At 47.0% G+C, this 70,515-nt stretch overlaps 3 protein-coding genes across 6 annotated transcripts in view; 1 reads left to right on the top strand and 2 right to left on the bottom strand.

The window, feature by feature from the left end:
* Window positions 1-5,275: 5,275 nt before the first annotated feature.
* TFAP2E (transcription factor AP-2 epsilon) lies at window positions 5,276-46,124 on the bottom strand. The gene is made up of 7 exons (XM_027864654.1): window positions 46,093-46,124; window positions 44,749-45,228; window positions 43,095-43,146; window positions 19,487-19,718; window positions 16,025-16,143; window positions 14,354-14,495; window positions 5,276-5,708 (listed from the first exon to the last, which is right to left on the bottom strand). Exons 1-7 carry the CDS (start codon window positions 46,117-46,119, stop codon window positions 5,420-5,422), a joined length of 1,341 nt encoding a protein of 446 aa, XP_027720455.1. The 5' UTR covers window positions 46,120-46,124; the 3' UTR covers window positions 5,276-5,419.
* A 6,541-nt stretch (window positions 46,125-52,665) lies between these two features.
* Window positions 52,666-63,337, bottom strand: NCDN (neurochondrin). 4 transcript variants are annotated; one of them, XM_027864647.1, is made up of 8 exons: window positions 63,252-63,337; window positions 62,633-62,695; window positions 61,691-61,831; window positions 59,577-60,545; window positions 57,087-57,328; window positions 56,560-56,784; window positions 55,919-56,061; window positions 52,666-54,116 (listed from the first exon to the last, which is right to left on the bottom strand). In XM_027864647.1, the coding sequence occupies exons 3-8, from the start codon at window positions 61,811-61,813 to the stop codon at window positions 53,680-53,682; spliced, it is 2,139 nt and encodes a 712-aa protein (XP_027720448.1). In that variant the 5' UTR covers window positions 61,814-61,831; window positions 62,633-62,695; window positions 63,252-63,337; the 3' UTR covers window positions 52,666-53,679. The 4 variants fall into 4 exon arrangements, with proteins under 4 accessions (XP_027720448.1, XP_027720449.1, XP_027720447.1 ...); XM_027864648.1 differs by lacking the exon at window positions 62,633-62,695 and having other exon boundaries at window positions 63,252-63,326; XM_027864646.1 differs by lacking the exons at window positions 62,633-62,695; window positions 63,252-63,337 and adding an exon at window positions 62,876-62,945.
* Window positions 63,338-63,745: 408 nt separating this feature from the next.
* Window positions 63,746-70,515, top strand: part of KIAA0319L (KIAA0319 like) — an 85,988-nt gene continuing 79,218 nt past the window's right edge. The window contains exons 1-2 of the mRNA XM_027864496.1: window positions 63,746-64,050; window positions 66,993-67,162. Coding sequence (XP_027720297.1) covers window positions 67,021-67,162 — 142 coding nt within the window. The 5' untranslated portion in view covers window positions 63,746-64,050; window positions 66,993-67,020. The remainder of the gene's footprint in view (window positions 64,051-66,992; window positions 67,163-70,515) is intronic.

The raw sequence follows: 70,515 nt of genomic DNA on the forward strand, positions 1-70,515 counted from the left end.
CATATGTGGTTTCTATTAGTGACCGAGTCATAGGTACAACTAATAATTTCTAATTAACGGTAATGCTAAATTTCAATTAGAAGTTAGTGAAAAGAATCATGTAATTTCTATCTGATGCAAGTTCATGGATACACTGAAATCTAGGTCAGTGATCCTCAGGTCAAGAACCCCTGCTCTAGAGGTATCACCATTACCCCTGAGCCCTCCTGTAACAAATGGGGGCTCCCCCCAGCAAGAACAAAGAGCTTCAGCTTCCAGGGCTCCATGTGTGGTCTTTTTCCCTCTTAGGAACCCTGCATCATTATGGGGTTATATCAAATGACCTCCGAGGACCTTCCCAGTTCCTACAATGTTGGTGTAGGAGGTAGGGACTCATCATACATAGTCTCATGCTCAGACTCATACATAGACTCATCATACATACAAGGATAGTCCTAGTCAAAGTGGGCAAGTTGCTCTAAGTCTTTTCACCATGACTCTACTAGAACTCTAGCTACAAAGCTGGTCTGGGCCTTATCACTGGGTACCATCTTTGCTAGACTAAACCTTCAAAGCTCATTAGCCAAGATCTGAGCCCAGTTGTGCCAATATCTACCAATATCTTCTCTTCAGTATCTTGACTCCTCCCCCCACCATCCTGTTAAGGTTTCCCTCATTTTCTAAATGAAACAGACAAAAACCCGCTTTCATTCGAATTTGGACCCCTTTCTTGGCCTTCCTGGGGAGGAGCAAGATTTTCTTCTCCCCAGCAATACTCACAGTTCAAACCGGGAGCAGTCTTGTAAATGCAAAGTGACATTTTAAGCGGTTTGGTTCCGTGATAATGTGCCATTAGGTCGTTATCCAATAAGGTTATTCATGTTTTCTAACTCAACCCAGCTGTGGAAGGAAGAGTGCAAAACCTCTTGCTGCTGTTGGAGGCCAGGATTGGGGGGGGGCGGTGAAGAGGGGGAGGGAGAGAGAGAGAGAGAGAGGAGGAAGAGAGGAGAGACAGATAGAGATGAGAGAGACGTAAAGACAGAGACAGAGAGATGAGGGAAAAAGACAAAGAGGGAGAGAGAGAAGGGGGAGGGAGAGAGGAAGAGAGAAGGAAGGAGTGCTGGTAGTACTTGGTCCTGTCCTTCTTGGGGCCCCTTTGCTTTTTCTGGATGTTTCCTTGGCATGAAAACTGCTTGGCACTTTACTTTAAATGTACTTAACATCTTCAGGAGGTTGGCCCTGGGCACTGGGCTCAATGCTGCAGGCTAAGGGCACAAAGCTAATTCAGTTCCAAATTACTTTCCAGAATAATTTGGATTTAGGACCATTTTTTTATGTACATGTTGATAGGGAATAAAACACACAGAACAAAGTAAAAGACAAGATTGCTGCCCACTAGCAATTTGCAACATGGAATAAAAACAGTCTCCAGGGCATGGTAGATTGGGAGAATGGATAAAGATGGAGCAAAAGAGAAAGAAATGAGAGCCCCAAGACACTTATATTGTGAGTCCATCTCTAACAAGAAAGAGTTGTGGCACATGTTAAATTCACTGCAAGTCAGGTCATAGAAAATACACAGAAACCACCAGCCATGCTCTGCCCACTCACTCTAGGAAAACATATCCAATATTCCCCTAAGTGAGCACCAAAACTGAGTGGATGGAGGAATGTCACTGTACTTTTATGCAAATACGTGTCATCCATAGCTTGGCTTCTTAACCTTGCCTAATTTTCCCATTGGTGGAATATCTTGAGCCAGGGCCTTCCCGAAGTCCCCTGCCAATTGGAGCCATTTCTCTGGGCATCTCAACCTAGGGGTGGACCTCATTCAATAGCACAAAATTCACTACTGGGGTTGTCAAGAAGGGAAGAGGCTGTCAAAGTCAAGGTCAGTCTCTGCTTCTTCCAACTGGTGAAAAGTTTAAGGCTAATCTCAACCAAAAGATTAGAAGACTTAAGGAATGAGTGAACCTTGGCAATTTCCTTGGTCAACCTGAAGTTCAGTGAAGAGTTAGAGTCCAGGGGTGAGGAACCTGCAGCCTCTAGGTCACATGTGACCTTCTAGGTCCTTAGATGCAACCTTTTGACTGACTCCAAGTTTTACAGAATAAATCCTTTTATTAAGGGGATTTGTTCCTGTGAAGTTTGGATTCAGTCAAAGGGCCCCACTTGAGGACCTAGAGGGCTACATATGACCTTGAGGCCACAGGTTCCCCACTCCTGTTAGACAGACTGAAGTCCAACAGGCAGGGGATATCAGAGGGCTGACAGATCTCTGCTCTCCAAGCTGGGTGGCCCAGTCTGTAGGCCAGCCACATGTGACTAAGAGAAATCAACCAGAGTCAAATGAGTCAACTTTCCCCTCACTGGGCTTCTGTCATAGGCTTGCCCTCCAGAGGCTCCTCAGTTTGACTCATCTGTGCTAGGTCGCCCCTCCCTAGATTCTTAGCCTTGCAAGATGAGGCCTTGGTTTCCTAAGCCTTTCCCCTCTTGGATGGAGGAAACAGGTGCTTCTGTGCAGGAAAAAAATACTCTTTCCAGCCATCTCTCTCAATAAGGCATTGACGTTCTCATGCTTTTTAATATTTTTTGGGGGGGAGCTATGAAGTGGAAACATAATAATTTGTTGTATTTGTAGATGGGAAAGGCAGCATGGCATAGTGGATACAGAGCCAACCTTAAAGGTCAGGAAGGTCAGGAAGACCTGAATTCAAGTCCCAGTATGTGTGACATACTGACCATGTGACCCTAGGCATGTCCCTTAACCTCTCAGTGCTCTAGGCCAGAGGTGTCAAACACAGATGCATTCAACCCCAAAACCCTCCCAAGTGCAAACTGAACCAGATTAAAATGTAATCAGGAAATAGTTAACAAAATAAATATACAATAAGACATAAATAATATTACATTTGAAACTTAGTCATGTATGTGTACGTAAGTGTATGTATGTATGTCTATATGTGTATTTATGTGTATATATGTGAATGGGTGTATATATACATATATATCTCCGTGCTTAATTGTAGCCTTCTTGGGGTGGGGGGAAGAAACGGGAAAAAAAGAATAAAGTAAAAAGTGTGCAGCAGAGAACAAAATAAAACCTACAAGGAAATAAAGATGGACGGCTCTAAACACAATGCATAGTATTTATTATATAGGCTTTCTTAAAACAGAAATTTATTGCTCTATATTTTGAATCCTCTCATGTTTTGCTGTGTACATGGCAATTTTTTTCTCTTCTTATTTTGTATTTAAGTTTGTTTCTTTTTTCTTCTCTTATTTTGTATTTAAGTTTAAAATTTTAAAATTTACCAAAAAAAAAAACCTTAGTCAACATGCACAGTCCATAGAGATCCCTATGTACGATTTAATAGCCTCTGTACCACTGTTCTGGGCAACTCTCTATGGCTTTAAATTGCAGAGAAGGTGCTAACCTGCATTGGCAGGGAGTCACCTCCCCTAGGAATTCCCTAGACCAATGAATTTGGTCTGTATTTGCATAGTTGTTGTTCAGTCATTTCAGTCTTGTCTCTTTGAGACTCCATTTGGGGTTTTCTTGGCAGAGATACTGAAGTGGTTTGCCGTTTTCTTCTCTGGCTCATTTGACAGATGAGGAAACTGAGGCAAACAGGGTTAAATGACTTGTCCAGGGTCACATGGCTGGTGTCTGAGGTTGGATTTGAACTCAGGTCTTCCTGACTCTAGGACCAATGATCTATCCACTGTGCCACCTAGCTGCCCCATACATGCTTATTCTATTCTAAAATTCATGCAACTTTAATGATAACCTACACTCATAAAGTGCTTTAAAGTTCACAAGGCACCTGACATCCACATTATCTCATCTGAGTCACAAAACAGGTCTCATTAGCATACCCATTTTATAGGTGAGGAAACAGAAAGATTAAGTGACTTGCCAATGGTCAGAAAACTGATGTCAGAGGCAGGATTTGAACCCAGGGCTTCCTGCCTCTATACCCAGCGTGTTGTCCATTGTACCACACTGCATTTCATCTTTCCCCCAGCTGATTTCTCTAGCATTGGCAGAGCCCCTCACTATCACTTTATAATTGCCTTCCCACTGACAACCCATCCCACCCCTACCCCCACCCCCCAGCCCTTAGCCTGAAGGACAGGGAGGGCTGCTTGGCCAATCAAAAGATTTTATTAAGAGGACACCTTGGTGGTTTGAGGAGAATACATCTATTTCAGGATCCAGAGACGAGAGTCAGTGTAGTGCTGGAAGGTCTTGCCCACAATGCGATGGCAGAGGCAGCAGTATCTCAGCTGCCATCCTGCCAAGCCAGAGGTTCCCAGGGATAGAACTACCCCCCTTCCTGCCCATGTCCATTGGCCCAGAGGTCCCTTGGACAGACTCTTTGCCAAATAGGAATGAAACCAAACCAAATCAGAATTCCCAATTCAACCCAATATAAATAACTCGCACTGGACACTTTGAGACATTCTGATTTAATTACAACATAAATAAATATATACAGATGGCGACATGGCCATGAAGTTTGGCCTGGACTCAAGTGCTGCTTCTGCTCTGTTTTTTCAATAGCTCCTCTCTCCCTTGGGTCTTTCCCATCTTGGGGTGGGGAGTGGGGGTGGAAAGAAGGGTTTTTGAGGAACCTAGCAGAGCCTGTTTTTCATATCCACCACTCTCCTGGAGGAATGGGAGAGGGGGAGGGGGTCGAAGGGCCAATCTTTGAACAACACCCAACTCTCTCCCATCCATCACCGATCGCTGGTCATCAGCTACACTGGATATTTCCTATGCCAAGAGGGACCCTCTCTGTGTGGTGCGGGAGGCTGAATGTCTCTCAACAACCCCCTTCATCCCCCCCACCCACAATACCCCAGTTTTAGCCCGATAAAGGATTCCCACTCTCATCTGGAGCTGTGGATCCTCCCTCACCCCAGTCACCACCCTCCCCCCACCCTTGCCCTATAAAGCCCCTTCCCCACCCTTGTCCCCACAAAGTGAGGCTCCCTCAGAAACCTTCTCATCCCTGGCATTCTCTGAGCCCCTTCCACAGAGAGAGGAATAGAGAAGCCAGAACATTGCACGTGTGATGTAGGATGACTGGGTCACCAGCTTCAAAATTAATCAATCTACAGAGGGAGTGAGGTCTCTGAGCTGCCTAGCCCCCCAACACCCTCCCTGTACTCCTTATTCCAGTAGACTGTTTCTTATTTTCCTCGTCTCCTTTGTCCTTTTTCCCCCAATCACTGCCTTTGAAAGCAAACAAAGAATCTTTCCAGCCTATGCTCCAGGATGACCCAACAGTCAGACTGCCTTTTTTTTTTTTCCTTCTTTACTCCCCATTCCCAAAACTCAAGAATTCGGGCCTCCTTTCCCAAGCTTCGGGATAGCTCCAGGAGGAAGAGGAGAGTGGAGGCAGGAGGCAGGAGACCAGGAGGACAGGGAAGATTATTTCCGGTGTTTCACATCCTTTTCTGATGCTTTTGAGTCTCCAGCTGGGTGCCCATTGCCTGAGCTGCTCAGGAACATTTTGTCGAGTCCCTTGAGTGACTCAACCAGGTAGTTCTGGAAGGCTGTGAGTGCAGCACAAATGGCTGGGCCCCCAAATCCATGGGTGATGAGGCTGAAATGAGTGAGGCAGCTCTGTACTCCCGGTTCCAGGATGAGAGAGGGTCGGCTATTGCCCAATGGGGAGCGGTCCTGTGCCATCAGGTCTGAGAACTCCTTACAGATTTGCCTGGCAGGGGAGGAGGAGGATATCCAAGGTTAGTTAGTAAAAAAGGTAGTGCAAGAGAGGTCCTGATGGGATTAGGGGGAGAAAGGAAAGGGTTCAAGAGAACAGGATGGGAACTTTTATATGTGTGTGTACACATGTGTACACACATGTGCATACATACATGTGTACAATACACATATGCACACACACACATATAGTGTTTATACCATATATAAGGTTTACAAAGCCCTCCATACACCTCCATGAGTCAGGTGAGTATGAGTATCCCCATTTTATAGACTAAGAAACATTAAATGACGTGCATAACTCTGATCCAGTCACTACCTGCTCTTTTTTTTTATTAATTTATTTTGATTTATCAATAATCACTTCCATGTGCTTCTGAGTTTAAAATTTTTCTGCCCCTTCCTCTCCACCACCCTCCCCAAGACGGCACACAATCTGATATAGGCTATACATTTACATTCATATTAAACATATTTTCACATTAGTGATGTTGTAAGTAAGAATTAGAACCAATGGGAGGAACCATCAGAAAGAGGAAACAAAACTGAACAGAAGAGGAAAAAAAATAGCAATTCAACTTCTATAGTTCTTTCTTTGGATGTGGATAGCATTTTCCATCACAAGGCCTCTGGAGATGTCTTAGATCCTTATATTGCCAGGAAGGGTTAAGTTTATCAATATTAATCGTTGCACAATGTAGCTGTTATTGTCTACAATGTTCCCCTGGTTCTTCTCACTTCACTCAGCATCAGACCATACAAGTCCTTCCAGGTTTTTCTGAAGTCAGCCTGTTCATCATTTCTTATAGCACAATAGTATTCCATCACATTCATATACCACAACTTGCTCAACCATTCCCCAATTGATGGTCATTCGCTCAATGTCCAATACTTTGCCACCCCAAAAAGAGCTGCTATGAATATTTTTGTACATTTAGGTCCTTTTCCTGTTTGTGTGATCTCTTTGGGATACAGCTCTAGAAGTGCTATTGCTGGGTCAAAGGGTAAGCACATTTTTATAGCCCTTTGGGCATAATTCCAAATTGCTCTCCAAAATGGTTGGATCATTTCACAACTCCACCAACAATGCATTAGTGTTCCAATTTTCCCACATCTTCTCCAACATTTATCATTTTCCTGTTTTGTCATGTTGGCCAATCTGATAGGTGTATGTGGTTACTACCTGCTCTCTTCAGGAGTTTCCTGTTACCTATGGGTTAAAGGCCAGACTCAGTATGGCATTCAAGGCTTTCTACAATCTGGTCCTACCTAGCTAATAAATATCAGAGCTGGGATTCTAACTCCAATCTCCTGATTCCTGGAGGCAGCTAGGTAGAATAGCGGATAGAGTGCTGGGCCTGGAGTCAGGAAGACCTGAATTCAAATCTAGCTTCCTAGATGTGTGACACTGAACAAACAAGTCACTTAACTGCTGTCTCCCTCAGTTTCCTCAACTGGAAAATGGGCATAATAATAGAACCTACCTCCTAGGGTTGTTGTGAAGAAAAAATGAGGTAATATTTGTACAGGGTCAAGCACAGTGCCTGGCACATAGTAGGTGCTTAATAACTGTTCCCTTACTACCCAGCATGCCTCCTCTAATGGATGAGCAGCTATTGCCATATCACTTGAGAACTGTTGGGGCGATGGGGGTGGGGGAGGTAGGAAGAGCAAGGGAAGGAGATAGTATCCCATGGCTGTCTAGGTTACTATAGACCTGAGTTCCTATGGTCATTAACAGGTGTAATGGGCAAGCAGCTACTTTGTGCAAGATTTTAGGGTAAAGATGGACAAATAAGGCATATTCTGGCCATGCCCTCACAGAACGTAATTAATGGTGTAAGGGGGAGCTGAGATATTAAAAATACCACAACTCCAAGGAGCTAAAAGACAGAAGTTCCCATATAGAGAATATTTATAACAGCACTTTTTATGATAACAAAGAACTAGAAACAAAGTAAATAACCATTAATTGGGGAATAGATGAACAAATTGTGACATAGGAATACCATGGTATATTGTTGTATTCTTTTTTTTTACACTGGATCTGTGATTTTATCCATGTAGAGAACTCCCAGTGAGGAAACTCTTTGCTGTTGCAGATCTCAGTGTGAAGTACAAAAACCTTGCCCAAGGCCTCCTGGATAGAAAGGATTTAACCCTAGTATACCTCAAAAGCCAACCAATATGAAGCATTCAGAAAAACCTGGGAAGCACTTGTATGAATTGGTGCAGAATAAAATAACCAGAGCCAGAAGAACCATCTAATACAGTGACCGCAATGATTTAAGAAAAACAGCTTTGAATGACATTAAAACTCTGATCAAAAGAGCAACCAATGGACCCTAAAGGACTGAAGCATTACACTCCCTCCTCCCCTACCCCACTCAGCAGACAAAGACAGCTGGGGGATGACAGATGTGGAATGAAGCAAATGTTTGTCACATGTGGCCAATGTATTCATTTTTTTGACTATTGTCGAGGGCAACACCATCCTCTCTGTCATCCAGGTTCACAACCTCAATATCCTCCTAGACTCTTTATCTCATTGCCCCCTCCCCCCAACTCCTGTTGTCTCTACCTTCACAACATCTCTCAAATATGCCCCTTTCTTTCCTCTGATACTGCCACCGCTTTGATGCCAGCCCCCATCACTTCATGCCTGGACCACTGCAAAGCCTGTTGGTTGGTCTCCCCTAATTAGCCCATCTTCCATTCAGCCACCAAAGTAATCTTCATAAAGTTAAGGTTAGACCATCCCCCTTACCTTTCTGATCAAATATAAAATCCTCTGTTTCACTTAAATTTAAAACTCTTCATAACCCAGTCCCTTCCTACCTTTCCGGTCTTCATACGACTTACTGCCATCTATGTACTCTACAATATGGTGACCCTGGCCTCTTTACTGTTCCTCATACATGCCATTCCCTCAACTCCAAACATTTTCATTGGTTGTCCCCTATGTCTGGAATTCACTTCCTTCCTCACACCTACCTCTTGACTTCTCTGGCTTCCTTCACATCTCAGCTAAAAACCTACCTTCTGTAAGAAGCCTTTCCTGATTCTCCCATAATATCTTCCCTTTGTTGATTATCTCCAATTTATTCTGTAAACCACTTATTGTACCTTAAAATTTGCATGTTGTCTCTTCCCATTAGATTGTGAGCTTGTCCAGGGCAGGGACTGCTTTTTTTTTTTTTTTTTGCCTTTCTATGTATCCCTAGCACTTAGCGGAGTGCCCAATACATAGTAGGCACTTAAATGCCTCTTGATTTGACTTGACTTTGGGTAAAGAAGCAGGGGAAGCTATTTTGGGAAATGAAAGTCATGTTTAAAAAAGGCGTACAAAAAGTTTAAAATAAAACTTCAAAAAAGAATTTAGAGAAACATTGCAAAACTTACTTAAACTAATTCAAGATATATTAATAAAGATCAATAAAAAATTTTTTTTTAAAGAAAAGAGATATATTGGAAATAGAAAGGAAGATATTACAGGCACTGTTTGTATAAGTCATCCTTTGGTTCCACATTTAAGGAAACAGCCTTGCAGGAGCCAGTAAGTGAACTAGAAACATGATTAAGAGGAATAGTCATTTGAGGAGGATGTTCTTAGAAAAACCTAGGAACCTATATGAACTGATGCAAAATTAAATAAGCAGAACCATGAGAACATTGTATACAGTAACAGCAGTATTGTATGATGATCAGCTGTGAATGACTTAGTTATTCTCAGCAATGCAATGATCCAAGACAATCCCAAAGGACTCATGATGAAAAATGCTATCCACCTCCAGAGAAAGAACTGATGAAGTCTGAATGCAGATTGAAGCATACTTTTTCTTTACTTTCTTTATTTTTCTTGTGTTTTTTTTTTATCCCCCCCTTCTCCTCTTTGGACCTCAGTTTCCTCCTCTATAAAATTTGGCTTCCATGATCTCTAAGGTCCCTTACATCTCTGACACTACTTCATCTGGGCAGTAGGGGAAGGTTTCATGGAAAAGACAAGATTCGAGCTGGGCCTTTACCTTCTCTCATTTGGTGGTCTCATCAGCTCCCATGAGATAAATTATCATGTCTATATAGATGCTTCAAAAAGACCTCAGAGTCAGGAAGACCAGAGTTTAAGTCTCACTTCTGACATAAGGTGACCCTAGGCAAATCATTTAATCTGTCAGTGTTATAGGCAGTTCTACAAGGCTATATGTTGCAGAGAAAGGGCCAACTTGTATGGGTATTAGGAGTCCCTTATACTAGTGAAATTGTAGTTCCAGGCCCTATCCCTAGCCATATTACTCCCAGATCTATATATCCAGCCCTAGTCTCTCTCCTGAGCCTCATTCCTTCATCACCAATTGCCAATCAGACATCTCAATTCTGAAAAAAGATAATAGAATCTACAAACCATAGACCAGTGAGTTTGACCTGATTTTCTGAGAAAATTCTAGAACAGAGGGTCAACAAACATCTAGAAAGGAAAGCAATGATTCCAAAGGGCTTCATCAAGAACAGAACTTGACAGTGTGATTTCATTTCCCATATTGATGGAATAACTAAACTAGTAGATGAAGAGAAGAGAATGCTCTGGATATGGTTTGCCTAGATCTTAGCAAAACTATTGATAAAGTGTCTCACTCATGCTATCCTTGCAGAGAAGATGGAGACATAATCAGATGGATTCAGAGCTGGTTGAATTACAGGACTCCAAGTGTTAATGGTTCAATGTCCATGTCCAGGAGGTTTCTAGTGGAGCACCTCAGGGATCTGGGCTTAGCCTTGGCCTAGTTAACATTGTCAATGACTTGGATAAAGACATTGATGGTATATGCTCATCAAATCTGAAGATGATATAAAGCTAGAGGTATAATGAATATACTGGGTACCAGATTGAGGGTTCAAAAGAATCTCAACAGGCTGGAACATTAGATGGAATCTAATAAGATGGAATTTAGTGGTGATAAATGTGAAGTCTTGCACTTACATACAAAAAAAAAATCACCTTCACAAATATACAATGGGTAAGTATGGATAGATAACAGTGGTACTGAAAAAGATTTGGGGGTTTTAGTGGACCACAAGCTCAATATGAGTCTGCAATATGATGACGTGGCCAAAAAAATCTAATGCAACCTTGGGCTGCATTAAGAGGGTCATCATAAGGTGATGATCCAACTGTGCTCTTGTCAGATCTCATCTGGATTACTGTGTTCTAGGTGCTACAATTTAAGAAAGACATTGATAAGATGAAGAATGTCCAGAGGAGGACAACCAGAATGGTAAAGGGACTTGAATCCATGACTTGGGTATGGTTACCCTGGAGCAAAGAAGGCTTGGGGGGATATGATAATTGACTTTGAGTATTTAAAGGCTGTCACATGGAGGAAGGATTAAGCTCATTCTATTTAGTCCCAAAGAACCGAACCAGGAATGACAGGTGGACATTGAAAAGAGGCAAATTAAACTGGAGGGTCAGAAAAAACATTCCAACAATCTGAGCTGTCTAAAAGTAGAACGCACTTCCTCAAGGCGTGGGGCATTAATCTTTCTCCGAAGTCTTCAAACAAAGGTTGTATGACCACCCCTTGGGTGCATTATTATAGGGATTCCTTTTGTTTATGGATGGTCCCTTCAGACTCTGGAATCTTATGATTCTGATTTCAAGCTTGATGTGCCCAAGCCATCTTAACCTAAAAACAGAACTGACTCCCTTTTCCCTAAAACCCGTCTTTCTTCCAAACTTCCCTATTAATGTTGAGGGCATGACCATCCTTCCAGTCACCAAGGTTGTAAAAATCCTCAACTCTTAGATCCCAAATATCTCCATCTCTATGACATCTCTCATAGACATCCCCTTCTCTTCAATCCCATATCCAACACCATGGTTCATGCTGTCATCACTCCCTGCATGAGACTATGATAATAGCCTTCTCATTGGTGTCCTTGCCTCCAGTTTCTTCGCCAGCCTCCACACATTCACTAAAGTGATTTTCCTAAAGTACAAGTGTAACCACGTTACCTCTTCCTCTTACTCAATAAAATTCAGGGACTCCTATTATCTCTGGGATCAGATATAAATTCAATTTACTATTTAAAGTTTTTTATAACCTGGCCTCATCCTACCTTTCCAGCCTTCTTATACCTTACTCCCTTGCATGTATACTCTGCTCCAACCATAATGACCTTCTGTTGATCATCACCCTTGACAATCCTTTTCCCTTACCACACAGCCTTTGCACTGTGTGTCCCCCATACTTGGAATAACTCACCTCTGCCTCTTGGAGTTTCTGGTTTCCTTCAAACTTAGTTCAAGTTCCATCTCCTCTATAAAGCCTTTCTTGGTGACCACTTCATCCTCCCCCAAACTTCTGGCACCTTCCCCTCCAAGGTTACCTTGCATCTGCTTTATATGCCTTTTGTGTATACCTGTATATATATATATATATATATATATATATATATATGTATGTTGTCTCCTCTGTTAGAATGTACACTCCTTGAGGGCAAGGACTGTATCATTTTGGTCTCTGTATTCTCAGTGTCTTGTACATAGCAAGTGCTTAATAAATGTTTGGTGATGATTGATGGGTAGGATTTTAAAAGGCAGAGGCCCAGAGAGAGGTAGGGCGATCCAAACAAAAAAAAAAATTAACAAAGTCGTGGAGGTCAGAAACCACAAGATATGTTCAGGAGACAATGAGGAAATCAGTTTACCTGCATTAGAGGGTTCATTTAGAAGAATAATGAAAGAGCATGGCAAAGAGGTAGGGAAGGGATCATATTGTAGAGATAGGTCCTTGAATTTCAGGTTAAGGAGTTTTGACTTTATATCACAAACAATGAATATGACAAAAACTGGACATTTGGCCCTCGTGTATAAGATGGATTGGAGGGAAAGAGGCTGATGGCAGGAAGACCAGTTAGGAAAGTACTGTGAAAATCATGGTGAAAGGAAATGAGAAGTAGAATAGTACCAGTTAAGGATAAAAAAGATGTTAGGGAAAAATTAACAGGACTAGTTAACATTCAGTCAGATGTTAGAAGTCCAGGGGCAGTTGTGGGGGGGGGGGGAAGAGGAGTCAAAGATGACACCAAGATTTTAACCCCAGGTGACTGTGAGGATGGTGGTACCATGAACAGAAATAGAGATATTCAAGAAGGGGAACTGGTTGGACTTACAGAAGTCAAGTGGGAAGAGAAAGAATCATAGTGTTTAACCAGTTGTAGCACATGAACATAAGACAATATTACTTCACTGTAAGAAACAATGATATGAAGAACAAAGAGAAGCTTGAGAAGATGCATATGAACTGATGCAAACTGAAGTAAGCAAAACTAGGAAAACAATGTGCGGAACAACAACAAAAAGTGAAACTGAATGCTATGGAATTATTGTGACCCAAGCCTGCTGGCCCCAAAGGAGAAACAGGAGGATGTGCTTCCCTTCCTTTTTTGCAGAGGTGAAGTCGATAGGTGAAGAACCCTGAGCAGAATGTGGGACTTAGTTGATATATTGGTCAGTTTTGCTGAATGTTTTTTGTTCCTCTTTTTAAATTTTTTGTAATAAGAGCTAGTTTTCTAAGAGAGGAAGGTGTTACTACACTGGGAAATGAAAGTGACAAAAACAAAATATAGCAATGATATTATGTAGTTTTAAAGAATCAAAGTATTTTTAGAGCTAGATGGGAGTGGATGAGTTTAACGTATGTGGGGCTTCAGACTCTCCTGGGATGGGTAGAGCTTAGTATGCAGCAGGCAAGCAGGGAAGAGTTTAGGACTAGAGATTCATATATTAGAGTCATCACATAGAGGTGATAATTGAAAACTTGGGAAGAAATCGAAGTGTGGTGAGGGCAAGGAGGTCTGTAGTCACCTTCATGTATTTGAAGTGCAGGACTGTCATGGAGAAGAGGAATAAGGCTTATTCTTCTTGGCTCCAGAGGACAGAACTGGGAATAATGCATGCAAATTGTCAGAAGGCAGATTTTAATAGAATAATTGAGGAAAGCTTCCTAACAATTATTGCTGGATGGCCACAGTAGATAGTGGGTTTCCGATTATTGAAGGTTCACAGAACTAGAGGGAGAAGGATCCTCAGAGGCCATCTAGAAGGGCTTGACTTTCTCTTTTTACATATGAGGAAACTGAGGACCAGGGAGATTAGGTGCATTTTCCAAGGTCACAAGGATAGCAAGTGTCAGAAATGGGCTCAAGCTCAGATCCTGTGACTCCAGAGTCAGTGTTCTTTCCACTGACTCATACCTTCTCTCAAGGTTTTCAAGTAGAGGCTGCATTCCTATCCAGGTAGGGGCTGAACTGGGTCGATCATCAATCAGCCAACCAATGAACATCTATTAGGCATTTACTATTGCGCCAGGTACAGTGCTAAAGCACTAGGGATACAAAAAAAGGGCAAGAGATGGTCCCTGCCCTCGAGGAACTTACACTCCAGTGGATACCCTGTGAGGTCCCTTCTAGCTTTGAGATTTTGAGATCTCTGATCTCTGAGGGTTGCTGTGGAATGCTGTCGTGGGGGTGGGGGTGGGAGTGGCTGTGGATGACAGGGATGTGTGTGTCCAGTCGGTTGGGTCCTCTATGTCAGCACCCCTTCCCAACCTAACCCATCCCTCCACAGCACATACTCACTTAGTGGCTAGCAGCATGTTCTTCCGACTGTGCAGTTCTGCAGGGTCCGCATGTTGCCGGCACAGGTAATCAGCTGCTGCCTTGGCTGGGAACTCCGTCTCACACACATAGCCAAAATCCCTGGCAAGGTGCACAGCCTCTCCTGGAGAGGGGTAGAAGGCTGTCACTGGAACCTGGATGCTTTCCTCCCTCCTGTTACCCCTCTCTTGAGCTTGGGGCTTCTTTTATGAGAAGTGGGTCTGAGGTACCCCCTTCTGACTTGACCAGTCAGCCTCAGGTGGGGGGAAGGGAAGCTTTGGGGGCTTCTCACCCTCCCACTCTGTTTTAGTTACTTGGCCTCCAAGTTCCTCAGCCTTCACTTCTTACTTAGTTTCTTTCCAGTCTCATTGCAGGCACCCTCTACCCCATGAAGCCTTTCCCTTAGCTCCTGGAAGCTCCTTAAGAGCAGAGTGTGGGTTGTTTTTTGAGTTTCTTCGTTTTCATGTTCAAAATTCTGCAGTTGGTAAGGGAGCAAACATATACACACACACCCCACAATGCCCCTACTGCCATCCTCTGGTATAGGAACAGCAGCCACACTCCACAAACTGGACCAGCCTGGACTCCCCCCAAGCTTTTGAAGGTCCTTCAGCCTTTGAAGGACCATTCAGGGGGTAGCCAATTATAACCCAACCGATGATGTTGCCCCTTCTAATTCCATGTAGAAGAAACTTAATCATACTTTGTAGAAAGATAACCAAACATTTCTCATTTTCTGCTCCTTATTTTCCATGACTAAATCAACTGGGGTGGGGGAGGAGAATCAATGGTCAGAGGCCAGCTATCCTACCTATATATCACACCTAGAGAGGTTGAAGAAAAGGTGCCATGCTGTGGAGAAACTTCAGAAGTACTGGAGTGAGCCCAGGTCCCTTGCACATAGTAGGTACTAAATGGATGTTTGTTGAACTGAATTGAGTTGAATTCTGTTCTCCCTCATCAAGTGAAGCCAGGACCTTAAAGACAGCTATGGAAGCTTACCAGCCTGTTTCAGCAAAAAAAAGAAAAATCCTTCCTATTTCAAATAGAGCTATTGTTGATCTCGGCAGCTATTGTAGACAGCCAGGTGCTGCAGTGGATAGAATGCTGGGCTTGGAGTCAGGAAGACTCATCCTCCTGAGTCTTCAAATCTGGCCTCAGATACTTCCTAGCTGTGTGACCCTGGGCAAATCACTTTAACCCTGTTTGCCTCAGTTTCCTCATCTGTAAAATGATCTGGAGAAGGAAATGGCAAAGCACTGTAGTATACAACAGATATGACTCAACAACAACAACGTCATTGTTGAGCTGGGGCTAGCCTTCAAATCCCTTCCTTTCATCTTCTATGCAATTCACAAACATGCATTAGCTGCCTACTATGTATAAGGTAATAGGCCAGACCTAGTCTTCCTGAGGTTTCCCATAGCATTTTGCCTGGACCTTTTCTTTTATCCTCTCCTTCCTTTCCCTTTTATCACCATGATATGTATACATGTCTTCTTCTCTTACTGGATTGTAAGCTCCTTGAGAGCATAATCTGTGTCAAACTTAGTTTTATTATCTTCTGTGCTGAGCATCAGATATTGCCCATGGTGGGCTGTGAGTAAGTGTATGTTGGGAGTAGAGGCTAGCCCACACCTCAGCCACACTTACCCTCCACCAGGGAGGTAAGCAGGGTCACATTGGCTGCCTTCCGACGCCCTGCTGGCAAGTTGAGGCCAATCTTCTCCAGGCGTTCCCGAAGGCATCGGCCTCCATTTTTTGATTTGGCCCTGTAAAGGAGGGAGGAACATAAAGGCATGGGTCAACAGATTCCAGAAACTAGCTCAGACCCTCCCTTGCCTCCCCCACACATACTCCTCTGGAGGAGAAGGGTTCTTCTCATCCAAGTCCTGCTAGAGGTAGAACCCAAGAGTTAGGCAATGAGGGAGTAGAAATGGGGGGTGGGGGGAAAGAATGACCAACTGAGGTATTTCCTTACTTCTGAGGTATTTCAAAGACTGTCAGATAGAAGACTTGTTCTTGTTTCCCTTACAGGAAATGGGAAAAGATTACAAGGAGGTAAATTTCTGTTTTGAAAGGAAGAACTTCCTAAACATTAGAGCTATCCAGAAGTGCAAAGAGATGCCTTGTTACGTAATGAGTTCTCCATCATTGGAGGTGTTCACACAGAAGCTGAACAACCACCAGCTAAACGGTGTAGTGTATAAAAAACATTGGCCTTGGAGTCAGGAAGAACTGAGTTCAAATCCTGACTGCAACACGTACTAATTGTATGATCCTGGGCAAGTAATTTAAACTCCCTTGATCTCAGTTTTCTCACCTGTAAAATGGAAATAATAATAACACTTACCTTCCAGGATAACATAGATAAAGCATTTTGTAAGCCTTGAAGTGTTATGTAAATGATGGCGTTATTATTCCTAGAAAGGCCACCTCCTACAGGAGGCCTTTTCTGATTATTCTCCCCCCAACTACATTGTATTTGTTTTGTATACATTTATATGTGTACATATTGTCTTTCCCAATACAATAGAATCCTATTCAGCTTTCTCTGTCTCTTTCTCTCCCTCTGTGTGTGTCTCTCTCCCTCTTCCTCCTCCTCCCCTTTCCTTCTCTGTCTCCCTCTCTCCTCCTCTTCCTCTTCCTCCTCCTTATCTTCCTTCTCTTTCCTTCTCTGTCTCCCTCTCTCCTCTCCCTCTTTCCTTCTCTGTCTCCCTCTCTCCTCTTCCTCCCCCTTCTCCTCTCCCTCTTTCCTTCTCTGTCTCCCTCTCTCCTCTCCCTTTTTGCTTCTCTTCCTCCCTCCTTCTCTCTTACATTCCAGGACTCTGTAAGAGGAAGTATGGTATAATGGATACTTAGAATGCCAGAATTTGAGTCAGAAAGATTTCAGTTCTTGACTCAGATACTACTTAGCTTTGTGACCCTGGGCAAGTCTCCTAGCCTCACTTGGCTTCAGTCTCCTTCTCTGTTAAAAAAGATGGGACTGCACTAGATGACTCTGAGGTCCCTTCCAGCTCTCAATTTATGATCCAGTGATTCTCTGGGGGGGGGGGGGGTGCAGGGCTGGAGAGCAGTGGTATGTCTTTCTGTGTCCAGGCCAGAGGGAACCTCAGAGCCTGTGTCCCTCACAACATTAAAGATGACCTGAGAATGGCTCCCTATCCAATTGGTCACCTGGGGACCTTTGCCAGCAGGGCCAGACCCTACCTTCTTCAGAACCTTTGCCCACCCTCTGCCCACAGAGAAGATGGCCAACATGGGTTGGCTTTCAGGATTGTACCACCTCCATCTGACCAGTGGCCGGAGGCCAAACGAAGTGGCCCTACTGCCCCTTTGGGAGGCCTGGCTTTAACTGACTTCCAAGCCAGGTCAAGTCCCTACTCCAGAGTACCCAGCTGGGCTCAGATCTTCACACCAGCGGACAGGACCAGAGAGCAGTCAGCAGCCCCCTGGTAGCAGCTATGGGTTAGAACACCCTTTTCCTCACTCTCACCTGGGACCAGCACACACATTCCTGCCAAGACACATTCTGACCTATGTTTACCCCAGTCCCGGCACATACTCTATTCCCCTGGTACATGGGCATACCCCATACCCATGCATGGATACATACAGCCCACATATACCACACCCCATTCATGGGCACACATATACATACTGGATACATACATACACAATTCATAGGTACCATTCTCCCCACCCTCCCTATATGGACCTATATAGCCCCCATCATGCACATGCACACACACACACACACACACACACACACACACACACACACCCTTACACACACCCATACATACCCTATTCATGGATGCATAAGCCTCATCAGTACCCTTCAAATATATGCAAACGCCATGACCCACAGGCACACTCCCCATAGATACATGGGCACCCACAGCTCACAGAAACATTCATGCTAGACCTTACAAGTCACCTTGTCCCTACTGCACAGGTCTATGGGAATGCACACAAACTGGGTACACTTCCCACAGGGGTGGGCTTCCAGGAGGGACAATGGAGTATGTGCCCTGGGAGGGAGAGAAGAAGGGGAATGGGGAGTCTTGGCCTGGAGAGTTTTGTGGCCAGCCCTCAGGGGTCTGCCACGCTCTGCTTTCTCTCCATTAAAAGACCTCTTTCTTCCCATTTTCCCCCTGAATTCCAGAGCTTTTTTACCCACAGATCATTTGATTCAGAAGTGTTAAGGACCTCAGATCATCTAGTATGCCCCTCTCATTTTACTGATGAAAAGCAGAGACCCAAAGAGAAAAGCTGACACCCAAAGTCACCCAGTAGTAAATGCCAAAGCTGGGATTCGAATGCAGGTCTTCTGACTTCAAATCTGGGGTTCTTGGTGCTGTACCATGCTATTATCCCCACCCCATCCCCCACTGCTTTTCTCCATTGGCTACTTCAGCCAAGTCCTCCCTTCTTTCCGTGCCCCCCCCACAACATAACCAGGCACCAGCCTAGACTTGTGTGGGAGCTCCCCAGATAGCAGAGACTGGGCCAGCTGGGGCCTGTCTGCAAAGCAGCTCACAGCCCCCACCCACCCATCCTACTATTGAGGAAAGATTGGTCCAAGAAGGAATTTCCTCCTCTCAGGGGGACTAGCCAAGGGTGAGTAAAGCAAAGCTGGAGTCAGGATATCTGAGTCTGAATCCTTATTCTACTGTTTACTTGGCTTCATGACCATTGACAAGTCTCAACCATTCTGAATCTCTGTTTCTCCATCTGTAAAATGGGCATCACCATTTGTGCACTCTTTCCCTTACAATGTTGCTGTGAGGAAAGTGCTTTGTAAGCCTTGCAGTATTATAAGTATGTACTTAAGTAGGATTGTAAATGCTTGGGGATAGAAAAGGAAAGGGAAGAGGAAGGGGAGAGAAAGGGGAAGGGAGGGAAGAAGTATTTATTATCTACTATGTACCAGACACTGTGCTGAGCACTTTATAAATATTATTTCATTTGATCCTAACAACAGTAAGAGAGTAAAAGGGGTCCAGCTCAGAGTCAGCTCATGTCTTTTGCCTGGGTCCAGCCAGTCAATCTTCCCAGAGGACCAACCCAAGCCAGCCCCACCTAATCTTTCATAAGATATTTTTTTTTTACCTGCGCAACACCCCACCAAGGAGGGAGGCATTGAGACACTCTGGGGGTGAAAGCCTTCTCTGCACTTCTCCCACGGTGACCTTGTACTTCGAAGTGGAGCTGAGCAGGGAGAGGCGGCCAGGTACGGAGCAGAAGACCTCATTGGGGTTAGTGACCACACCACTGACCAGGCTGTCCTTATTCAAGGACAGGGCAGAGATGGCGCTGCCATTGGCTTTGGAGGGGATGGGCACTGTGGGAAGAAGACAGCATATTTTGAAAATGTATCCTTGGCCTGAAAAACCATCATCCAACTTTCTCTCCTCTTTCCTATCCCCTCCAACTCACTCACTCACACTATTTCCTATGCTTAGAATGTCCTCCCCTTCCCTCCCTGTTGAATTTCTACCTATCTTTGAAAGGCCAGTTTAAGTAACCTCCACCAGGATTTCCTTGATCTCTCTGGTTCTACCTTTGCCTTCATGTGGAACTTTGGGTATTTGGAGTGTGTTTGGTTTTTTTTAGACAGGTTATTCATAAGATCACAGATTTAGAGCTGGAAAGGGCCTCAAAAGTCATCTAATTCAGTTACCTTCACTTCATATATGAGAAAACTGAAGCACAGAAAAGTTAAGAGATTTTGCCAGGATTGAATAGTTAACAAATGGCTGCCAAGATCTGAACTCAGATCCTCTGGTTCCAGATAACAACCTATTTGATAACTCTGGAAAGGAGAGTGAGGCTGATGACTTTGTGCAGCTCTGCCTCACTTGAATCCAATTCGCAAGCCAGTCAAGACATGGCCTGGTGGTGCTACTGGTCCTCTTCAAAAATGATAGATGGACAACAACAATACTTTCACCACACCTCACTGCCCCCTCTCTAATTTGATTACTATATATTATTGTCTTAACTTCTAACTAGGCTATGAGCCCTATGAGGAGAGGGATGAAGTCTTAATGATCTTTTCTCCCTCCTGACACAGGGCTTTGTACACAGTAGGCAGTTGAGAAAGAAATGAACACTTACTAGCTATGTGAACCTGAGCAAGTCCCTTAACCCCATTGCCTAGCCAAAAAAAAAAAAAACAACAAAAAGAAAAAGAAAGAAAGAAATGAACAATCCTAACTTCAAACAGCTTTTCTCCATCTCCTCAGAACCCAAAGGACTCCCAGACCCTTCCTTTCCCTTCCCACCCGCCCCTGCTCCCAGCCCATGACTGGTTGAATCCCCTAGGGTGGGGATCACAGGTTTGCCCTGTGTTCGCATTTGAGGGTGGGTGGTGGAAGTCCACAGTAAGCCCTCAGCATCCTTCCTGCTGCCTAGAGTTAGCCTCATTCTCCCTTGACCCATTCTAGTCAAGAGAAAGGGACACATTCCCTGAGACACATAGGTGTCACAATGGATGCTGGGCCTGGAATCAGGAAGATCTGAGTTCAAATCTAGCTTCAGGCACTCACGAGCTGTGTCACCCTTCAACCTCTCTTTGCCTCAATTTCTAAAACTGTATAATGTGAATAATAAAGGCACCTACCTCAAAGGGTTGTTGTGAGAACCAAATGAGATGTTTTGAAAGTGCTTAGCACAGTACCTGGCACACTGTAGGCACCAGATAAATGTTTCTTTCCTTCCCACTGGCCTCCAGCTCCCTCTCTTTCCTCTCTATTTTCGCTGGCTATCCCTAGAATCTTAGGGAGAATCAGAGACCCAGGCTGACAGCATGGCCAACCTCCTTTGCAGGAGTGTGAGATAAACCCCACTAGATACTCACTCCCACCCCCACCCCCTTTTCATCTGGGTGGCTCCTGTTCAATCACAGCCAGGGAGGTGAGAAAATGGGAGAGGAGTTAGGAAGGGCTGTCCACAGGGGTCTCCATTTTTTTTTCTTGACACCGGATTGCAGAGCCACCTCCTTCTGTCAGAACCTAAGCCTTCCCAAACCCTGAGCCACAACCAAATTCTCTGTCCTTTGGGCTGGAACACTTTCTTCAAGCAAGACTCACACTGTCAGGCCTGAATGGAAGGGGGCTCCCAAGACTCTGGGAACTTGTGATTCTCTGCTTCATAGAGTAAATTATTATTTTGCTAAAGAGGGAAAGGCACTTTGTTCTCCCTCCTCCTCTTCCTTCTCTGCAAAAAGCAGAAACTCAGGTCCCCTCCCAGGGTCTGGGATGGGTATGGGGGAGGGGAGTAGAAGGAGGAAAGTCTGGGAAGGGGAAGGGGAAGGGTGAGTGACAGAGGGTTAATGAATAGGTACTTTGAGATCCCAGAGATGAAAGTGGCAGGAGAGGACTAGGGCCTGGTCACCTGCAGATGAAGAGTTCCTCAAACTCTGAGGCCCCAGTTTTTCAAGCCAAGAAATGCAGCCTGGCCAAAAAGATGGAGAAGGGGAGAGCACTTATGTCCTTTCTCATAAGTAGTGAAGACATCCCTCTCACTCAGTCTTTGTGTCCCTCTGCTCTTCCCCTTAGTCAAATAGGCTCAGGAGAAAAACGCAAGAAACTGGGTTTCCTGGGTCTCCTCTGCAGAACTCCCCACAGCCCCAGGGAAAAGAACGTTAATGAGCAGTTTAGCGCTTTGAGATCCCTGAGATGAAAGGGCCAAAGAGGGTGGGTGTCTGTGTGGGGTGGCAACCTATATTTTCCATAAATTAATCTAATCTCATCTTGCTTTGGGGGTGGGAGACAAAGACTACCCAAGCTCAGCCTTACCCCCTACCCTGTAGCAGGGGGTGGGGAGGGCTGGAGCCCTGAGGCAGGGGATTTCCCCAAAAGCTGGCCCCCCAAGCCCAAGCCAGCATATCAGGTGAATATGGGGTATTCAAGTATATGCCTCCCCAACTCCAACCCCCACAACTGAATTCTGAGTGCAACACTGCACTTCTACACCCAGACCAAACTCTGTCTCTGTGAGCTCATCCTCCCAAAGCCTCCCAGAGGGAACAATGGATTCTCAGCCCCTTGACTATGACCGCCCCACTCCCCACCCTAGGGCATTCGCCCCACGAATTGGTTACCCTCCTCCATTTCAGCCTGTTTCTTCTAGGGCTCAGACTAAGGGTCTCCCTCTCTTTCTCTGAAACTACAGGGACCCTGAGACACAACGGGGGGGGCGCCAGACCCACCTACCATAACACAGACATGGTGACTTAGGGCTATGTGTCCATACAGACCCCGTAACACAGGGGAGCAGATGCAGGGACCCATAGGTGTTCAAGATCACTGTGGAAATGCACTGAAGCATGTAGGCATAGACCCCAGGCTTGTGGACCAGGCACCAAGACACAGGAAAAAACCTCAGATATGTAAACCCCCTAACACCAACATACCAACACGGGGGGGGGGGGGGGGGGGGGCGCGCCATGGGCACAGACATAGTCTGGGGGCTATGCAGAAAGAAGGTTGTGGGAAGGACCAAGAACCAAAGTCCACAGGCCAATGAGTTGAGGGACTTGGGACAGGAGGAGGGAGGGCCCTAGCCAAAGTTTTTGATAATCTGGATAATTCCCTAGTCTCAGGACAATCCTCTTTTTCTTATTATCCTTTAGAAGTAGAAACCAGGGCTCCAGGCCACAGAGATCAAAATATTTTGGATCTTGGCTCCATGTTGGGGATAAGGGGGTGGGTAGGCCATGGCAATGAAGAAAAGCAAGACTTCTTCCCAGACAGTTTGGGTTTCTTGTCTTCCATCTCAGCCACCACCAAAACCAGAATTCTGTCCTGACCAGCTCATAATCTTTAGAATCCCCAGACCCACTGCCTGGGTTCCCTCCCTTGCTCAGGTCCTGCTTCTGACCCTTCTTTCAGAAAACTAGGGTGGAGTGGGGATGGAGTGGAGGAGTGTGGAATCTTAGATGCCAGATTACCCACCTAGGTGCTCCCCATACTCATTGTGGCAGAAGCCGTTGTCCCAATTCTCTCTATGCTCTGTCCGATTAGGGGGCTCTATATGGTGGTGAGAGTCATGCCAGATTTGGGAGATTTCCCCTTTGCACATCTTTCTGTAAGAGCTGCTATGTTATGACTCCAGAGTAGACTACAATTCAGAAGGTTGTTTGCAGGGGACAACCAGGAGCACCTGTGGAAAGGTACAAGACTCAGGCTTGTGGAGCCGGGGTCAAAGAGAGATAGAGGGGGTTTGCTCGGATCATTCAGCACCTCTTCTGTGGTGTTTGCTGGATTGTCATCCCAAGGAGGTTTAGGCAGATAGGCCTCTTCAGCTAGGGAGGACCAGGGGCTCAGGCTGAGAGGGGAGGAACACTAACAAAGGAGAACCCCTGGTGGGGGAGAAGGGGGAAATATAGGAAAGGGGTGGGGGAAGGGAGTACTTCACATAGATGAAAAAAAGTGTTTAGACATCCATACAGAAAAGACATATACACATATAGTCACATGCATAGGCTCATATAGGTAGACATGCTCTGAGACACAGACAGACTTATCTATTATAGTATCTTAGGAGCATAGCCAGAAGAGACCTCATCTAGGCCATCTAGGCTTACATCTTCATTTAACAGATGAGGAAAGTAAGGCGCAGGAGTAAAATGACTTATCATGATGGTGTAGGACAGGAGGCAGGATTAGAAAGAACCAAGGTCTTCAGATTTCTTTCACTGGGGATCTGTGATCTAAAGTTAGAAGCGGCATCAAGGACCCTCTCATTTTACAGAGGGGGAGGTTGAGGCTCAATGACATTAAGTGACTTGCTCAAGGTCCCACAGATAGCATCAGAGTGGGGGCATATCACTGACTGTAATACTACACTTACACGTCTATTTAGACTCACTTGGGCACGCACACATACATACACACTTCTAGTTGAGTCCTATTCCTCCTCATGACAAGGAGGGGGCCCTGAGTTCTCCAAGGCTCTGTCAATCAGAAGAAAAAACTTGGCAAGAAGGTCACAGGCTCCAGCAGATCTCAGAAAACTGGAGAGGACAAGGAGTAGTACGTTACGATACATAACTTAAGATAATTCAGAGAGGATATCTGACATGAATTTTTGGTCATCGGCAATTTGCAAAGATAGCCTGCTCCTTTATAGAGAAATTGTGACTTTGTGCCAAGGGAGGCTGTGCTCATAATGAAGGAGAGGTTGAAGTATTGAAGCATGCACACATCACACTTTTCACATCACATCACACACACACACACACACACACACACACACACACACATTGAACAGCCTTTTGAAACTAGAAGGCACCAGAGAAAGTATTTCTGGAGCATAGACTTAGAGATTTAGAAGGGTAAATCATCTAGTCCAACTCTCTCATTTTTATAGGCAGGGAAACTGAGTCCCAAAACAGTAAAGTGATTTTTAAAAAAAAAAATGATATTTTATTTTTTCTCAATTACATGTAAAAAAAAGTTAAGGGATTTTCCCCAAGGTCACACAGATACTAAGTGGCAAAGCCTGGGCTATGAACTTAGATCTTCTGACTCCAAATCTAGCACTCTTTTCACAGTACCTTAGAGGACATATCCTCTAAGGCCAATCCTTCCTCTTCCTGCCCTCTACTGCCAAATTGTACCTGGGGGACATAAAAATATCCCCTAATATACAGAAAATATAGATTCCTATGCAAGTAGGAATCAGGTGTTCTAGGAAGGATATCCTGCATTATTATATGTTTTCTCTTTTACATATAGGTAAACTGAGGCCCAGTGAATGCAATGGGCTTGTTTGAGGCTACTCAGCTAGTCAATGGCAAAACCACATTTTGACCTCCTGATGGAAATCCAGTCCAGTCCCCATCTCAGTTCATACATTGTACCAGGCTTCAGAGAGTAACACACACTGTTTTACACACACTTCCCGAGGTGCCATTCCCAGCAGCTTTTGTTCACAGCCTCTACTTTCTCCCCTGGGAATTCTGAGGCAGATGATGCCTCCATTTCAGGCATACTTCAGGTCCAGAAAGGAAAGGAAACTATTTTATCCAAAATGGGGGCCAACCTAGACTTAGTTTCTCAATAAATAGCTGAAGGAAGGGCTGCTAAGGGTGGGGGAAAGAATGAAAGCCTCTTCCCAAATCTCTTTGTGCTGCTGTACTCTGTCATCTTTTTTTTCCAGTCATGTCCTACTCTTTCTGACCCCATTTGGGGTTTTCTTGGCAAAGATACTGGAGTGGTTTGCCATTTCCTTCTCCAGCTCATTTTACAGATGAGGAAACTGAGGCAAACAGGGCTAAGGGACTTGCCCAGGGTCATACAGCTAGTAAGTGTCGGAGGCCAGATTTCAACTCCTGACTCCAGACCCAATGCTCTATCCATTGCACTACCTACCTGTATTCACTGTTTCCTAACTTCCACACTCTCCACTTCTAGCTTCCCATAATCATTGCCCCAAACTCCTTCATACTGTCTCAACTCCACTGCTCACCACCTCCCAACTCAAACTATAGTTCCCCTAACTCCTTCACTCTCTGTCCTCCAACTCCCACCATTCCCCGCTGTCTAATACCTGTCTGGTAATCATTACCCCAGTGGGCTAATCCAATACTCCACTGTTCCCTAAATCCTCACTCATTATCTCTAATTTCCCCTTACTTTCCTCCAGCTCCCCAATCACTGTCCCCTGAATTTCCTCCAATGTCACCCCACTTCCTCCCACCATTTCCACAATTTCCCCACTATCCCTCAGCTTCTTCCACTTGCTATCCCCCAACTCCCATCTCATTATTACTCAATTTCCTTCACTACTTCCACAACTCTCCCATTGTCCCTCAATTCCTCTCCATTATTACCCTCAATTTCTACCTATTGTGCTTAACTTTCCAGCTACTGTCACTGAGTTTAAGCATTGGAAGGGTTCTCAGAGACCAAACTAGTTCCATCAATTCCTAACTAAGAATCCTCACTCCAATACTCCCCAAGAACGGTCATCCTACCTCTGCTTGAAGACCTCTGGGGAAAGGGAACCGCTGCCTCCTGAGGCAGTCCTTTTCACTTTTGGACACTTCTCATTGCAAGGAAGCATTCCTTTGCTTTGACACAAGCTAAAGCTGTCTCTGTAGCTTCTACCCACTGCTCTTGAAATACCTGAAAACTGCTATTCTGTTCCCTTCTCGGTCTCGATTATTCTCTCCTCCAGATTAAAAATGGCCAATTCCTTCACCTAATCTTCACATGGCATGTTCTCCAGCCCTTTCACCTCTGGACATGTTCCATCTTGTTGAAGTCCTGAGAAAGTGACCTAACCAGAGTAAAATATAGGGGTAATAATAATAACAGTTAACACTTATATAGTACTTACTGTGTGCCAGGCACTGTGCTAAGTGTTTTACAACTATTATCTCATTTGATTCTCACAACCCTTGGAGGTAGATGCTATTATTATCCCCATTTTACAAATGAGGAAACTGAGGCAGACAGAGGTTAAGTGACTTGAGTGTCTGAAGCCACATTTGAGCTAAGATCTTGCTGACTTTAGGCCCTAAGCTCTATCTACCACACTGCCCTATTCCTTTCCTCATTCTAGATATTATTAATCATTTCTTAATTCCATCACATGCTGAATCAGTGCCTTCCAAGGTTTCTCTAAAACCATTTCTTTCTCCATTTCTCACAGTACCATCCCTTTTCACCTTCCTTTCATGTGTTGTCTAAACCTTAGAGAATGTAAGCTTTTTAAGGCCAGGGACTGTCTTTCTTTCTGCTTCTATTTGTATTCCCAGCATTTACCACAGGGCCTGGCCCACAGTAAACACTTAATAAATAATTGTTGACTATTAGATCTTTTGACTGCCATGTGACACAATTAATCCCATCTTTTTCACAAAAATGGTCATCTATACAACATTCTTTCCCCTTACATTTATTTTTTAGTAGGCAAGCATTTATTTATTTATTTCCATTAAATTCAATTTTATTTTATTTTCAGTTCTGAATTCTCTCCCTTCTCTAGCGCTCACCCATTGAGAAGGCAAGAAAAACAAAACCACACATCACAAATATATATAGTCATGCAAAATAAATTCCTGCAATAGCTGTTTCAAGAAGGAAAGGAAGGAAGGAAGGAAGGAAGAAGGAAAGAAAGAAAGAAAGAAAGAATGAAAGAAAGGAAGGAAGGAAGGAAGGAAGGAAGAAAGGAAGGAAGAAAAAGAAACAAAGAAAGAAAAAGAGAGAAGGAGGAAAATACATTTAAATCTACATTCTGAACTCATCATCTCTCTACCTAATGGAACAGAGAAAGTAGCAGACGGGCAGGTGGGGAACAGTTACTCCCAGCAAAGAATCAGTTTGGATGTCTAAGCAAGAAATAGAGCAGTGGAAAGAGAACTGAATTAACCCTCTCTGTGCCTTAGTTTCCTTCTCTGCAAAGGGGAGAGAATCATACATGTACTGTCCAGAACAAAATGTTGTGAAGGAAGCTTTTAAAAAGTACTATAATTTTAGTCCCAATTTTACCATGTGACCTTGGGCAGGTCTTTTAACCTCCCTCTTCAATATCCTTCCTCTTCAGTGAAGTAGGGGGCGAAGCAGGGAAGGGTCGCTCCAGCCTTTTTAGCTCTAGCAATCTATGATCATCAGGGATGAAGGCAGGGACGCTTGAACTAACTCTCCCTCGTAGCCTGCTATGGGTGCCTTCCACAACTATGAGTTCTAGTGAGATCCAAGGACAGACAAAATAAACTGTCTTCATTCCTCTATACCTTCACAGGGAATAGAAACATGTCTTTGGAGCTTGAGGGAGAGGAGTTTGGAAAGAAGAAACAACAGCAGGAACCTGGGATCCATAGAGAGAGCCTCGAAGAGATACAACAGATAGACAAGCATGGAAACCCATATCTACATATATGGCCATATACTGATCTCCAGTTTTATACTCCAAAGGTGGCACAGTAGAGCGGAAAGAGCACAGAATTTGGATTCAGAAGATTTGGAGAGTGTCCAGGGGAGGGCAACAAGGATGACAAAGGGCCTTGAGTCCAATGTCATCTGAAGATTCCTAGAAGGAGATGGAATACTTAGCCTGGAGAAGTGAAGACTCAGGAGGGTCATGACAGCTGGACCTGAGTGGGTGTTAGTAACCACTGTACTCTGTCCTGGTTAGGCCACATCTAGAACTTGGGCTTCAGTTCTGGTCACCATATTTTAGGAAGGACATTGATAAGCCTGAGAGTCTCAGGGGAGGGTGATCTGGATGGTGAGGGATAGAAATCATGCTGTAAGAGGATTAGCGAAACGAACTGAGGATGTTTAGCATGGAGAAGAGTCAAGTCAACAGGTATTTATTAAGTGCCTACAGTTTGCCAGGCACTATACTAAGAGCTCTGGGCACACAAAAAAAGGTTAAAAAAAAAAAAGGCAATCCCTGCTCACAGTCTAACGTGAGAGACAACATGCAAACAATTATGTATGAACATGATGCAGAGAAGATAAAATGGAGATAACAAAAAGAGGGAATACACAGGCATTAAGCAGGATGAGGAAAGGCTTCCTTGTAGGAGGTGAGATTGGGACCTGAACAAAGCCAGAAGTCAGAAGATGCAGATGAGGAGGAAGGTCATGCCAGGCATGGAGGGGAGGGGGGAGGGACAAGCAGGGAAAAGTTGTCTTCCAGCATTTCAGTGGCTGTCCTGTGAAAAATGGATTAGTCATGTTCTCCTTGGCCTCGGAGGATAGAAGTGAAAGCAATGGATGTTGTATCAAAACAGATTTTGGCTTGACATCAGGAACAAAACTTTCTAAGAGTTACTGCTATCTGAAAATGGAGTGGGCTGTTTCCAGAGGAAGTGGAGTCCTCTCTGCCTGGTCATAGAATCAGAGACTCAGGGCAGAGGTTCTTAATTTGGCTCCACAGACTCTCAAGGAGTCCAAATTGCAGAAAGTCCATGAACTTATGTAATTGGTTTCCTTTGTATTGCTATATATTTGATTAATTTAAAACATTCTGATGGCTTAGCTACTCTCAGCAAAACAGTGACACAAGACAGTTCTGAAGGACTTATGATGAAAAATGTTATCCATCTCCAGAGAAAGAGCTGATGGAGTCTGAATACAGATTAAAGCAAACTCTTCTTTACTTCATTTTTCTTGTTTTTTTTTTCTTTTTTCTTCTGGTCCGTGTTCTCTTTTGCACCATGGCTAATATGGAAACATGTTTTGCATGACTGCACATGTATAATCTATATCAAAGTGCTTGCCTTCTCAAAAGTGGGGAGGGAAGGGAGAGAGAGAGAGAGAGAGAGAGAGAGAGAGTGAGGGAATCTGAAACTCAAAAAATCATTTTTAAAAATGAATGTTAAAAATTATTTTTACATACAATTGAGAAAAAATAAAATAAAAACATTCTTAAAAAAAAAAACCATCCTGAGAAGGGGTTTCACCATAGGCTTCAAATTGCCAAAGGGGTCTATAAGACCAAAAAAAAAAAAAGTTAAGGATCCCTCACTTCTAATTTAAAGGGAACTGTGATTCATCTAGCTCATCTCTCACTTCATGTTATAGTTAAGGATACTGAGGCCTAGAGAACACAATTGACTCACTCAAGGTTGCATTGTCTAGTTAGTGGCAAAGCCAGGATTTGAAGCCAGGACCTCTGAGTACAAACTGAAGAAAGGTTGGATAGCCATTTGTCTGAGATTCTGTAGAACGAATTCTTGTCCAGGTGCAGGTTAGACTAGCACAGTGCCTGGCACATAGTAAGCACTTAATAAATGCCTATTGATTGATTGAACTAGATCAGGGGCTCTTAACTCTTTTTATGTCATGGACCCCTTTGCCAGCCTGGTGAAACCCAGGGATTCCTCCTGAGAATCATGTCATGTTTTAAAAGATTCATAATGGAAGGAAATACTAAATTTTAGTTATAGGCTAGTGAAAATGAAGACTTTTTTTCTCCATCCATGCTCACACATTCTCCAGAAATCTATCCATAGATTCCAGATTCAGCTCCCCCTGGACTAGATTATTTCTCACCTTCCAACCTGGGTTCAGATCCTACCACTGACAATAGCTGCATGACCAAAAGCAAGTTGCTGGGCCTCAGTCAACTCTCTAGGATTTATCTACTAAGAAGATAGAGTAGTAGGACGGAGTTTCCCCATCAAGAATCAAAGATCTTCCTCTAGCTGTATATGAATGAGAGACCCCTGTGGTATAATTGGAAAAAGTGCTGCACTTGAGAGCTGACTTGAGTTTGAATTTCAGTTCTGTCTTCCAGCAGATCATTTCTCCTCTCTGGGTCTCAGTTTCCTCATTTGTAGGATCAATCATAGGATTCAGAGATGAAAGTTATCCTAACGTTTATTCAACAGTTCGATTTACAGATGAGGACAGAGACCCAGATAGTGACTTTGTGCTCAAGGTCACACAGGAAATACATAGTAGATCTAGGATTTGGACAGAGATCACAGATTTGCAGAATTTAGAGTTGGAAGTTGCTTCAGTAGCCAATCAATCCAGCTTGTACCCCAAAGGAATCTCCATTCCAACATATATTCCCAAAAAGTAACCATCTAGCTTCTGCCTAAAGACCATCCCTCTTAATTGATTATACTTTGAGTCAGGATATTTGACCTCCTGTCCACCTCTCTGCATCATTTCCATGAAAATAGCACGGGGGACTTTTTCAATTGCTTTGCTGAACTCTAGGCAAACCGTAACTACTGTTCCCTTCATTTACTAATCTACTAATCCTAACTAGAAAGGAAATGAGGTTAGTCTGGCAGGACTTTGAAGGCTTTTGATGAAGCCATGCTGACTCTCCATTATCATCACTTCCTTTTAAAGGTGTTCACAGACTATGTCTGTCACAATAAGTTCTAGGGTTGAAGAGGCTCCCTGGTCTATAGTATAAATATTTCAATCTCTTCCTTTGCTTGAAAATCAGAAGGAAAAAAAAATTTGCCCTATTTTTTTCCTAGACCACCTTTTCCATTTTCCATAATTTGCCAATTCTGGAAGTTTCAATTGAACAATTTTTTGTTTTTGAATCCCCAGCGCCTAGACTCTTTAACAAATTCTTCTCAAATTGAATTGAAAACCTCTTTAACAAATTCTTCTCAAATTGAATTGAAAACCTCATGATGATGTAATTTAGGCTGGGCTTGGTGACCATTCAACAACAACAACAACAACAATAGCACTTCAAGGTTTACAAGGGCTTCACAAATGTTATCTTAATTGATCCTTAAGGAAGGTTGGTGCTATTATTAGCCCCATTTTACAGATAACAAAACTCAGACAGAGGTCAAGTGACTCACCCTGGGTCACATAGCTAGTAAATGAAGTAGAATTTGAACCCAGATCTCCCCGGCTCTAGGTCCCCTACTCTATTGATTACACACTCTGGCAGCCTTTGAAAACAACCACACCTAGGTGCTCTATTACTACATCTCTACTTTTCTACTGACTGCTTTTGTTCTGTGCTTTCTATCCTAAAAGTTATGAGGCAGCTAAATGGTGCAAGGATAGAACGCTGGATTTGGAATCAGGAAGACCTGAGTTCAAATCTTGCTGTGTGACTCTAGAAAAGTCAATTACAAATTTTAAATATATAAATATATATAGATACACACACAAACTTTAAATATATAAATATATAAATACTAGCATTTTTTTTTGTTCTCCATGGTACAGAAAACAGAAAAATGAGTTGAAAACTCTGGCTTCCCTCTGTTGTCTATTTTTAGTGTCTCATCAATCCTTAGCATCAGATTCTGTTCTTCCCTAATATAGTGAAACGTCTTTATGATCATCCACATCTCACAACTAGGAAAATTGGAGCTCTCAGAAAAAGTAAGGGTCTAGCCCAAACTCCCACATGGAATTAGTGGCAGAGTAGGGGTTCAGAATGAGATCTCCTGATTCCCAAGGCACCACACTGCCTGAAGCAGCCAGTAATTCTCCCTCACCAGGCAAAGGGCTCCTTTGGGTTGCTGTTTTGTGATGTCTCCCCTGATCCCCATGTTCCCTGAAACACTAAGTCACCTAGATCACTATAGATCCTTTCAATTCATCTTCTCCTTGAGAGGCACCTCAATTTAGTGGATGGAAAGCCAGACTTGAAGTTAGGAGACCTGGATTCAAATTCCGCCTCATATATTTACCAACTGTATGATCACAGAAGGACACAAATTCTCAGAATCTTGGCTTCTTCGTCTGTAAAACTGGCATGATAGCACTTGTATTAGTAACCACAGGATCTAGAAGATAGTAGCTCTAAATAACTGGTATTATAGCTGGCAAATTTGCACCTCCTGCTCCAGTAATCCCAGTGATTCAGAGCCAATGCCCTCACCTTTTATCTTTCTAAATTTTTGTTTTCTATACAACTCTTCAGGCCCCTTCCTCCCCTGCCTCCTTTTTCCATTATGCCATACGGAATCCCTGCTCAATTTTTAATAAACTTCCATCTTAGATCTCTTATTTCATGGATACTTTGCTCTCTACAGAATATACTGCATCTTTAGGCAACCTCTCCAGTGCTATTTACTCATTCTCTCATGTCCCACGATACATTGGGGATGGGAGGATGAACTGGTTTACACCCTGCTCCCCCTGCCACCATAACTGAGCATTCTCTCTTCCCCTAAGAGTTACTCCATCTATCTATGTCATCTTGTCTAGATCTTTGTTACTATAATCATCAAGTCATTCTTTTTAAAGATTGGTTTACAATCTTTTAAAAAATGTTTTATTAATGCTTACTTTCAAACCATTATCACTTCCCAATGACTCTACTCTCCCTTGCAACAAAGTAGTTAAACAAATCAAATCAACACATTGGTCGTGTTTGAAGATGTATGCCTGCCTACTCACCTATAGTCCACCACCTTTCTTTAGAAAGGCAGAAGGCATGCTTCACCCTCAGTATTTTCTCACAAGTTTTTCTCTCCAAACTAACCCTTATTCTTATACTTATATACTCCCAAAAGCATATATTGACGATGACCCTGGCCTCCCAGTTTATTCACACACACACATACACACACACACCCCACACCGTCTGCTTTCTCCACTTGAACTGCAGAGCTACAATCCAATGCTGAAGGAAGTTACATTAACTTTATTCCATTATATTAACTTCATCCATTACAAATTCTTGTTACCTAATCTCAACTAGACTTTCACTGCTACAAGGCACATTTTTTTTTATTGATTGTCTATCCCACTGCGCTCAGTAGCTATTCCAATTCTTTTCTCAAGCCCTCAATGACTACTCCCTAACCCTGTCTCATATTCTCCTATTTCACTGAGAAAATAAAGGTCATTAGTTATGTCTTCCTTCTTCTTCCTAACTATATGCTACAACATGCCCCTACATCTTTACTTTTTCTCTTCTTTATTCCTAATAGATAATAATGGCTAGCATTTATATATCACCTACTGCATACGAGGCACTGTACTCACTGCTTTACAAATACTATCTCATTTGAGCCCCTGAACAACCCTGAGAAGTGGGTACTATTTTCATCCCCATTTTTAGACAAAGAAATTGAGGCAGAGGTTAAGTGACTTGCTCAAAGTCACACAACTAGCAAGTGTCTGAGGCTGAATTTGAACTCAGATCTTCCTGACTCCAGGTCTAGCACTCTATCCACAACTCTATTTACCTAACTGCCTTTCTTTGGGGAAGAACTGGCCCTTCTCCTTACCAAGGCCAACCTTCTCTCCAACCAATGTCCTCAATGGCATTCTCTCTAATCTCCTCCATGAGCTTACACCATTAATCATCCTCTCTCATCTTCATTCTGTCCTATCTATTGGCTCCTTACCTGATGCCTCCAAACATGGCCAGCTCTCCCCTCTCTCCCATCCTTAGACCCTTCACTAGCCCTACCACCCTTTCAAGCTCTCATGCCCAAAGCTAACTCCTCCCTTGCACCACTAAACTCCTAGAAAGAATCATCTACACTCTCTGCCTCCACTTTTTTGGCAACCTGTTAAGTGCTAAATCCAACAAATTTTTCTCAGTCCATATTTTTCTCTCCCTCAGAGCTTCTGATGCTATGGACCACACCTTCCTCCTGGATTTTCTCTCCTCTAACTTCTCTGACTGTTCTCTTCTGTATCTCATCCTGGTGGACTGGTTGCTCCTTTTTAGTCTCTTTTACTGGATCTTTATCTATTCCCTCACCCCTTACTGTGGGGTGTTCCCTAGAGCTCTGTCCCTGGCCCTCTTCTCTTCATTCTCTTGAGGTGAGAAGCACAAATCTGACCATTTTCTCATTTTCCTCCTGGCTGCACTCATTTTGGACTTTCTTCTCCACCATTCTTCCAGGAACTTCAACATTGGGAAATCTCATCATCCTTTAAGATCCAATCAGCCTTGGTACTCACACCTCATCAGTACCCTCCACCCCTCTGATTGAAGGGTGGTTCCAAGAGATAAATATCTTCTCATTTCCCACCTAGAAACACTAATTTTGGAGTTCTTTGACTTCTTCACCATGCCCCACTCCATTTTTCAGCTTTATCTTGGGTGTTTCCCCCATTAGATTGTAAGCTCCTTGAGGGCAGGGACTGTCTTTTGCCTTTCTTTGTTTCCTCAGCTCTGAATACAGAGTCTGGCACATAGAAGGCACTTAATAAATGTTTATTGACTTATTGATGGACCATGTCACTCCCCTTCTCAATAAACTCTAATGGTTCCCTATTACCCTGGTACTTATAACAAGCCAGAAAATTGAACCACTTCCATGTGATTTGTCTTAGGAAGATTCTGAAAATTACCTGGCAAGATAAGGTACTTTCTTGAGCTGAACCACCACCACAGAGAGTGAAACTCCAATGGTCTGGCCACATTGTTCAAATGCCAAATGTACATTTGCCTAAAAGACTATTTTACAGAGAACTCATACAAGGCAAGCACTCACACAGACAAAAGAATCAATACAAGGACACTCTCAAGATCTCTCTGAAGAACTTTGGAATCCATTATGAGAAGAGACACTGGCACCATCCAGTCTGACGTGTCTGCAACAAAGAAGATGCTGTGCTCTATGAGCAAATCAGAATTTCAATAGCTCAAAAGAAATGTGAGATGTGTAAATTTAGATATCTCCATCCCAAATGTTCACATGGACTATTTGTGCCTGAGCTGTGGGAGAGTTTCTGAGCCTCTACTGGACTGACCAGCCACAATTGAATACGCTATACATTGACCTCCACATTTTGATGTCATTTTGATCATCTTTTAATACAAAGGACAACAATGAAAGAACAATTACTTCTATCATGAAATATAAACTGCCTATTGTCTCAGTAAAATCCTGTTAACACTAGAAACTCTTCACAACCTGACACCTTCTTACCTTTCCAGATTTATTACACTACTTCCCTTCATGAATTTTATGGTCCAAGTCAAACTGGCCTCTCTATTCCTCACACATGAGGCTCCATTTCCAGTCTTCAGGCATTTGCACTGGCTTTCTCCCATGTCTGAAATGTTCTCCGTTCTCACCTCTGACTCTTAGAATCCCTGCTTTGTTTCAGGGCTCAACTCTTGAGCAGGGGAATGGCCTCAAGAAGATTGTTGCAAACTTTCAAGTGTTATATAAATACTAGTTGGTTATTGTTGTCATTGTTACATGGAATGACTTGAGAATCTAGATATTCAGCCTCTATCTCTTCTTTGAACTCTAGCTATGGATGCCAGTTGCCTACTAGACATTTCCTGGAGATCCGGTAGAGATTTCTGACTCAACTGATCCAAAACAAAATTCATTATCATCCCCAAAAATTCTTCTCAACTTCCTATTATTATTAAGTCTACCACTACTGTTCAGGTGACTCAGGTTCATGACCTCAGAATTAACCTCGACTCTTTCCTCTTCCTCACCCCCAATATCAAATTACTTGCCACATCTTATTGATTCTGTCTGCACATCTCTTACATATGATCTAATATCAGAATTTAGGGCCTTATCACCTCTCAGACTAAATAGTCTATTGACTAATTTCCTTGCTTCTAGTTTCTCCTTTATTAATAATAACTGGAATTTGTGCTTTAAAATGCTTTACAACAGTATCTCATTTAAGCCTCACAATCAATCTGTGAGACAGTTATTATTCACATTTTCAGATAAGAAAACTGTGAGTGAGGTAAAGTGACTTGCCCAGTATCTGAGACACGATTGGAACCCAGGTTTTCTTGGCTCCAAGTAGAATATTCTCTCCACCACACCTCTGTGTCTCTCTTCAAATCATATCCCTTCCACACACCTGTAAAAACAATATTCCTGAGGCACTAAGTCCGTCAGTCCTCTGCTAAAAATCTTCAGTGTCTCCCCATTACTCATAGGACAAGATGCAAATACTTTAGCCTGGTATTTAAAGTTCTCCACACGCTTGGATCCTACCGACCTTTCCAGTAGTTCCCAAACCCAGAGCAGCCCCCACCCCCACCCCGTGCTTCTCGAAATTTCCTCCAGGGTAGTCCTTGCTGAGGGCTGAACCACAGCGGCAAATCTAGGGAACGAGTTAATCTCAGCTCCATAAAGAGAGAGGCGAAAGTCGGGACAAGGAGCACACGGAGAAACTGATATTTAGGGGCCACCCACTCCCGTAACACTCACTCACACTCACACTCACACCAAAATAGTTACACACACACACACACACACAGTCACACATTCACACAGTCTCACACATTAACACGTATACACATAGACTCCTGGAGTGTTTGAGCTGGAAGGGACTTTAGACCGTTTTTAGTCCAACAGCACGCATTCACACTCGGCCTATTCACTAACCAACCCCGCAATGCCCGACCCTTCCCCCATCTCCTGCTCTCTTATGGGTGGGGAAATCAGGGGAGGGGGCAGAGCCCCTAGAGAAAAGGTTCCACCTAGCCTGGAAGGGGCTCAAGCCCAACACCCCCCCCTCACCTCATTCCCCATCCCGAGAGGCAAGGAAAGAGAAATTCCCCAGTTTCTCAGCCAGAACCGCTTCCTCCCACCCCGCCTCCACCTCAACCCTCAGGGCTTTCTGCCTGCACGGGACCCCGGTTTAAGTCACTCACCTCTTCCCCCACTCCCCGCCCCCTCCTGCCCCCACCTGGTCCGCTCAGCCGAAAAGCTACCATGGGGACACTCAAGGTGACAGGACCGACCTAGCGCCGCATGAGTCAGCCTACACGCTAGGCTAGGGGGTGGGAGCTGGGCCGAGGTTTAGGCCACTGGACTGGTCCCAAAGATCACCCCTCCTGAAAGATGACTCTCCTTCCTCCTACCCCCACATACCGTATAAGCCTCTGACCTTGCCTATAGTCTGGACACTTTTAGGGGAGGCAGTATGAAGTTATCAGTAACTAAGCATAGGACCGAGAATCAGGAGACCTAGGTTCAAATTCTGACTCTGCTACTTACTAGAAGAACAGTGTGGCAGAGTGGAAAACTGTGGCTGTGGAGTCCGAAGATCTAGGCATCTGAGTTCTGTCACTTACCACCTATAAGTCTTTGAGCTAGTTTGAACCTCAGTTTCCTCTTCTGTAAAACGCTGGGTTTGGCCTCCACAAAGCCTAACTCCCTTCCAGCTCTAATATTCTGTGATCTCCTGAGCTTGGCTGTGCGATTGCAAGCAAGGCACTTAACCTAAGTCTCAGTTTCCTCATCTGTAAAATGAGAATAATCGTACACGTTTTGTAAACTTTAAAGCAGTTATAGAAATATAAGGCAATGCTTTGATGGAGGGGTGTCAAGGATGTGTGTGATATCTGTCTGTGTGTGGGGCGGGGTGGATTGGGTAGTTTCTTCTGAATTGGGTTGTTTCCACCCTTTACCTTCTTGCCGGGTCCCACTTCTTATTCCGCCCTCCCCCTCTGCGCCAAAAAGAAAGAACGAAAAAAAAAAAAGGCACCCAGTAGAGCTCACAAGAGGCCCAGTGAGGAAGGAGCCAGAGCGAGGCTCAAAGGAGGCTGGAGCTCAAGAGCCCACCCGGGTTGAAGCTAAGTGCAGCTGTTAAATTAGTGGAAGCTTGAAGACCTCAAAGCCAGAGAGGGAAGGGAAGCCTTTGGGGCTGAGACCTGGGCAGTGGCGGGAGAGGGTGGGCGAGTCCGCGAGAGAAGGGCCCAGGTTTTGGCTCAGTCCACTAACTTTGACTTGCGGGTAGGGAATAGCTGTCTCCACCTCTCTCCCTCTCCCCCACCCAAAGCTAGCTACTTGCACGTTTCTTTCCAGGTGAGAGGAGGCGGTGGCAGCCCTGGGGAGAGGCTGGGATGAGGGAAAGCTCTGAGTGATCTTTTGCCAGGCCCAGGAGGGGGGTAGGGAGAGCCTCTGCTCTGGACCAGCCGAGCTTGGGGGCGGGGGTGGGTGAGTGGCACAGAGTGGAGTAGGAGCCAGGAATGGAAGGCAGGGAAGGCAGGGGAAGCAGCCGGAGCCCAGCACGGAAACCTGGAGAAGGGGCAGAGAACTGAGCTCAGAGCCAGACTATAGAGCAGGAGCAGAGGAGGCTGGAGGGATAGGAACCCACAGAAAAGCCAGGAGCTGTGAGCGGGTGCAGGAAACTGAGGGAGGGAATGGGAAAGAGGGAAGGGATGGGAGTCAGGAGCTGGAGCCTAGTGAGAGAGCAAGGAAGAATCCTAAGCCTGGAGAGGAGACACCATCCAAGAAAGGGGGCAGGAATGGGAGCCAGAAAAAAGCTGGGTGCGGAGCCCAGAGGGAGCAGGAATATGGGAGTCAAGAATTGGAGCTTAGTGAGGGAGAAGGAACAGAAGTGACTCCCAAAGCCTGGCTCCAGAACCCTATACAGGAGAGAAGGCAGGAATGGGAGCCGGAGAAAATCCAGGTTCGGAACTAGGATCAGAGAGCTTGAGGAAGCAGGAATATGGGAGCCTGGAAACAGGAATGAAAATAGGCAGCAGGAACCTGGTGCGAAAAGGGAGAGCAGGAATGGGAGTCGGAAAAATGCCGAGAGGGAGCCGAGTGAGGACAACCGAGGGAAGGATGCAGGAGAAGCAACCAGTGCTGGCATCGGGCAGGGAGTCCGCAAAACAGACAGAAGCGGGGGCGGGAGCCTCAGGAGGAGACGGAGCTGGAGTCTGAGGCCGAGGGGAGCGGGGTGGGGGGGGGGGGGGAAGAAGGACTCTCTCTTGTCCTCCAGGAAGGGTTTCATTCATTCCTGGGGCAATTTAGGATGCCGGAAAGGACCCAGAGTTTGCTTCCTTCAGTTTTCTGCCCGCCCGCATTTCAGCGCTCCAGGTTTTTGTTATGGAGTCATGGAGACTTTCTGGAAAAGGCATAACCGTCAATGCTTAGCATGGTGCTTGACTATAGTAGGCACTTAGTAAATATTTACTGATTGATCAATGAATAAAGTAAAGGCCTAGGTCTGGGTGCTTGCCTGTACTCCACCTGCACTTCTCTCCCCTGGATTACCCCCTTTGCCCTCGCCCCAGCTCATTTCCCCAACCCCGATGGTGCCCGGGACGTGCCCTGGCCAGCCGTCTGTTCACAGCCTGCCACTCACCCTGGCCCCTCGCCGATACTTTTAGAGATACCCCCTTCCTTATGTACCCTCAGAGGAGGCATCTGCAACCTCAGGAGTCTGAGCTCCTAGGCTGGAGCTGAAAATGGGCAGGTGTGTATATATGTGAATGTAGCAGAGCGTGTGTGCTTGTGGATTTGGGCATGGCTGTAGGTGCTATTTGCTGAAGAGCAGGGGAAAGCTTATTTCATGCTTTATAATGCAAAGACATCATACTGTCCTATAGGGAGGCTCACAGACTTAGAGTTTAGAGCTCACAAGGCCTTGGAGATGCTGTCCAACCTTATAAACTACAAAAAGACAGATGAAGGGCTGTCTCAGGGTCCTTCCACACACAAAACAGACCCTAAGGCAGCCTAACAGACATAGTCACACCCCAAAATTAGCATATATGGATACAATCACTGGTCAGTCACTTACTGACACTAGTATATTTGTGTCTTTCCCAGAAGACAGGCCAAGGAAATCCCCTGGAGATAAGCACCTAATAGGGAAGCATTCTAGAGATGGGCACCCAATATGGATACATACAAGGACCCAGTTCCAAATCCCCCAAACAGCCTAGAGTCTCTGTTGTTTGGTGCCAGCCAATCACACAGGTTATGGGAAGATTTAAGAGGTCTTCTTTCCTTGTTCCCTACCTTCTCTTCTATGCCAATTCTTTTAACCTTCCACCTTCTGCCAAGGAAAGGAAGGCCCAGAGTGCTGATAGTGGGCTGGGAACAAAGGATTGCACCTCTCTGAGGCTGGGGGTGGGACTCTTCCCAGAGATTCCAAGCCAGGGACCCAGTCTTCAGGTGCTAAGTGAGTCTGATAAAGATCTTTTCCCTTCAAATGTCTCACAAAGCAGGGACCCCACCCACCAAAGACCTGCCAAGAAGAAGCAGCAAATCCTCAGGGGACCCAGGGCCTGGGCCCTGGGCTTTGGCAGAACAGGAAGTTGGTTCTCAAGTCCTCCTTTTAGCTTTGTTCTGCTATCCTGACTCATGTGCATGGGATGTATGTGTGCATGTTGGGGGGGAGGGGTATAATTCCTATACCAGGCCTGGAGATCCCACCCTACTTTCTCTTCCTCTTAAGGAGGGTAGACCATTCCCTCTCAGATAGTCCTGAGGAGGGGGAAGGTACTCTGGCCAGGGCATTTAAGTTCCCCCTGTATTTTCTCCAAATTCCCTGAGCTCCAAAGGATAGAAGGAATTTGAGACTTTTCTCAGGTCAAATCCCTGAGCTGATGATTCCCAGACCTTGGCAAGTGACTGACCAGGAGGCAATCATAGTCATGAGGTCAAGGATCCTCCCTTCAAACAATAACATACAATGCTGTCTGTCACATTAACACTTCACCAAAGCATTTCTATATTGTGTAGGATTGTTCCTATTAATAACAGAACAGAAATATTCCCAAATCCCCTCTGTCCCCAGTCAGGCCCTGTGCCCCTAGGACACTCATATAGTTGCTAAGGAAATCTTTCAGGGATCTGGTTTCTTTCCTGTCTTTCCAGTCAGTCAATGAACCCAAAGCTCCCTATCCCCAACTTCCCTTCCCAACCCCCTCTCATCTCCTCAGGGCCTAACTCCTCTCTGGGCCTGACTCTACTTGGTTTCATTCAAGCCCAGAATTTCCCACCTCCAAACTGAGCCTAAAAGGGGTTGGTCACATTTCTCACCCGGAACAGATTCAGGTGTAACCCACTCTGTCCCCTAGGCTGTAACTGGGTTTCCCAGAGAGAACAAGTGAAAGGCAAATCCAACTGGGAATTCACTTGATTTGAAAAACAAATAGAGTCCAATCCTCTGGGAGAAAAGGAGGGAGAGTAGGAAGAAGGGAGGAACAATGTCTTCCCTCTTAAACTGTATACCCTCTGCCCAGGCAGGGAAAGGAAAACATAAGTCCTAGTCCCCCTCACCTCCCTTCCTATTCATTCCACTTTAGGCAAAACACTCTTCTCCCTAAATCTTGTGCTTCTTTCCAGTTTAGTATTTCCTTCTTTTAAAGTGAACTCTTCTTCCCAGTGTCCTGCTACATTCCTCCTCTCCCTTCTCCCTAGTATCTCACACTTCCTTCTTCTCCCTGCCCTTAGTCCCCTCTACACCCCCCTCCTCTATCTGCTCTCATTCCCCTTTCCTGTCTTCTTCTCCTATGCCTCCACTAACTATGACCACACTTTCCTGCTTTCTCTTCTCCCCAAGCCATTCTCTTCCATCACTTCAACCCACCCTTTTCTCTCTCTTCTATGGTCCCTCCCTCCTTGATCTGGCTTGAGGCACTCCCCCCCACCCCTTTAGCTCCTTGATCTGCAGCTGCTGTCATAGCCCTATCCTATACTCTCCCAGACAGAAACATAAAGAAAGAGGTTATTCTGCAATCCCCAACAGGCACACAACACTCCCCCTCAACACACACACACACACACACACACACACATCAACCTTCAAATTTAGCCAAAATTAAAAAGCTGTTGGTTACTGGGGAATGGAGAATGACCTCTGGCTTGTGGGGGAGCCCCTGTGGCCCTTCTTTATAACTCAGAAATCTCTGAAACCTGCTGGGAATCCCACCCCCATCCCCTGAGGAAACTGGGAAGTGACTTAACTAGTTCTGCAAATTAATTCCAGAGACAGAAAATCAATGCAGCCCCACCCAGCAACCCCAGGGAGAGTCAAGCAGCCCCCCTGGGGCCCAGCCCTGAGTTTCAGCAAGACTTAGGCCAGCACCCTACTTCCAGCACCCACCTTTACAGAGAACCTGACTGTAATATTTCTTACAGAGTTCCTTCTGGCAGACCCTTCCTTATAGTATCCCTTGGCCCAAGCTTCTAGACCACAGCCCTCATAGTGTCTTCCCTCCAACCTAATAGTAATCTATTGGATTTTTAAGTGCCTTGGTACAGGGCCAAGAAGGGGGAGGGAGACATAAGAGGATCAGGCCCTGGAGACAATCAGTTGGAGAGGATGAGGTGAGTAAGCAACCCCGGTGCTGCGAACAGGCACTAGGATCCATGACTTCAGCTCTGAGGGAGGACCCAACACTGGGCCCAGCACTGAAAAGCTCTAGGGCTTAAAATAGCCCTGGTCACTCCTCGGGAAGGCTGGTCCCAAGTCCCAGCTGATGTAGGGGCTTCCTGCCTATAAGCTAAGTGCCCGAGGCACCGGCCTCCCCTGTCTAACCCGACCTTGGGCTGATTCCCTACCTTTCTTGATCACGGACTGATCGAGGAGGCTCATCCCAGTGTCGTCCACGGCCTGGTGCGGGAGGAAAGAACCCAAGTGGGGAAGGGGCCAGGCCTGGCTGGTCATTTCCCAGCCCCTCCAAAACCCACTATCAACCCCAGTCGGGGTTTGGGTAGAAGAAAACGTGCATGGTCAAGAGAGAGGGTCCAGGCTGGCCGGGGGGAGGGGAAAAGCATATGAAAAGGGAGACAGCGGCTGGGAAGACACATCCCCCAGGCCAATGAGGCCGAGAGAGTCGATGGGGTGAAGGGCAGGGGATTTACCAGTCCCAAAGTGTGTCTCTCAAAGGAAACATGGAAGGGCAGCAGCTGCTGAGACTGTGGAACAGGGGGAAGGAGAAAAGGTCTGGGTCAAGGACTAAGAAACAAGTTAGAGAATGGGACTCGGAGCAGGAAAAGGAAAGGGATTTGAAAAATACACCAGGCAGAGGGACCAAGCTGAAAGGAGCTGTAGCGGAGCGGCAGAGAGAGTGAGGATTCCAAGGCGGGCAGGGAGGAGGTAAAGGTAGCAAAAAGAGGGAGCAGAGAGGGCTGACTAGACAGCCTGCGATCCAGGGCTGCAGCTGGCTGGGGAGCTGGAAGGGTGAGCGGGATTGCTTGGTTGGGGAGACAGGCAGGAGGACTGGATTTCTAAGCAGAGGAGGGTCAGGTTGGGCCGAAAAGGTGCCAGATAGGGGATACCGGAAGGGGTAGAGTGGAGGAAGGGTCCGTCAACTTTGGTAACCCTGGCCTGAAGGGTTGAGAAGGCAAATAAAGAGAAATATTTAAAACCATGAAGTTGGCGACCGAGATCCTGAGCCCAGATAATAATTTGCCTGCCGGGGACCGGGGGATTCGGGTACTGACAAATGTGGGCGTCATTGTCGAGCTGAGCGATCGGTTTTAGGGTGGGTCCCCGGCCCTGGCCCCCAGCTGCGTAGTCTGCACGCGATATTCCCCTCGGGCTTAGATTTATCCTGCTGCTACCCGTTCCGGCTGGGCAGCCGCGGGAAGATCATTAACTCAGAGGGGTCTGGGAGCCCAGGCTCGAGAGAGAGGGAGAGGACTGGAAGTCCTCTAACCCGGGATCCACGAAAAGTTATCTGGCAGAAATTTCTTAATCTTGTTCTGGGCATCGTGAGAGACCCCGGCTGGAGCCTAAGGGTTCTTCTCTTGCTCCCAGTTCCTGTCCTACCCTGCCCGCACTTCTCTGGGTCTCGTTCTTGTACTCAATCCTATAACTTTACGTCCAGGGTTCCTAGAGGCCTTTCCCTAGATCAGCGTCGCGGGGCCTTTTCCCTGGTTCTGTTCCTATCCTGCTCCCTGTCCGTCATCATTCCCCAGTGAGCCTTCTCCAAGTCTTCCAGAACCTGCCGAGCATCTGTCCCGGGCCTGTCCCAGTCAGGACTTTTTTCCCGGTATTGGGTCCCTTGGGGATGACCCCCACTTTCTCCCTGTCCTCTCACAGTCTTTACTAGGTGTTTTCTAGGCCTTTCCCCGTCCACTCATGTTCCCGCTGGCCTTTTCTCTCAGTACCACCCTGTCTTCATCCCAGTCAGCCCTTCTCCCGCCCTGGGTTTCAGAGAGGGGTCTCCCGGGTTCTCCCCTGACCCATTCGGTCCCACTGGGCCCTCACCTGCAGATCCTCCAAGCCGTGATGTGCTGCCAGCCCATGCAAGCCAAGCGGCCCGTCCGCCAGGCCGTGCGCTCCATCCGCCAGGCCGTGCAGGAGACGGGGAACGCCCGGGTAATCCCGGCGAGGGTCCAGGGCCAGGGCTCGGTGAGTCTGAGCCAAGAGGCCCTGCTCGTCCTGGCGGCCGCCGCGGGGGGAAGGCCATGCCGGCTGCTGGTGCTGGTGAGGGTGCGGGTGCTGGTGGAGCGTCCCAAGGCCACTGTAGGGCTCGCCTAGGTGGGGGAAAGCCGTCTCCTGTGTTTGACCGTAGGGCAGCGGCGGCTGCGGGTAGGGTGGCGGAAAGTAGGGCGGCTGGAAGTCCGAGGCAGGCGTGTGGCACAGAGGAGGCGCCGCCGCCGCCGCCGAGAAGGCCGCCTGGCTGAGGGAGGAGAGCTGCGACAGTCGACCCCCACCAGCCGCGCCGTTCAGCCCATCCGGACGGTCCTGTGTAACCAAGAGAGAAAGACTGAGAGTTGGACAGACCTTAGGGACGGACAGAGGAGCGAGTCTCAATCCGGTCGGGGCCCCAGCCCAGGTTCACCTCCGCTCCCGTCCAGAACCCAATTTAAGCCTGGAATTCGCCACAGTGAGACCCAGAAACAAAAAGTCAGAAAAGACGCCCGGAGGGAAAGTAGGAAATTAACCGGAGCTAAGGGCTAGAATTTATCCAAATCGAATAACCAAGCATCGATTTAGTTAAACATCAAAGACAAAAAGGATTAAACAAATCGAAACAACAAGAATCAAGTCCTGCCCTCCCCCCCCCCAAACATATACAAACTCTCCTTTCCCGGTCACTGCCCTAGGGGCCCTCTCCAGTGCAGTGACTCCAGGGCCCCAGGGTGGTGAAGGATTGGTGGAGGGGTGTAATAATGGAGGTGGGATGCCCCAACCCCTCACTCTTAACTTCTTACTCCTCATTCCTCTCCTCCCCCCACTTTTTTCGCCCCCGAGAGCCCAGCGCTAGTCTTTCCCCAAACCCAGGGGCCGATCTCCAAGCATTTGTCTCAAAGACCCAATACCAAACCTCCAGCGGGTTCCCCAGTGTCTCCTCGCCTCCAGTCAGAGAGAGCAATCAGCCTGCACCCTACCTTTGGGGACTATAGAAGCCCCGCGCTTCCCTTGCCAAGATTTCGTTTTTGTCGGGGGAGCGGGCTAGGAGTACGAATTGGATCCGAGCGTCAGGACTGTCCGGTGCTGAGCTGTTGCCCCGGGCTTCCCCCTCCTCAGACCCCCCCGATCCAATTCGCGTATCCCGATGTTTTCACTGCCCCCGCACCCCCCACCCCAACCCCGTGCAGTACTCACCATCGCGGAGTAAGTATGAACCAGCATGGGTGCGGGCGGGCTGGAGGCGGCGGCCCGAGGGACCGCGGAGCCTCGCGGAAGGGACTGACGGACAGACGGCTTGACAGACGGACTGAGGACCCTTCAGTGCCGAGTCCCAAAGTTCCGGGAGTCTGCGCGGCCGGCCAGGGGTGTGCGCCGGGGGCAGCCCCTTGGAGCCGGCTCCTCAATGTCCGGAGCCCCCGCTCAGAGCCATGGGACGCCGGAGGGGGGGCCGGCAGGCGGCGGAGTGAGGTCAGGGACTTGGGCAGGGGGCCACAAGGGGACTGAGCTGGGATAGCCTGAGCAGGGCGGGAGGAGGAAGAGAAGACTACAGTTGGAAAAGTCTTTTAGCTCGTTCCCATCTCCCAGCACTTCTCCCTCTGAGCGCAGACCAGCTCCATGCGCTTCAGTTATATGGGCGGGAGCGCGCAGGGGGGCGCCGGGGGCGCGCATTAAAGAGACAGTCCGGGGGCTTTAGTTTGGGCCTTCTCTGCGTCCCCAGGGAGGCAAGGAGGGAGGGGAGGGGGGACAGTGTGGAGGGGTCTTTGTCAAGGGAGGGGAAAGTCTACCGGGTTTCTAAAGCGTAGCACTAAAGCATGTGCCACTCGGGATAGTCGACACCAAACAGATCCTCAGGACTTCTCTGTATATTGACGCCTGGGTCCACTCTCCGCAGCTTCCTCCTCGGTATGGCGCCTTTCCCTACTCTCCTGGAGTCCTAGGCTCCCTGCTTTCTCAGCATTGCACCCGAAGAACAGAGCTCATGGGGCCAGGGTGGCTGGCTCGCTCACCCACCCATCCTGGAGCTTACTTAGCCGCATCTCCACGGACTGAAAGGGCCCAGGTAGAGGCCAAGACAAAGATCAAGGCAAGGCCACTGACTTTCATGGGCAGACTGAAACGTGAAGAGGAGGATCGCTCGCAAAGAAAGAATTCACGAAAAAGTGCCTGGAGCGGTGCTGCTGCCCTGGGAAGGTGGAGAGGTGTCTGTTCTCTTCCTTCTGTACCAGGAGACTTCTATCTGACCCCGCCTGGCCCACTTCCCCCTTGCACTTGGGCCAGCCTGAGCTTAGCTCTTGTTCTCCACCTTCCCAGCCCAGAGAAGCCTGTGGGGCCCTGGGACTGTCCAGGGAGAGCCTGAGAGGGGTGCGGATGAGGTGAGAAAGTTTTCATCTGAGACTGAGGCTATGTGTGTGATTGGATGTGATTGTGACACTCGAGGGTTTTGGATGTGGGGGCCTTGTATCCCTGATTGTGTGTGAGCCTGATCTACGGGAATATTTATGTCTACATGTGTGTATATGTTCTATATACACATGTATATGTATATGTGTGTACATATATATGGCCGCGGCTTGTGGCTGTGACACAGAGGCAGTATCGTGATGGCGTCTGTGTGTGTACCATGTGTGTGATTGTATGCATGGCTGTGACACAAAGTATTGTGCATCTCTGTGACAGTTCCAGGATTGTTCTCATCTTCCACATTTCACTTCTCCCTCTCCCTGACAGCTTCTGGCATCCAATCTAATCCCTTATCCCTCAAACACACACCTCTCCCCTCAAAGGGACTGGACAGGAGCCACTGAAAATCAAGGGGTCAGGAGAGGAACAAAAATCAAGGAAGAGGAAGCAAGAGAAAATGGAAAGCTACAATGAAAGAGAACAAAGAGGAGGAAGAGAGGGAAAGGGAAAGGAGTGAGGGAAGCAAACAGAAGAGGAAAAAAGACAAAGAAGAAAAGGGAAGGATGGAGGAAGAAGGAAATAAGAGAGGGAAGAGGAGGGAAGCAAGATGGTCAAGAAAGAAGATAAAGAGGGAAGAAAGAGGTAGGAAGAAGGGAAGGAGGAGGAGGACAGAAAAGAAAGGCCTAAAAGTGGAAAAAAAAGAAATAAAGCAGGTAAGAACTAATTCAACCCAGCAACTATTTATTGAGTACCCATTACATTCAAGAAGATAGTCTCTGTCCCAGCTGTAAGGGCTGTACCACCATCTCTCCTTGCCTTCTGCTCCCCCTACAACTAATAGCTTCTCTTTGCTTGTCTGGAAGGAGGTCCCTCTCAGATTCCCCTTGGGATTTAGGGCAGGGTGGGGCTGGCAGCGGCAAGCAAGGACGGAAGGACACAAGCATTTATTAAATGCTTACTATGTGCCAGACACTGTTAAGGAGCCCTAAGTGAGTTGGACTCTCCCAATGCAGACCTAAGGTAGCCCAAAGCCTGATCTTATTATTTGTGAGAGTTTGTAGTCTCAGACAACAGGCTGAGATGATGAGGGTTGGAGAGGGGAAAAAAAAAAGCTGTCTTCTTGCAGCCCTGGGAGGGATCTATAGATCAGAAGTGATGGTCCTGAGCAATCGTGCGTATCTGTGTGTGAGAAATGATGTGGGAGTGGGAGCATATGTGTTTGTGTGAAGTTGTGTTTGTGTTCAGCTCTGTGTTACATGTGTAATAAGAATGCTGCCCTGGGCAGCAGTGACATACTCACCGGGGAATATTGTTTTGTTTTTAATTCAAGAGGTTGGTTGTTGTTGTTTTTTTTTTTTAAGAGGAAGGGCCAACTCAACCACCGACCCCCTTTATTATGTGATCAGCACAAAAGGATGACTCTAGCCTGTGTCTATAAATGGATCCACAGCATCTCAGGAGCTGTCCTCAATCCTCTCTGCCTGGGCTTCAATGAGTATGTCCCATGCCTGCAGTAGGGAGATTCAGTAGTCCCCAAGCAAGGTTCACTTCGAGGCAGAGATAGCATTTAAAGTTGCTAATGGAAACCCCTGCACATAATGTATGTAGGGTGCATATGTTGTCATGCCAGCATCTTTGTTGTAGGTTAGTTGTGTCTGACTCTTCATGACCCCATATGGGGTTTTCTTGGCAAAGATACTAGAGTGGTTTACCACTTCCCTCTCCAGTGGATTAAGACAAACAGAGATTAAATGATTCACCCAGGGTCCCACAGCAGATAAGTGTCTAAGGCAGGATTTGAACTCAGGTCTTCCTGTCTGCAGGTCCAGTGCTCTATCCACTGTGCCTTCTAGCTGCCTCCAAAGTGGGCCTGCATTTACTTACACTCATCATCCATTGTTGGATTCCCTACTTCACTCTTCCTTCAACAACCCAGTGTTCTCTGTTCTAAATAAAGACCACCCAAGAGGTGCCCAGACTAGGGTCAGTGGAACATGATGGTGCAGGGGTGAAGATAGGAACAAAAGGGAAATTTTCAATTGGTAATGAGATCATGGATTTCCAGCTGGGGTCATTGATTCCAACTCCTGCATTTCCCCGAGGAGAAAACGAAAAATATCCAGTGACTCAACCAGGTTAAGTGCCTGAGCCTGAATTTGAACCTTGATCTTCCGGAATCCAGGTCCAGTGCCCTTAGATAAAAAGATGGTGGCTACACTACCTTTTTCCTTTAGGGCCTTTTCTTGGGGGGAAACAGCAGGAGCCTGAGACCTCCTGGGGAGGAGCGGTCAGGTTCTGAAGAGAGGAAGTGTCCCTAGTCCACGAGCCTAGGCTAATCCATGTAGAGAGGCCTTCCCCTTCCCTTTCCTAAGCTGCTTCCTAAACCCAGAAGGTCCCTGACAACTCCTCTATCTGTGGGGAGAGGAAAGTGCTGAACTCTCTAGAGCAACTACTTCATAAATGCTTGTAGACTTATTGACTAACCTGGGACGCTTCGTCCTTTTTGCCTTCCTCTCTCTGGTGTCTGCCACAGTGCTGGGCACATAATACCAGGTAAGTGCTTTTGGAATAGATGAATGTCATAGAGGGGATTCCCACTCAGCTATGGGTTTGCCTAAAGGCTGCTGATTCTGTCATTGTGTCCCTAGACCCTGGGAGCCCAGCACGGGCTCAGACTAGAAGGAGGGAGGGAAGAAGGTTGGCAGCCCAGGGGCCCGGTGTAAGCTGACTCAGAAGGCCCCCTGGCGGAGAGCTGAGACAAGTGTCTCTCTTGGGACCCTTTTGTCCTTGGGTCGTTTCTGTCATTTCCGATTCTTCGTGACTCTATCCACTGTGCCACCTCATAGGATCATAGAACTCACTCAGAGACCAATTAGTCCAACTCATTCCTTTTACAGATGAGGAAACTGAGGACCTGAGAGGTTTAGGGATTTACTCAAAGTCATATAATTAGTAAGAGATAAAGGCAGAATTTGAACTCAGGTCCTTTGACTTCAAATCTAGCCTTCTTTCCATTGTATGGCACTGTCTTTACAAGCTGGTAGGTGGTCCAGATAGGCCATGTTGGTCTCCTGGTGAGCTGTCAGTTAACTATGTAGGAAAGGTTCCCTCTGGGGGTGATAGGGCATTTACCCTGTGCCTACATTCTGAGGACTGCCCTACCACTCTTTTTTTTTTTTTTGGCTTTTTGGTAAGGCAGTTGGGGTTAAGTGACTTGCCCAGGGTCACACAGTTAAGTGTCATGTGTCTGACACTGGATTTGAACTCACATCCTCCTGACTCTAGGGCCAGAGCTCTATGCACTGCGTCACCTAGCTGCCCCTGCCCTACCCGTCTTGTGAAGCAATCAAGGCCAACTCCAAAAGCAGGGCCAGGGTATAGCTGAGCTCCAGAAGCCACAGGAGAGACCCACTGGGAAAGACTGTTCTGCTTCAGCTCCCCCTGGCTTTCCCCAAAACACACACACACTCACACTCACACTCACACTCACTCCCTGGAAAGAGAGGTCGATAATATTCACTCTTCTTTAGCTGCTCCTGCAGAGCCCTTAGTAAGACGTAAGTTGGGGAGGGGAGGGATTGATTTGTGGAGGGGAAGGGAGGCTTTCCTTTCTGTAAAACTGGGGATTCTCCATTTAGGGATAGATAAGGGAGAGATGAAAGAGGTAGTTTACTCTTGTTGTTAAATAAAGGTCACACTCAACCTGGAGTTCAAGGTCCTCTACAATCTTACCCCAATCTCCCACTGGAGTCCCATCTCTCCTTGGCTTCCCCACCCTCCTCCCACCACAAGCTTCTTTCCTGACAACTCCAGGCTATGGGGCGGACTCCTCCGTCTCTGAACTCCTCTCCATATGTCTGCACTTCCCTGGTTAGCACGAGGCTGACCATAGGTACGTGGGTTTTCCAAGTTTGGGAGAGTCCTCATTGATAAAAGGACCCAGAAGCAAGCTCTGAAATCTTCTAGTCCATCTCTCTCTCCTTTATACATGAGGAACTGAGGTCCAAAGAGGTGTGAAGCATCTTGTAGTAAGTAGCCTAGCTGGGATTTGAACCTGGGTTCTCTGACTTGAAATCCAGCATTTTTTCTACACTACTACCCTGCTGAGTCTAATCCTCTTCTTTCCCAGGGGAGACTGAGGCCCAAAAATCTTAGGTGACTTAGGCCTCATCACAGCTAGTAAGTGGCTTTTGGCTCTGTGGTGGATACTTCTTCCACTATGTGACCATGACTGTTTTATGTATGTGTCTTGTTTCCCCAGTTTGGGCAACAGTTGGATCTTTGACTCCTCTTTGGGGGTAGCCACATAGAAGGTAGTCAATACAAACTGTTGAATGAATGAATGGATAAGATTGAGACTTTAAGGTTTATAAATATCGTCTCATTTTATCCTCATAATAACCCTATGAGGTAGGTACCATGATTATTCCCGTTTTGGACAAGGAAATCAAGGCTGGTAGAGGATGAGGCATACACACAGAGATGAACTCTCCCTGAGCTGGGGCCTGGGAAGGGAAAGAGGCACCAAGTAGCCACACAGGTGCACAGTTGGGCACACACACATCCAGGCACACTGGCTTCTTGACCGCCATCCAGTGAAGAGGCCTTCCAACTCTCTCTCCCTTCTCATTGCCAAAGCCCCAAACTGTATTTTGGCTTTTCTTGGCAAGTTGAAAGCCCAATCTGGCTTCAAGTCCTTCGGTCTCCCGAGCATGTGCTACTCCTGTGTCCAGATGAATCCTGCAATCTAGTCTGGGCCTTGAATAGAAGGGTAAGCTGGATGGGTAGACTGGGGATGGAAGACTAGAGATCTCACAGTGACACCTGGTGGACACATCTCACAACAGCAGCTCGACTTTGGTCTCACCCCCACCTACATCATCCTCAGCTGGACTCTAGGGGCTGATGAAGTTGGAATAGGACTTCTTAGAAAAGTAAACTTGCCTTCTGGTTTTCTCCCTAAGCCAGGCTGTTGTCTTTTCTGGGATCCAACACCCAAACCAGTATACAGCAGCTTTTGTCCATGGACTAAGGTTGGGGGGAGGGCAAGAGAAGCCTACCTGGGGGTGGTCACCCACTGGAGGACCCTTAACATTTCAGCACCCCAGGCAAAGTCTCATTTGCTCCATCCTAGTTACAACTCTAGCACTCGGGGCTGAGCAATTGGCCCTGCACAGACGTGGCTCAGGGACAGCACTTCAGAGGGGGTGGTGACTCAGGCTGGTTGGTCTTAAGCCCGGTAATAAGCTTCCAGGTGAAAGTCACGGATTCCTGGGTTAGTCTCATTCCACAACCCTGTGGACCATGGCAGAAGCCCATGACTTCTCAGGGGCTGGGTATTAATCAGCAGACAGATGGCACATCAACTCCATTATCACCAATAACTATTTATTGAATGTCCACAGGCATACAGTTCGAGCTTGGCACATCTACAGAACACGAGGTGAGTGGGGCAAGGGGACCCCCTCCCCATGCCTGTGGGATAGACAGCGTCTGCTGGGGCTGACGGCTGCCAAAGTTTCCATGCAGAGAAGTCAGTTGCTGGGAGGGAAAGGGAGCTGAAGCCAGGCACCAACACAACAATGGAAAATCAGTCACTAGGGGAAAGGAAGGGAGACATGCGGATCCAGGGAACTGTCCCCCGGCTCTTGGCTCCAGCAGGGCAGGGCTAGAGGGCAGGAGGGTGAGAGGCAGGCAGGGGCTAGAAGGGGAGACATCCAAGCTTGGTGCAGGAAGAAAAATAATCATCTTCCCCCAACATCACCCACCATCAGAACTAGAGCCTGCAGACCCCTGGGTCCCCAAGGTGGGGCTCAGTCGGAGAGAAGGTTCTTCTCTTCTTAGCAAGGTCAGGGAGGATTCAATCGATCCCATCTCTACCCCAGGAGATCCCAGGGGGTCACAGGAAGGGAAGCCCATGCCCTGGCCGGCAGGGCCCACCGGCAGAGACTGAAGCCCACACAACCACTGCCTGCCTGCCTGCCTACCTGTCCCTTCTCACCTCCTCTGCCCTACCTCCTGGGGGAAAGGCACCCCATACTGTGGGCCTGGGGGAACTCCACCTGCACCATCCTTCTCAGGGACACAAACACTGATTTCAAAGCTGTGGCTGATGGGAAGAAGGCTCCTGAGTCCTCCACAAGTCACAACACTGCTGTTTGCTGCCCTTCCCCACCCCAGGGGAGTAGGTTGTAGCTCTTTTGCCAGGGGTCCAGCTCCATGCTCCGGCCCTAGGCCCGGCTGAGTACAGAAAAGCCAGAAAGCTGGGGGCTTGCGGGTTTGGGGAAGGTACCTCCTCCCTCCCTCCCTCCCTCCCTCTCTCCCCTCCCTCCTGGGTGGCCAGGGCAGGGGCCAGATGGGGGTGGCAGGCAAGCGCCTCCCTCAGGGCTCTGAGAGGCACTGCTCCAGGGCTGCCATGCGGTAGTGGCTGGCAGTCTCCTCCCCGGCCTGCAGCCGCATGGCTTCCCGGCAGAGGCGGTTGGCTCGGGCCAGCTCCACCAAGACACCCTGGTAGGCAGCCACCATCTCAGGTTTGACTGAGGTTGGGGAGACACTGCCCAGGAGCTGCAGGAGCTCCTGAGGCCAGCGAGAACGCAAGGCAGCTGGGGCCAGCCAGGGGAGCAGAGGCACGCAGCCTGTGAAGGCCTGCATGCCCAGGAACCACAGCTCCTGCAGGTCGGCCCACACCCCCTCATAGTCGGGGGCTAGGGCCAGAGTGGCCTGCTCGGCACCAGGGCTGGCTCTGGCCACGTGGGACTGAGACAGGAAAAGGATGGCGGCTGCAAAGAAGCCACGGGAGGCGGGGGTCCCCTGGAGAGCTGCAATACAAGCACAGGGAGGGGGAGAACTTCAGGCAAGGCAGAGGCAGCCCTCTACCCTGAATTCTGTCCCAACTGCACCCCATCGGAGGGGCAGCAGGAGAGAGGCAGGTTAGAGACAACTTTCCGGTACTATTCACCTTTGGCCTTGGAACACTGAGTTAGCACTGTAAGGCTTACTAAGTATTCTGTGAGGTAAGCAGTGTATCGTGATGCCCAATTTACAAATGAAGACCCTACGGCTCAGCAATGAGAGAGGCTTAACCAATCCTACAACTAACAGGAGCTCATTAAGCACCTGCTATCGGCCAGGTCCTGTACTGGGGACACAAAGTCACTGTGCTACAGGTCTGTACAAGGACGTAGTACATGTACGTGCACAATGACAATTACGCTCGGTCCAGTGGAAAGAGTCCTGCATCGAGAGACAGGAGGCCGGGCTTCAAGGGTCCTAAGCACAGCCACTTTTTTCCTGCATGATCTCAGGTAAGTGGTTTCATCGCTTTGAGCCTGTTTCCTCATCTGTAAAATGGGCTCATAATAATCATACTAGCTACCTGGAAAGGCCGTTAGAAAGACCAATGAAAATGCAAGCAAAAGCACTTGATGGATGTTATTATGACTGAAAGCCAGCCTTGTGAGCAGAGGCTGGGGGCCAAGGAGGAAGGGGGAACGCCCTGGAGATCACTCACGGCTAGCCTGTCTCAACAGTTCAGCAGCTTGTGGACAGGAGGGGGTGGCAAATGCTCTTACTCTTCTCTTTGGGCCAGCAGGGGGAGAAACAGGACTGGGTGGCCTGGTACCCCCCCTCATCAGCAAGACTGCAGCAGCCTCACCCCCAGACACACACCGTAGCAGCTGAGGCTGGACTAGGGAGGAACAGGAGAACCCCAAACCTGCTGGTACACTCAGACAGAATATGCCTGATCTGGAAGAGACATAAGCATGTTCCACTATCCGGGGACTGTGAAAGTCTGTGTCCCATGTGGGCTAGTACCACCTAGAGCAGCCTCTCCCAGAGGAAGGGGTGAGGGGGCAGTAATTCTCCCAGCAGCTAGGCTGTGCCTCCTGCTGGGTCTAGACCACACTGTGACCCCAAGGAACTAGTAATGGGAACTCTTACTTTTTTCTAGCTGGACTAGATCTCCTTTCTTTTAAGGGTTCCCTTTCAACTACCGAATTTCGGACTCAGTATTTAAAGTCAGGGAACAAAGAACATTACGCCCTGTTCCTGGATGGCTGTCTGCTGATCTCATCCAACCCAACAGATGGGGCACAGGGAACAGTCAGGGACAAAGGGGACCCAGCAGACACCCACAGTCAGAGTGGAGGCTCCAGCCTGGGGGGCTGGACCTCAGCCAGGGGAAGGGTTTCTCACCTCCGTGAAGAGCAAACCTGCAGTTGAGGGGTTAATGAACAGAGCCGGCTGGGAGCAAGTGGCAAAGTTTTTCAAGGAAGGAAGCTCGGAGGCAGTGCCAGCTTCAAGGGTGAGAGATCATGATTTCTGACGTGGAGGAGGCTCTGCTGCAGAAACCTCTGGATCCACAGACCCCTAAGTCTACAGACAACTTTCATCTTGTTCCTATTCCTGCTTCCAAGCAGTCACCCGGAACACTTCCAAACAGTTTTTGAAAATACTGTCGGCTTCCTAGAGAGCCTTGGTGTCTAGCCCAAAGCCCTCCAGATAGAAAACCAGCCCCACACACTTTCTCCTTTCTCAGAACAATGATTTGTTCCATCAGGAACAGCAGCTGACGCCGGGGCTGGGTGTCCCTGGCCTGGCTCCACCTTGAGGATCTTACCTGGAGAAGTGCTGAGGAGCCGAGCCATGAGCAAGCCCAGAGTGGCCACGTTGGCAGCAAGGAGCAGCCTCCCCTTCTGCTGAACCAGCGAAGGCAGGGAAGTCATTAGAGTATTCATGAGGGATGTGAAGCATGCGTCCCGCCTACGTTGAGGGAGAGGGGCCAGAAGGCAGAATCAGTAGGGTCCAGTCAGGTTTTGGAGCAGCCTTCCTTGGGCCCTGCATTCCAGGTCAACTGGGCTGGGCTTTCAGGAAGTCATACACAGGGCACACCAGGGGACAGGAATAAGTCAGGCAGTGGGCCTAAGAGGACATGACATGAGAACCTGTTTCTTCTTGGGGCTGGGTAGGATCTAGACAACTGATGAAAGCAGGGGCAGATGGTCAAGAGGGCTGAGTCTGGGGGAAGAGGTCTAGTGGGCAGGGCTATGAAAAGGGTTTGGCTGATGTAAATTTTAGGTGTTAGAGACAATCCCAGGGGGAACCCACCTACTAATGACTAGAGTCCAAAGTAGGAAAGTTTACCATGGGTCAAGTTCTAAGAATATGGCTCCCTTCTCTGCCCTTAAGCACAAGCCTTTCCCCCATTCCCTCTCCAACAGGCTATACCACCAATGGTCCAACCCCTCCCCAGCCCCTCACTTGATCAGTCCGGGTGCAGTGACCACGAGGTTGAGGAAAATGTGGCAGCAGGTCTGCAGGCCAATCTCCACGCTGTCAGGCAGCACCGAAGTGTCGTGGCCAGGAGATGTGAGCTCCCACTGCTGCAGGAAGTACTGGCAAAGCAGCGACGGGGCCCCTTCCTTGATGAGGATCTCCCGGGGCCCATCTTCTGCAGTCAGGTGGCACCAGCCCGGCAGGAGGAGCCTGGAGAAAGACACGAGTCACGAGCTGGCTGGGGACATGAGTGCCCAACAGAACCATGCCTAAGAACCCCCAGCCAGCGTGAGCTACTCCACCCACGGACAAAGACAATATTCATGTCACCCTTGACTGGGAAGCCTCTGGACAAAAGCCGAGAAAAAGGGTAAATAAGGTTCAAAGTGAAGCCACCTGGAATTGACCAACCCCCAAGGAGGCATGGAGCCCCAGCTCACTCTCTTCTGGTAGGATGGCCAGGCCTGAAGGCTGGTGACTTTTTAGCCACATTCACTCATTCACTGACTCACCGGAGGGCATCGCCAGGCCAGGATGGCCCCGAAGGAGTAGGAGAAATGGCTAGATTGGCCACCTGTTGTGAAAGATCGCCCGTCTCCTCAGCCTCCTCATAGAGGCTCTTGGCATATCGGACAAGGAAGGGCAGCAGCTGGCAGACCTCCTTTCGAAGGGATGAAGTCTCTTCGGCCAGCCAGGCACCCAAGATTCTCACCGAGGCAAACACAAAAGGCTCCTTCTGCTTCTCTGGCCCCACCTGCTTCCCCAAGATCCAGAGTGAGACTGAGGTCCTTCCTTACCGCTCCCCCTAAATCCCCTGGAACCCACCTCCAACCACCCCTGGGGGTGCCAAGTACAAGCCATCCACCCAAGGCCCAGGTACAAAACAACTGCCCCCCCCCGCCCCGCTGGATGTTCTGGGAATAGCTGAACGTAAGCTAGCCTGACTCACAGGAGATTTCACCAAATCACGGTCTAGGAAACTTCAGAGGTTTCTGGTCCAACCTCCAACTCAGTGTATAAATTCCCTCTTGAGCCTCCCTGAGGGCAACAGTTAAAGAGAAGTTGGCTTCTTGCGGCTGGGTAGGACCCAGTATTCCAGACCGTCTGCAGTCTGGCTCCCACTTTAATTCACTGGACTCTCTGTTCCACACACTCTGCTTCAGTCCACCTGGACTCTGCTCCCTTCCCTGACCTCTTGCCATCCTCTATATTCGCTAAGCTTTTGGGCAGGAGCACAATGCCTCCTCCCCATCTTGGCCTCTTCCTTTGAGGTCCAGCTCTGGTGGCATCTCCTACCTAAAGCCTTCCCCTCTCAAATTCCCCATTTTGTCTGGCTCTCTCCTTTGCTGCTAGCTCATTACATCCTCCCCTAATCGACTGTAAGTTGCCTAAGGACAGTGACTTTTTCATCTTTGTATCCCTAAAGAACACAGCAGGTGTTGAAAAAATATTTGCTGAAGACTGGAGAGCAATATGCAAGAAAAGCTTCAAAGCCAGTCACACTTCTCAGCCCACGATTCCCTTGCTGGGCCTCTATCCCAAAAACAACATCAAAATTTTTTAAAAAGGACCTTTTTGTACAAAGACATTTATGGCTGCTCTGTTTGCACAGCAAAGAAAACCACCTGTGTGTCCAACCATTGTAGAATGGCTGACTAAATCAAGCATAGTAGCATTATGGATTGTAAAAGCACACATCAGGGAGTGGAGATTGGGCTCAGAGTAAGGAAGACTTGGCTTCAGAGCCTACCTGATACACAGAGGTCAGCCAGCCCTGGACAAGTCACCTTCCCCATCTCAGTATCCCCAAGAAACTCTCTAAGAAGTTACAGAGTACACCCTTGTCTGCAGTGGTAGAGGTTGCTACACCCTGGGAGCTTTTATGACAGTAAAATCATTGGTGGGGGTGGCGAAGAGAGAGAGAGAGACAGAGACAGAGGTATCTGCAGACAAAGATCTGTAGAGAGCCATTCAAGGGGTTTGGCAATTGAATAGTTCATGCCCCCCCAAGGGCTGGAAATGAGAAACAGAACCAGAGGTGGGGGGACTTCAGGCAGGGTTGGCAGGGGCAAGAAGCAGAAGCATCCTCTTTGGTTGGTTCTGCCCGGTAAAGGCCAAGGATTTGAGGAAGATTCTTTGTTTTGTATGTTTATTCAACTAATCAGTTTCCTAGATGGCTCTTTGTAATTTTTTAAAAAGTGCTAAATTAGAGTGAATGGGCTGAATGGGGGAGGAAAGGGTATGACAGGACAGAGCTTGGCATAAGCCCCTCCCCACAACCAAGAAAGCTAGCATGTATAGGTTGTGAACAGGGCACCATGAGCTTTGTGCCTCATTAGAGGAGAGGAAGATGAGGGTGAGAGAAGCAACGCTGGTCATCACAGTCTCTGGCAACAAGCTCTTTGCTGCCCCTGCTGGGAGACGGGCTGGGGTGAGGACAAAGAGATGCCACTATGGACTCACAAACATCTGGAAAGAGGCACCAGCCTGCTGCACCTCTAGGACCGGTTGGCTCCTTGCCAGTCCAGAGAGAAGAGGATGTTTTCCAAAGTGACAGCTTTGATGTTGCTGGGTGGCAAGGGGCCTTTTTGGGAAGTGGAGTGTGGTGATGGGGAAGGGTCTTGCCTCGCTTATACAGAGGCATGGAAGACGGAGTAGAAAGGGCTTCAATTTGGCATTAGAAGACCCCAGGTTTTCCTCCTGGCTCGGCCACTTACTATCTCGGGCAAGTCACTTCACTTTGATTTACTTCAGTCTCCTCATCTATCAAGTGAGGAAATAATAACACTCATACTACCTAGACATTTATGTCCATTAAAATGAAATAATGTACATAAAACAATTTGGAAGATAAACCATCGATGTAAATGTCTACAAGCCTGGGACTTCCCGAGGGAGGGACTGCTTCCCTCGCTGAGTTGGGGCTCCCCAAAGTCAGGAATCAGCTCCTTCTCATTTTTCCCAGTGGCCCCTGGCATGGGGCCCCAAAGCACTCTCTTTACCTGCTGCAGGTAGTGAATGACAGCTCCAATGGCCTCCTTCATGATGCTCACAAGCTGCACTTTCTGGGGCTCCTTCAGCAACGGCTGCTCGACCCGGGTGCACTCCTGGATGCCCAGCTCCATCAGGGCATAGCATGCAGTCACCACGTCCTCCTTCACTTCTGCCCCGGGCTCCTCGAGGGCAAGCCTCACCTCCACACAGGCCAGGTTCACTAACAGGGCCAGGAACTTGCCCCCAGACCCGCCGGCTGGGATCCACTCGGAACCACAGGCATGTGCCAAGCGAGCTGCCAGCTTCAGGGCCGGGTTGCGCTGCCAGGAGCTCAGCTTGCTGCCCAGGATCCGTGCCAGCCCAGCCTGTAGATCTCGGAGGCACTCAGTGGGGACGGTTGTCGGGGGCAGAAACAGGGGCAGCAGCTGGCAGAGCTCAAATTTGCTGGCATCCTCAGCCTTCTGGAAATCCTCACTCAAGCCCCGAAGCACGGCCAGCAGCTCGGGCTCTGCCTCCTTCCAGCACTGGGCCTCGGCAGCTGCCAACAGTCCCACAAGGAGGGCCAGGGCCTGGTCAAAGCCATAGCCATGCCCCAGGTAAGCCTGGCACAGGGCAGATACGGTACCACCAGCAATGAGGTGTCGGGGTCCTCGGGGAGTACCGGCCACAGCCGTGAGACACTGGTAGGTGTCATCAATCATGGAGCGGCGGGCTGCATCGTCGGGGTCACCCCGGGTGGTGAGGATGGCACTCAGGATAGGAATCTTGTTGAGAACCTGGGGGTGGGCAGCCAGCTCAGGGTCACTACAGAAGCAGGCGAGCAGGGCCACCCCTAGAGCTCGAAGGACATGATCAGGACAGCCATCGGGGGCTTCCTTAGTGGTGAGGAGCCGATTGGGGAAAGTGAAGCCCACGGCATCAAAGATCCTCCGTCGGGTTTTCGCATCAATGTCACCAGCTTTGACTGCCTTGGTTACCTGGGGCACAGGGTTAAGTAGGAGGAGAACAAATGTTGGGGATGGTTGCGCAGACTGCTTAAGTCCGTCTGGGCATCCCTAGAGGTCACCTAATACTTCCACAGTCAAACCCAAGCAGGGGTTAGGTCCCTTCTCTCCACAAGACTCTTCTTATGCAACGGAAGATAAGCTGGTGCAAAGGGGGAGGGAGAGGAGGTGTCCAGCCTCCCTCGCTAACCACTTCTAGCATTTCCCCAGCTTCCTTACTAGAAAGGGCTTTCTGTTGTCTAAATCTGATGCCAAAAACCAGAACTGGAATGGGTCTAGCGCCTACCACTTATATGCCTCCGTGCTTATGGATTGAGGGTCCTTCCCAAGATACTTCCTTCAGAAAATTATCTCATCCATTCCCACCACCTGGGGGGAGGGGAGGGGGAAACGGCTCCTGTGTCTCCATGATCTGCCTGTCAAAACATTTCCCCTCACACTTCACCTAAACACCTCCTCTGCTGCAGTGTGAGCCCTTGACTCCCATCCTTCTCTCAGTTGCCATGGCAAACAAGCATTGGCTGCTCTCCCCCCTCCTTCCCTCACCCCACACACCAACCACCCTTCCCAGCACTGCAGGCTGATGCTCTTCTGTCCCCACGCCACCCTCCTCTAGCTGAGCTCAACCCCTCACCCGCTCCCACTTTCCAGCATTCTGGGGGGAATCTGAAGACCCCCTCCTTAGCTTCCCCTAAGGACCCCACCATCTCCTTCCAAGCCCACTGCCAGAGCCTTCCCCACAAGTGCAGGGGAAGACTCCCCAAGCTTGTGAGTAGAACACACTAGTTACTACCCGCTGACAGCACCCATGAGTCAGCCCCCATCTGCCAGGGACACCCAGAGTGAGTGCCTCCAATACCCTCATGTGGCCACCAGCTCCCCTCCCCTCCAGCCCTCAAGCAAGAAGCTGTTCACCCTATTCCTGCATCCTGACCCCCTCTTCTCCACCCAATTCCATACAAGGGCATCCAGTACATCACCCTAAATGGATTCCAGGTTCTCCTTCCTAAATCCCCTGATTCTTAGCCCCATCACCTTTGGAAAGATCCATCCTCAACTTGGTATGCCCACCTGCTTAGCAGGTCCCCACAGCCCCTTCCCCTCCCTCAGGTTCTTACTAGTAGCAGGGCAGCAAACTGTTCACTGTCATTCTTAGCATCTCGAAGGGCCCCCAGGTATCGCTCCAGGGTGGGGTTGCGGCTCTCAGCCTGGCTCAGAGCCGGCTCACAATCGGACGCCATGGTGCCCGCCTTGCCCAACTGCGAACACAAGAGGGACTGAGCAATGCTCCACCAGGGGAAGGGGGGGTGAGGAGGGAGGGATTAACACAAAGAGCACCGGATAGGGTAGAGGATTGGAAGAGGAGGAGGGGAGGGTCTCCAAAGCTACCTCGCCTCATATATGAGGGCACCTCTCTAGGAAATGAAGTGAAAGATGACAGAAAGGGAGGAAACAATGATGGAGAGGTTAAGTCCCTGGCCCAAGGTCACCTACAAAAAGGGGGTAAGAGGAAGGAAGAAGCTAGGAAGCAAAATCAAGCATTTTGCCCCAAAGCCTGGCAATCCTTTTTCCATCGCCACTCTCCTTCCTATATCCCCACGGCTTGGCAGGAGAGCTTCTGGCCTAGACACCCCCCAATATACACACCTCAGACTTTCCCCCAAAGGCCAACACAGAGGGGGAAGGAGTAGGGTGGGAAGGAGGGGGGATATTGGAAGGAGTGGTGAGGACAAAACACTAGAGGATGGAAACAGCTGATGCTCAATTATACATGCACTGGGAGAAAGGAGCAGCCGCTGATGAAGAAACCAAAAAGGAGAGAACTCCAGCCCCTTCCCCTTCTCCCTGCAGCCTCCTAGACTGGATTCTGGAGCAGGGAAATGCCATAAAAACCTCCCAATTTGCGTTCAGCTCCCAGCAATGGCTGGGAGGCAAGAGGTAGATGAGGGCTGGCCAGCTACCCAGGACCCCCAACCCTTCAGCTTCGGGTTCCCTTCACGCCCCCCCCCCCCAATCCTACTAGCAAGTCAGCAACAGCAGGATTAACCATTAAGGTTCACCTCTTCTGCCTTCCCACGCCAGTCAACTTGCGGATGCAGGTGTCACCGAGCATCAAACAGGAGCTGGCAGGGAGGTAGAGGGAGGAGAAGCTAGGGAAGAACCACAAACTGTCCTGGCCCCTCCATGGGGAGGGGGGGGAAGATGATCTGCAAAGTGGATAACCGAAGATGGACTGCTGGGTAGGGGTAAGGAGAGAAAGGGGGCGGGGGCCGTCGGGGATGGGGAGTCCCGGCGGTCGCCACCTGTCTCGCCGCAGCCAAGTCACAACACGACACTGATGAAGTCACGACAGGGCAACATGATGAAGCCACACTTCACGATGACTCGAGGTGATGTCACGAAGGAAGGCACGACGAGGTCACAGCAAGATCACGATATGGGACAATTCCCAAAGACGACATGACCAAAAAAAAAAAATTAAGGAGGAAAGAAGGGAGGACGGGAATGAGACGAGGTGCTACCTCGACCAGAATACGGCGATGTCACGATATGAAGGTGCGCTGTCGCGATATGACCTCGTGGGATATCGCGACACAAGTCGGCGACCCCTCTGAGAGGTCCCTTCCAAGGGTGCAGACGAGGGCCCGAGGTGGGGGTTGGGGTGGGGGCTGTGCTCACCCGGGTGGGGCCGCGAACCGAGAAGACGTCCCCAATCGAGATGCAGCCGGAGCCTCCACTGGAGCTCACACCGTGTTGCACACTCCGGGTTCCTGCTGCGGCAGCTCCACCCCCACCCCCGCACACCTCCTGGCCAATCAGCGGCCGATTCACTCCTGGCACCGACCAATGGCCCTTCAGGGCGTTGAGCAGTAGGGGACGCCCCCGTTCCCTCCATGTTGCTTGTGGGCACTGCTCCCCTTTGCTCTCGACGGTTGTTAGAAGGGAAAGTGATGGCACTAGCTTTCTCAGAAACGCGGGAGAAATGCGGCAGAGAGATTTGTTTCCTTCTCCTTGGCACAGTTTCGCTCTCTCCTGGGGTCTCTCTGCCTCTACTCCCCCCCCCATTCCCAACCCCTCCTCCATCATGGACCTGGTACTCAAGTTGCCCTTCCGGGCGGGGGGGAGTGGCGGCAGCAGTATTACTTCCGGGTGGAGGTCCAGGCCACATCCGGCGGTCGCTGTCCGTCCGGGGAGGCTGAGGTGGAAAGCACCTGCCCCTAGGAGCCCAGTCGAGTGCGGGTCGCCTGGTGCTGGGGAGCCGAGGGCCGGAGCGAGCTGAGAGGGAGGAGGGAAGCACGTCTTCGCCGCTCCCTTGAGCCCGCCTGTCCATCGTGTGGCCCCGGCTCAACCCGGTCCGGCCCGGCCCAGCCCAGCCCAGGCTGGTCCCGAGGCCCAACTCCCGCCTTCCCCATGGAGCCAGAGGAGGAGGTCGAGACTCGCCAAGGAGCCGCTGCCGCCGCCCGGCCCTAAGCCCCGGGTAGGTGGGAGGGAGAGGAGGGGTCAGCTCCACCCCCAGGTCCTGGCTCCTGGCCTAGGACTTGGACTTCCCAGCCCCGAACAGGCTTCCGACCCGTCCGTTTAGAACGTAAACTCCCTGAGGGCAGGAGCTGTTTCGTTTTTGTCTTTGTTCCCCTAGTGCCTAAGCAAGTACCTGGCACTTGATAGGTGCTTAATAAATGCTTGTTGAAAGTTGAATGAGCCCCATTGGGCGTCCCAGTCCTTCATTCGACTCTCATATTGGCTTGACAGTGTTTACTCACGGTGTGGACTTAAGTACCAAGAGGTCATGATATCCAGCTATGCAGTAATGGGACAGAAAAGCTTGCCTGTACTTGTGCTGCCTCCTTCCTCCACAGCCTCTTACTGTTGCCAGTGACTTCTGCAGTTCATAAGAAAAGTCCTATGATGTTTAGGGTTCATTTCACTTCTTAAAATGATTAAGGGAGAGAGAGAAAGGTACTACTCAAGCTTTGCAATTATGTTAGAGAAAGGGGGTAGGGGAAAACTAAGTGATGCAGGGTTTTGAAGATTGCCTAATCAACACAAAATAAACCATTCCATGCAGCATACATGAGAGCAGGAAGAATTATGGTAAAATTGAAAAGATAGAAGACCCCACATTTCAAATAGGAAAGGAAAAAAGGAGTCTTTCCGTCTCCTCTTTTGTAGCTTCTCGCTGGGCTTTCTTGTCTACTAGGAAGCTTGTACAAAGTTAATCATGTTAAAATTTGTGAAAAGCATTAGCTGACTTTTTCTACTATTTCTTCTGTGATTAGGAGACTAGTAACTAAGGAGCAAATTGGAATATGACCTCCCAGAACAATCTGTTCATTTTTCCAAGCTATTTGGAAAACAATGTGTGCAAATATAAGCAAAACTATTCATGACAGTCTGTTCTGTAACTTTCCCAAATATCTTTTAGCTGTGCAGTGGTGGTGGGTTTTAGGTTTTTTTTTTTGGTTGTGTTTTTTGTGTGTGTGTTGTTTTTTTTTTTTTGTTCTGTTGGCTTTATTCTTGATTACTAAGACCAACTGAATAGGCTGTTTCAGGCATTCTTTGCCCTTCAAACATATCTTATCGCTGAGTACATAAATACATAAATGGAGTTCCACGTATGTAGTTGACAGACTGCACTATGATACATCCCCCATCAACCTAAAGTATTAAGTAAACATTACCCCCTGCTCCTTCAGAACAGCTGCTGCAACAGAGTGCTTTTATTTTGGGTGTACTTGTAATGCCCCAAATGCCTGAAGTATTGTAAGCTTTTCTGGGTTCCACTGTGTGGGGGTGTGCCTTTTCTCCCTAGGTTTTTATCCTTTGAATTCTAATAATTATCCTTTTATGCCTCAGTGGCCTGCTTTGTGGTTTGTGCTATTGGTCAGAAAGTTCTTGCCTGGATCTCAGTAACAATTTCTGCCTTGGCTCTGTTGTAGATTTTACAGGAAGGTCTTATTTGGTGTTTAAGCATAATTAGCCTCTGTGCTTCTTAGTTTCATTGTGCAAAATGTTGAGCCTCTAACCACCTCTGTCAGCCTAGTGGTGTTAATTACTCCTATTTCTCTGCTTTGAAGACTATTCATTTTCACAATGCCCACATTCGCCTACCTCTCAAGGTACTGTTGATAGGTGTTGAGTCACCCACATCACTAATGGAAGAAGTTTTTTGATGGGCCTGTGTAGGTAATTCAATTCAACAAGTAAGGAGCATTTATTAGGTACTTAGTTTGTGACAGGTTATGTTGGATTCAGGGGATCCAAGGACAAAAAGTAAACAATCCCTGCTCTCAAGGAACTTATATTCTGTTTGGGAAAACAACATCTGCATAGAAAGTTAAGTACAAATCATCTACAAAGTAATTTGTGTTGGGAAGAGCTCTGGAAACTGGGGAGAATCTGAATAGACTTTCTGTGTGAGATGAATAATAAGTTACATAGAGACCCCTTACATTCTAGGTTGGTAGTTTTATCATGGTGTTTTCTTTTTTGCTAGGCAGTAGGGTTAAGTGACTTGCCCAGGATCACACAGCTAGTAAGTGTCAAGTGTCTGAGGCCAGATTTGAACTCAGGTCCTCCTGACTCCAGGGCCGGTTCTCTATCCACTGTGCCACTTAGCTGCCCCATATCATGGTGTTTTCTGTGGCTCTCCATTATATCTGGTAGAGCAGATAAGTTATTGATATAGTTTCTGAATTCTCAAGTATCATTCCCCTGCTTTTCCCCTCACCATCCTTAACCAAGATCACATTTGGAAAATCATTGTGAGCAAAGCATTGAATGAGAGAATCTAGTTTCTCAAGATGCCTGATGCTTAGTGAAAATCTGCCTTGGGTTGACTGTAACTTAGTTCTGTAGCACCCTGAATCTTCACTGGTACTAGCCAGCATGGATAGCAAAGTGATGACAGTCTCCCTGTGTGCTTAGCACATTTGCTAAGCTTAGTGATGTTTGGGTTTGCCAACCTGTGCTGCTTGCCAGGCTGGGTTGACAGCTGCACATTTGGAATAGATTTTGAATGCTTCTTCAGAACTCATTAAAGCCTCATAATATTACTAGGATGTTTTTCTTTTTTTAAAGTAATGAATACAAAGATGTAAGGAAGATGTGTGGGTGGAGGGTGGTTCATGAAAGGAAAAGGACAAAGGTGCTGATTTACTATTAGATAATGACTAGAAAGTAACTAGGTGTGAAATGCCTACCTGTTATAATGGCTCTACTTCATATCCTTTGCTGTGTTGTTATCCTGGTAATCGTAAGATATGTTATAAAGTTTTAAAATTTATTCGCAGAGATGAGGAGGAAAGGAAAACCTGGAATTCCTCTTCTTCAAATCTCTCATGTCCTTTTTTTAGTTCACTTTTTTAAGAAACAAGTTATTAATTACTTGGCAGGTAATTTCTGTTCCTTGTGTCTTTCCAGAGTTCTGTTTCTACCTGTCATAAAGACCATGGAGAAGAAGTTGGAAGTTAAATTAGACATTGGTTCCTGGATTTTATCAGGAAGCTGTTGGCAGAGACCTGCAAAGTGGCTGAAAATCCTGCAACTATTTTATGCATGTCTTTGTCTCAGTGCTTTGTGTTCATCAACAGGTATGAATTAATAATTCTAGTGGTTTCATAGTCATAAAGTGAATAGTTTTCATTTATGCATTCTTAGATCCATTTTATTTTATTTTGTTGGAGACAACTGGGGTTGAGTGATTTGCCCAGGATCACAGCTAGTAAGTATCTGAGGCCAGATATGAATTCAGATCTTCCTGCCTCCAGGGCTAGTGCTCTCTCCACTGTGCCATCTGGCTGCCCCTTAGATTGATTTTAAAGGATGGCTGGGTTGGAGAGTGAAAAGAGAAATGTTTTTCTAGATAATAAGAAAGTAACCTGAGCCCAAGGGGTATTATTTAGTTTTTTGCTTGCCTAAGAAACAAATTTAATTCTTGCTTAGTTAGGTAAATTGGCTTTATTATTTTAAGATGGTTACCAAACACAATTCTTTTCTCAGTCAATCAGTCAATTAGCATTTATTAAGAGCATACTATGTACTAAGTGCATGAGACACAAAGGCAAAAAACCAAATAATCCCTACATTCAGAGAGTCTAATGGGGGATACAACATGCAAAAAAGCCATGTACCAACAAGATATATACAGGATCAATTAGAGGTGGTCTCAGAGGGAAGGCACGAAGATTAAGGAAGATTAGAAAAGGCTTCTTGCAGAAGATGAGACTTCAGCTGAGACTTGAAGGAGGTCAGGGAAGCCAGAGATGGAGAGGGAGAGTTTTCAGGCAGAGGAAGGGGTGAGAGGATGTCAGTGAAAATACTGAATTAGGAGGTGGAGTGTCTTGTGCAAGGAAGGGCAAGGAGGCCTATAGTGAAGAGTACTTGGAGAGGAGTAAGGAGTAAGAAGACTGGAAAGGAAGAAAGGGCTGGAGTTATGGAGGACTTTGAAATCCAAACAGATTGTCTGTTACCAGAGTAATGCATCCTTTGGCTTTTGCATAGAAAGGTTGCCTTACTGAAGGTTTCATAAGGTGTGCTTACTTCCTGAATATCATTTCACCAGTTGATCATTTCCTCCTGGCAAACAATACAAAGGAGGCTTAGTTTCAGAGGAGAATACTATTCCTTTCTTTCTGGTGTTTATTTTATTGACAGTGTTCTGCTGGAATGGATGAAATGGAGAAGTTGAGAAAGAAACTTTAGCTTTGAAAAACTCTGCCTGTCTACTGACCCAAATTTGGCCTTCTGAAGTTGGAGAGCAGTGCTGGGGTGTTAATACAAGAATCTACAACAATTGGCGTTTATTTTTAATACTATAATTGTAGAGGTTTCTGTTACATTTTTTAAGGGAAATGTTGGTGGTTATGGTGATAATGAGAAACAAATAATTACCGTATTTAACAATTTTAATAACATCAGCCTTCTGTTTGTTGATGCTTGCATAATTATAGTGGAGAAAATTTTAATTGACATAAACCTGACCTAAACAAACTTTTCCTCTAGTTGATGCTTTGCTGGGATAGCAGACTATTTCCAGGCTTTCATGAGAATATTTAAATTAAATGAGTAATAATTTAGCACAAAAGAAAATCTTATTTCCTCAAACTATGCTAGATCGTATATTTTCAAAGAAATTTGGAAATAGATGGAGTACTAGGAAGTTAAAAGAAGCTCTTCTCTGTATTTCACAGTCTAGCACTCGATGACATATGGTGGTGTACTTTGAGGATCACATTAGATAACAGGTTAAACACTTTGCTAATATTAAAGGGCTATATAAATTTATGAGGCCTTGAGGTGGCACAGTGTATGCTGGGCAAGTCACAAGATATGAGTTGAAAATCTGCCTCAAACACTTCCTGTCTGTGTGACACTGGTAAAGTTATTTAACCTCTGCTGCCTCAGATGTAAAATGAGGATAATAATAGCACTCGTCTCCCAGGGTGGTAGTGAGTATCAAATAAGATCATATTTATAAAGTGATTAGCACAGTGCCTTTGGGTTATACATTTAGTAGTGATGCCACTGGGTCACAGGGTTCTGCATTTTTAAAAATGTTACAATGGACCTCTTTTTTTGCATATCACTATTGGCCACCCCTCCCACTGATGCCCTCTCCCCCCATTAAAAACCAAAAGGGTGGGAGGAGGAGGTGGGGGGACCTTTGTTACAAATAAATGTAGCTTTACAAAAATGAATGTACATATGTCCAAAGATACATGTCTCTGCTCCATCAGCTCTCTGTCAGAAGGTTAGGTAATAGGCTTCATTCATCACAGGTCCTCTGGAGACATGGGTTGGTCATTGCATTGATCAAAGTTCTTAAGTCTTTCAAAGTTGTTTTTCTTTACAGTGTCCTTTTCCTTGTATAAATTGTTTTCCTTGTTTTGATCACTTCACTCTATATCAGGTCATACTACCCAGGATTCTCTGAAATCATTTTCTTCATCATTTCCTTTCTAGGTTTTGCTGGACTCCTATATTTATATTTCAGAATCTCTACTCAGCTCTGGTTTTTTCATAAGAAATGCTTGAAAGTCTTTTATTCCATTAAGGGTCCATTTTTTTTTCCCCATGTAGGATTATATTCGATTTTGCAGAATAAGTTATTCATGGTTGTGAGCCTTTTTTTTTCCCCTTTGGCCGCTTCTTTAAATACTGTATTTTCTTCCAATTAAAGTAAAAGCTGCCAGATCTTCTGTGAACCTAAAGGTAGTAAAATAAAATAAAGTAAAATGACTTCTTTCTGGATGTTTGCAATATTTTTTCTTTGATATAACAGCTTTGGATTTTGACTTTGACATTCCTGGGACTTTTCCTTTGTGAGTTTTGGGGGGTTTTTTGGTCCCCTGGAGGTGATCAGTGGATTGTTTCTGTCTTTACTCTGACCTCTGGGTCTAATGAATCTATGCAACTCTTACTTACAATTTCTTAGTACTGAGGCTTTTTAATTTTTTTTTAAATCAAGGTTTTCAGTGAGTCCAGTCATCCCTCTTTGACCAGTTTCCCAAGTTGGTTGTTTTTGTTATCACATATCTTATATTTTCTTGTGTTTTTTTCCATTTTGGTTTTGTTGCAGTATTTCTTAATAATCATTGACTTCAGTTTGCTCTATTCTGATATTTCTTGGGTAAGATCTGCCACTTTCTCTTCTAAAGTTATATAGTCTTTTAATTTTTTAATTTTTTCCTCAAGGACTTTTATTTAATTTCTTTTCTTGCTTTATTTCTTCTGGGTACTCATGTAAGCCTTGTAGAAAATGCCATTTTTTTCTTTGAGTCTCTGCAGTTATTACAGAGTTACATGTTTCTTCTTTGGGGGAATATCTAGATTTGCAATGATTTTTGACACTGGTTGGTGTTTTTGATTTGCTCCCCTCTCCGTATTTGTTTCCTGCCTCAGAGTTTTGTGTCAGGACCATACATGTATGCCTGCTGCTGAGCTT

The sequence above is a fragment of the Vombatus ursinus genome, unplaced genomic scaffold (assembly GCF_900497805.2).
Source record: "Vombatus ursinus unplaced genomic scaffold, bare-nosed wombat genome assembly UNPS02014775.1, whole genome shotgun sequence".
Classification (NCBI taxonomy): Eukaryota; Metazoa; Chordata; class Mammalia; order Diprotodontia; family Vombatidae; genus Vombatus; species Vombatus ursinus.

Coding starts and splice junctions, on each gene's coding strand:
- TFAP2E (XM_027864654.1), bottom strand. CDS start 46,119: ATGCTGGTTCATACTTACTCCGCGATG. Junction 14,496..16,024: donor GCTTACCTCCCTGGTGGAGG/GTAAGTGTGGCT, acceptor ACCCCTCTCCAG/GAGAGGCTGTGCACCTTGCC. Junction 5,709..14,353: donor AACATGCTGCTAGCCACTAA/GTGAGTATGTGC, acceptor CTCCCCTGCCAG/GCAAATCTGTAAGGAGTTCT.
- NCDN (XM_027864647.1), bottom strand. CDS start 61,813: ATGGCGTCCGATTGTGAGCCGGCTCTGAGCCAGGCTGAGAGCCGCAAC. Junction 56,062..56,559: donor ACTGCACCCGGACTGATCAA/GTGAGGGGCTGG, acceptor CCCTCAACGTAG/GCGGGACGCATGCTTCACAT. Junction 54,117..55,918: donor GCTCCTCAGCACTTCTCCAG/GTAAGATCCTCA, acceptor CTTGTATTGCAG/CTCTCCAGGGGACCCCCGCC.